Source organism: Nicotiana sylvestris, chromosome 12, assembly GCF_000393655.2.
Source record: "Nicotiana sylvestris chromosome 12, ASM39365v2, whole genome shotgun sequence".
NCBI classification, from domain to species: Eukaryota; Viridiplantae; Streptophyta; class Magnoliopsida; order Solanales; family Solanaceae; genus Nicotiana; species Nicotiana sylvestris.
In genome coordinates this window covers 48,980,503-49,052,591 of record NC_091068.1, presented here as the reverse complement: position 1 = coordinate 49,052,591, position 72,089 = coordinate 48,980,503, and the positions used below count along the sequence as shown (strand labels likewise).

Here is a 72,089-nt window from a genome sequence, read left to right as displayed (position 1 = left end):
AAATATTTTCGGATTTTTTTCTATCTTATTATACATTTTTTTTTAAAAAAAAATAGTTAAAAGACTTTCTAAAGAAGTTAATAATGGAAAATATTTTTGGATTTTTTTTTTGTTTTTGAAAATTGGGGGTCTAAAAACCTTTCTAGACTTTTTGGCAAGACAAATATTTTTGCAACAAATAAAGACATATATATATTTTTTGGAAATAAAAACTTTTGGATATATATATATATACATGTATATATTTGTGACAAATAATGAAAGACTCTTTTTATTATTATTATTATTATTATTATTATTTGAATTTTCATAAAAACCCCATTTTAAAAAAGTAAGACTCTTTTTAATTTTTATTTTTATGACAAGACAAACTATATATTTCTATTTTTTTTTTTTGAAAAACAAAACAGAACAACGATTTTTTTTTCTATTTTTCCTTTGCTTTTAATAAAACAAACTAATAAGACGTTTTTTTTTCTTTCCAAAATTTCGGCAGAGTTTTGACAGTATTTGGGTATTGGGTTTTTTCAAAAATAAACAATCAATTCCCTAACCGCTATTTCCTTTTTTTCAATTTCACAATATTCATAATATTCAAACACCGGTCAGCATGCGGGCACGAGACAAATAAATGCACGGAAAACAAATAGGATGCATCAGGATGGCCTTTTCATATCAGGTTGCTAGTCCTAGACGGACCCAACCCCTGTGTTGAGTCCCCTAAGTCAAATGCAACGTGATGCAAATAAGCGTTCCTACTAGGGATCCGGCATGAAGTCACGTTATTCTATGTTCAAAACCTGGGTCGGTGTTCTAGACAGTGTACCCGAGCGGACCACTCGAGTTGAGGAAGGAGCTCCTGTCCGGGAACCAAAAGGCCAACCGGCTTAGAAACTTTCCGAGCCTCTTTTATTTAGGGTATGACACTAACAGAATAGGGAGTCTTAACCAGTAAGCACATCCCCGGAGGTAAGAAGAGTAGGTTTCGGCACAGTTTATATACAGTTCAGATAATATCAAAGCGGTAAAGGCAACATTTAGCACATTAGGCTCAAAACATGTAAAAATCAGATAAAGCCAAATATAACAATTTATCTAAGCTCGAATTTCTAACCCTGAACCAGTGGTTCTGGGTCAAAGTATTCCCCAGCAGAGTCGCCAGAGCTGTCACACCTCCTTTTTACATACCCGCGAGGGTACAAGGGAGTTTTTTCCAATTAAAGGACAATCGAAACGGGATTCGTTTATTTATTTCAGAGTCGCCACTTGGGAGATTTAGGGTGTCCCAAGTCACCAATTTTAATCCCGAATCGAGGAAAAGAATGACTCCATATTACAGTCTGCGCACCAGAAATCCGGATAAGGAATTCTGTTAACCCGGGAGAAGGTGTTAGGCATTCCCGAGTTCCGTGGTTCTAGCACGGTCGCTCAACTGTTATATTCGGCTTGATTATCTGATTTTATACAAATATGAACTTATGTGCAAAATTTTATCTTTTTACCGCTTTCTTACTTATTGTTATTATTTTACGAGAATTGCAACGTCGTGGAAACATATCTCGAACCACGTTACATCAATGCACCCGTAGTTGTTTGGCATATCTCGACTCGGTTGAGATTTGGATTTGGGTCACATAAATGTGCACCCGAGTTAAGGAAAATAAATTATTAAAGGCGCGCCTAAAGCAACTAGCGTCTTGTTATTTTGGGGAAGGCCGTAAAATTCGCTAAACGGCCTGTCCTCGAATTCTAAGTATTTTAATATATACATTTAGAGGGCCCCGCAGCTTGTGCATTTTTTGTTTGTCGAGGCTCGTCTCATTCATTATTAAAAAGAATTTGCAATGTCATGGAAATACATCTCAGACCACGTCACAATCAATGTACCCGTGATTAGAGACACATTTCGATTTCGTTGAGATTTGGATTTGGGTCACATAAATGTGCACCCGAGTTTAAGGAGATAACATTATTAAATACGCGCCTAAAGCGACTAGCGCAGGGTTATTTTGAGAAAAGGCCGTGAAGTTCGCTAAGCGGCCGATCCCGAGTTCTAAGTAATTAACACATACATTTGTGAGGGCCCCGCAATCTATATATTTTACTAGGCGAGGCTCATCTCATTTATTTTAAATGGACAAATCCTAAAGCGACTACATCTTTTCTATTAAAATTAGTCTCTAAAATAAATAAAGAAAATCCTAATTAATTACGAGCTTTTTTTTATTTAAGAAAGCATGGCATACTAATTGCTATATTAATACAAATATTGATGAACAAGAATTTTACTAAAAAAATTCGAAATTATAAATAAAATAAAAATTTGACAACTAATATTCAAAAGAATCAAATATAGTTAGATTGAAGCTCGCATTGTTATATATAAAAAAAACTATTGGAATTAATTATTCACAACCATTTGAAACTGGATTTAACCATAATTACTAAAGCTTAATAGAAAGTTTATTAGACTTAAACGTTCTTCTAATTTTGTTTGAACTCAAATCATGCCTTAATACCTAATTCACGAAATTTAGTTCAAATTCATGTCTTAGCTAAATTTAAGTACTTGTTCACAATTAACCTACTGTTGATAATCTTAGAACCTTCATAGCTAGTGAATTAACCCGTTTTGCCAAGCCGATTCATTAAAGACTAACTTATGTTATTTTCTCTTATTCCAATTATTATTCAATAATACATAAAATAGCCTAAATACAATCAATAAAAGGAACAGAGAAAAAGCGAAATTAAAACTTCAAAATTCGATTCTTCATATGTATTCATGCTTCCACATTTTTAGCTTGCAATAACTAGTATTACATTCGTGTACCTGGTATTGGAAAACAAGAGAAGATGAAGCTGAGAAGCAGCAACAGTAGTAACAATGTAGCACAACAACGACAGTCCAGCAACACAGGAATAGACCAGTAACAGTAGGAATAGTAGAAAACCCAGGAGACTATAAACGACTCCAAGTATAGAGAAGAAGTAAAAGGCAGGAAGGTTCTGACTATTTCAGATCTTAAGCGAGGCAATGAAACAGTAACTATTCTTTTTCAACTTCAAAACTCTCCAAAATGAATTCTGCCCCTGTATATTCAGTGTATCCAGAATGTATATCGGGTGTATACTTCTCACTCCGCCCCCTCTTTTTTTCTTCTCTCTATCTAGTTTTTCCTCTTTTTTTCCACCCCTTCTTCCTAAATTTTCTCTTCTATTTATAGCAAAATTTTCGAAATTTTCATATTTGTTTTTTTATTATTTTATTATTTTTTTAATTAAAAGAAATCCCACTTACAAATTGCTTTTATTTTTTTAGAAAAAGAAATCCCACCTTTATTTACTTTTATTTTTAAAATTCCAACTTTAATTACTTTATCTTATTTAAAATCCCACTTTTTATTTTTTTAAAAGAGAATCTCACTTTATTTAACTTTTCTTTAAAAAACAAACCACTATCTTTTCTTTTTCTTTTAAAAATGCTACTTTCAATTACTTTAAATTTTTTAAATTTTCAGATACCTTTATATTTATTTTTTAATTCCAACCTTATTTTACTTTTAAATTTTTTAAAACTTTTTACTTTTTTTAAATTTTCTACATTCTTTTACTTTTTTTTATTTTTTTATTTTTTATTTTTTTAAAATCATTTCCGAAATTACTATATATATATATTTTTTAAAATAAAAATAATAAATAAAATAAAATATTTTCGGATTTTTTTATATATAAAAAAAACAAAAAATAAAACTATTAATAGTGATAATTCACTTTTTATTTTTTATTTTTTTGGTTTTGTTTTGTGTTGGACAAAAATGAAGAAGGGGTGTTGGGTTAATGGAGCGGACCGGATCGACCCGGTTTGAAACGGACCGGGTCATGGGGAAAGTTGGGCAATTATTTGGGCCTGTGGTTTGAAATTGAAGAAGTGGCCCAATCCGATTTTTCTTTGTATTTTTGTTCTCTTTTCTTCTTTTATTTTTCTAAAACTAAATTATAAAAGTACTTAAATTATTATTAAGAACTAAATTAAGTTATAAAAGCGCAAATTAACTTCCAATAACAATTAACGCACAATTAAGTAATAATTAAGCATAAAATTGTTCATTTGGACATTAAATGCTAAAAATGCAAAAGATGCCTATTTTTGTATTTTTTATTAATTTAACAAATAAACATGCATAGACAAACATACAAATAGTTACACAAAATATCACAAAAATTGCACACCAAGAAAAATTATTTTATTTTTGAATTTTTTGGGAGTAATTCTCATATAGGGCAAAAATCACGTGCTTACAGCTGCCCCTCTTTGCCCGAAGACACGAAGGGTTTTCGTGCAAAGATAAAGCGAGCGATTTTTGCCCATTCGAGTACTCCGTTGAAGCATTTTTTGAAAAAGATTTGACCGAACCTTTGCTTCAAAGGTTTCCTACATATCCTGGGAGGTAGATTTATGTCCTATATCAAGGCAAGGAAGATGATTAGAAAGGGCTGTATTTATCACTTAGTTCGGGTTCACGATGTAGAAGTGGAGTCACCAACCATTCAGTCCATCCCTGTGGTGAATGAGTTTCCCGATGTTTTCCCCGATGAGCTTTCGGGTCTCCCGCCAGAGCGAGAAATTGAGTTTTCTATTGACCTACTACCAGATACTCACCCAATATCTATTCCTCCCTATAGAATGGCCCCCGCAGAGCTGAAAGAGTTGAAAGAACAACTAAAGGACTTGCTTGAAAAAGGTTTTATCAGACCTAGTACGTCACCGTGGGGAGCACCTATTTTGTTTGTGAGAAAGAAAGATGGTTCCTTACAAATGTGTATTGATTATAGGCAGCTGAATAAGGTGACGATAAAAAATAAGTACCCGCTCTTGAGAATTAATGATTTATTCATTCAGTTTCAAGGTGCCAAGTGTTTTCAAAGATAGACTTGAGGTCCGGGTACCATCAAGTAAGGGTTAGGGATGAAGATATCTCGAAGACATCATTTAGGACTAGATATGGGCACTTTGAGTTTCCGGTTATGTCGTTCGGTCTGACCAATGCCCCAGCAGTATTCATGGATTTGATGAACTGTGTGTTCAAGCCTTTTTTAGATCTGTACGTAATTGTATTTATTGATGATATATTGGTGTATTCTCGTTCAGGGGATGAGCATGTTGGTCATCTACACACTGTGCTCAGAGTTCTACAAGAAGGGAAGTTGTATGAAAAATTTTCTAAATCTGAATTCTGGTTGAACTCTGTAACTTTCCTTGGGCATATCATTTCGGGTGAAGGCATTCGGGTGGATACACAAAATATTGAGGTAGTAAATACTTGGCCTAGGCCCACAACACTGACGGAGGTTCATAGCTTTCTTGGTTTGGCAGGTTATTAAAGGAGGTTTGTAGAGGGATTTTCTTCCCTTTCAGCACCTATGACAAATTTGACTCAGAAAGGAGCAAGGTTTCAATGGACTAATGGTTATGAACGGAGTTTCCAGGCATTAAAGGACAGATTAATGTCAGCACAGGTTCTAACGCTTCCAGAAGGGACCGATGGTTATGTTATATATTATGACGCTTCAAGCATTGGGTTGGGTTGTGTGCTGATGCAGCGTGGTAAGGTTGTGGCTTATGCTTCTAGACAACTAAGAAAGCACGAGAAAAACTACTCGATCCACGATTTAGAGTTAGCTGCGGTGATTTATGCACTAAAGATGTGGAGGCACTACTTGTATGGCATTCATGTTGATATCCATACGGATCATAAGAGCCTCCAGTACATCTTCAAGCAAAAGGAATTGAATCTACATCAAAGGAGATGGTGGAGCTACTTAAAGACTATGACGTTGATATTTTATATCATCCAAGGAAGGTGAACATAGTAGCCGACGCCCTCAGTCGTAGATCTATGGGTAGCATGTCGTATTTGCAGCCAGAAAAGAAGGGAATAGCCCATGAGGTTCATCAGCTAGCTAGTCTTGGAGTTCGGTTACTGGACTCAGGTGACATTGGAATTACTCTTCAGTATATGGCAACATCCTCTTTAGTAACTGAAGTAAAGGAACGCCAGTACGAGGATCCTGTGTTAGTTCATTATAGGGATACCACCCTTCAGAAGGTGAAGAAGCTGTTTGAAATTACAGAAGATGGGGTCCTCAGATATCGAGGACGATTAGGTGTGCCTAATGTTGCAGGGCTGCATCTGCAGGTTATAAGAGAAACTCATTATTCTCATTATCTATCCATCCAGGAGAAACAAAGATGTATCATGATATTAGGGAAGTGTATTGGTGGGATGGAATGAAAAAGGATATTGCAGAATTTGTTGCCCAGTGTCCTAACTGTCAGCAGGTTAAGATTGAGCATCAAAAACTCGGTGGATTATTGTAGGCTATGGAGATTCCGAAATGGAAATGGCAAATAATCAATATGGACTTCATCGTAGGCTTACCTTGTACTCAGCATAAGTTCGATTCGATATGGGTGATTGTTGATAGTCTTACAAAGTCAGCCCATTTTCTGCCTGTTAGAACTACATATTCCTTAGAGGATTATGCGAGGCTTTATATTAAGGAGATAGTACGACTGCATGATGTCCCTGTATCTATTATCTCAGATAGAGGAGCTCAATTTACAGCTAACTTCTGGAGGTCCTTCCAAAAGGGATTGGGGACTCAAGTAAGTCTTTGTACAATATTTCATCCACATACAGATGGACAGGCTGAGCATACTATTCAAACACTGGAGGATATGTTACGAGCTTGTGTAATCGACTTCAACGGTAGCTGGGATGATCATCTGCCGCTTATTGAGTTCGCATATAATAATAGTTACCATTCCAGTATTCAGATGGCTCTATACAAAGCTCTTTACGAACGAAAAAGTAGATCGCCTATAGGGTGGTTCGATGTTGGAGAATCTGGATTACATGGGCCAGACCTGGTATAGCAAGCCATAGAAAAAGTAAAGTTGATTCGGAATCGACAATTGACAGCTCAGAGTCGTCAGAAGTCATATTCTGACGTGCGGCATCGAGATTTAGAGTTCAGGGTTGATGACTGGGTATTCTTAAAAGTGTCACCTATAAAAGGTATGATAAGGTTTGGAAAGAAAGGCAAACTTATCCCACGGTATATTGGGCCTTATAGGATCATTCGGAGAGTGGGCCAAGTAGCATGTGAGTTAGAATTGCCCTCGAAATTGGAGTCTGTTCATCCGATTTTTCACGTATCTATGTTACGAAAGTGCATTGGCGATCCTACCCGAGTGGTGCCCACGAATGTAGTACAAATTACAGAAGACTTATCATACGAGGAAGGAGTGACTTAGTCATGACACCTAGCAAGGAGTCTAGACCGGTTGCCATCCTAGACCGACAAATTCGCCAGCTCCAAAATAAGGAGGTAGCCTCCGTGAAAGTACTTTGGAGAAACAACAATGTGGAAGAAATGACTTGGGAGGCCGAGGAAAATATGAAGTCTAGATATCTCTACTTATTTTCTCCTCCAGAGAAGGGTCCGTCCAAGACGTCATAATCATAAGGTACGAGTATAAATTCTTGTATTGGTTATTATCGTTGGTCATGTGAGGCCATTGTCGTTATTCATAATCATGGTTCACTGTGTCGTTGGATTATTAAGCTTCTACGGGGAGAGTTGGTAGTGGTGTTGTTATAGAGGCGACCTTACCAAAGTTATATAGACCACGGGGAGTTGAACATTCGAGGACGAATGTTTCTATGGGGGGAAGGATGCTACATTTCGCGTTTTCGTACGTTAAAATTTCGTTTTCAGTTAACCGACGTAGACTCAAGGATGAGATCATCTTGACGTTAGCGTACTTACGCTATTTATAACAAACGATAAATAAGTTTTATGAAGGATAAAGGGGTACACGGATTAACGAAAACGAATTTCGTTGGAAGTGACCAATTTGGAATAAAATACGAGTCGAGCGATAATACCCGATAATTATAAACTAGTACTATGCAAGGTATCATATGACCACGGTAGTATAATATACAAAGTATACATGAAGTATTTTAAAAATAAATATAATTTTAAATAATTTGTGGTAATTTTTAAATTATGCTGGTAATTGATTGATTACCGGGTAACAGAACATTACCCAGTTAACTAATAAGCAAACAAAACTCAACTAATTATGCCCAAAAGAAACGTGGCATAAGGCCACTAATTGAGAAGGATGACTCTTTATTATCCTAGGCAGAGGCAAAGCCAGAATTTCAAGCTTGTGGTTTCAAGATTGTAATCCTTTTAAGTCATTGGGTTCTATATTAATAAATTGTACATATTCAATGAATTTTGTAAGACAAATACAAAATTTGAACCAAAGTTACTGGGTTTAGCAGAACCCGCTGCCGACACTCTGGCTCCGCCCCTGATCCTAGGTGTCTAAAGTAACAAACAAGATAAGTCTTGAGTTCAAAAACTTGATATAACATTTAATATCAATTTGATCCTTTCTTAAAGTAGAAAACTAGAAACAAAAGCTTCAACCAAACTTCAAAAACGTGGAACAAGTTTAAACTTTAACTTAAAACCATTCTTTGATTCACAAAACTAGAAAACAATTTAGTTTTAGTCCAAGAATAGGTTTCGTTCATATTTCGCAGAAGCAGAAAGCTTCATTTCGTTCAAATAATTGAAGGAACATGTATGTTAAGGTCCTCCCTTCTTTATTTTGGCATGGTTCAAATTATACTGAAAAAACGAGCAAATACACAGTTTTTATAAATTATTCTATTCACAAAAATAGTAGGGGTGTCTATATTCTTGATTCCCCATGAGAATTATTATTATCTTCTGTTTATGGGTCTCAGAATAATACGCAGTTGAAAAAGTTTATCCGGAAGGAATATTGAGATATTTACGTATTTTTCATGCATTTCACTCATTTATACATGTGCATTTATCCATGACCAGATGGCGTTATATACGCGTATATATGTAAATATACGTATATGGGATATAGGAATAGGTTACTGCATTATATACGCACCACCACCTGATCAGCTGGTATATGTTGATGATATTGCCCATAGTAGCCGAGATGATATGATGGGATGCCCTCAGTGGCTTGATGATATGATGTACACCCATACCTATGCATGACACTACATTTATACGCACGTGCATAATATTATAAACGTTTCAGAATTTACAAGTTATTCAGATTTAAAGATGTGTTTCCTTATTCCATATTTCATCTATGTCTTTTACGTACTAATTTTCATGCCTTACATACTCAGTACATTTTTCGTACTAACGCCCTATTTTACGGGGTATGCGTTTCATGCCCGCAGGTGCAGGTAGGCAAGCTGACGGTCCCCCTTCTTAGGATCCCTGATCAGTGAGAGTTGGCGTGCTCCACTTGATCCAGAGCTGCTTTTGATTTTGGTACGATACGTTTGTGTGTGTGTGTATATATATATATATATATAAATATGTATATGGGTATGACGTGGCTCAATCCCGTCTTTGTACAGTTATGTTTCTATTAGAGGTCTATGGACAGTATGTCTAGTTGGGTTGTATGTGGCCTTGTCAACTTTCAGTTTTGGATGTATAGTTGTCTATAGCAGCCTTGTCGGCTATTCTGCCTGTATACGTACATATGCCTTGTTAGCAGGTTTCCTTCATATATGTCATTGTCGTAATTCAGCAAATGTTGTTCAGATTCATATCTTAGATGTATGTTTAGGGGCGGTTGACAGGTAGGACTCAGGCACCTGTCGCGGCCACTCGGTTTGGGTCGTGGCATATTTATACTGTGTAATTACAAGGTTACTTTGTAATTTCTTCATTTTTGTTTTTATTTTAATTTATTTTCTTTATAACTTTTTATTTCCATTATTTTACTTTCTTTTTATTTTAATTTTTACTTTTTAATTTTAAAATATATTTGTCTTTGTACATTATTTATATTTTATTTCTCTACCTTTACTTCTTGTGATTCCATGTAATTGCTTGCATATTTTATTTCTTATTTTTCTTTTTTTTCATTTATTGTAACTGCGTTATTATTCTAGTTTTTGAAATTACACCTCCTAATATTAAAAATATGAGTCATTAACAAACTTGGCATATAATGAGTGATGTTATTAAAGTAAAATTTCATTGTTGAATAAGGTTATAACCTTATTATGTTTCCTATTCTTAAGCTGTATTGGAAATTATTTTATTATGTTGATATTTGACATATGTTAAATTTTTTTCATTTTTTGAATTTTAAAATTGTGTTATATTTATGGGTCCAATTTACTTTTTTTAGTAGTATTGTCTTATTATTTCACATTGCATATTATTTATTTTTTAATTAGAATTGATACATTAGTTTTGTCAAATTTGAATAATATTATGACATTATATTTATAAATATTAATTTATTTTATCAAACATGCATTTCATGACATTCTTACAAAATTACATGTTTTCAGTTTTTATAATTAATTAAGCTAAATATTATTAGTTTAAAGAATATATATCAATTATTTTTACAAAATTAGTTATAAATATATGATTAATAATTAATTTATATTCAAGAAAAAAATATGCATCTTAAATACCAAATTTAATATCATTTGTACTTATAAAAATTATTTATAAGAATATATTTGTTATATTGACTTTTAAGTTTTGATAATTACTTCATTTAAAATTTAGTAATTGTGTAATTACACGTGTGCAACCAAACAGTACGCTTGACGTTATGATAAATAAATATGTCGTCGTAATTACTATATTGTATAATTACTAGGCTGTATAATTACTACCCTAGTAATTACACCAATTCTAATTATTGGGTGGTTTTCCAAACATACCCTAAATTTAATTGATGAATTTTATAATTTTGTTGGTGTATATATATATAAGAGGAATAAAAAATGCTGACTTGGAACCTCTCATATGCTAGGAAGGGTATTTATCTTCTTTTTTTCCCTCAAATTTTTGCCATCTTAACTTATGTTTTCTGGTCAAAAAATAAATTATTCATGCATTTACACCATAATTTAATTATATTTATCGAAAATTATGAGAAATGGCTATTAAAATATCAGCCTTTAATGTATAATTGTGTTGTTCCAAGAATTGCCGTTACTACCCTTTCATAAAGGAAAAAATGAATGCTAAACATTCACATTTTATAATTAAAAAAATGTTACAAAATCTAATTCACAAATCTATTGAGGCCTTGGATAAATGGGTATAGATATTACCTGACGCATTCAAACAATACTTATCGGAGACGAACAACACCATTTGTGGACGCCATCCAATTAGCGGTTTACTTCATGTAACTCTCCTCTCTTTTTGGCAAACTATTTTCTCTGAAAGAAGGTGTTGCCTTTGGCTTTGTGGTTGTACAGTGTATATACGAGTGTTATGTATGATTCATGATCGGAGTAGTCTTTAAGTTGTACTATGCCTTGATTTGGATGCCGTGCTTCTTGCTATTATGCTTTATATATTTGTACGACTACGTGAGCTCCGTGAATCATGCAAAGGACCATGTGTAGGTGTTGATTTTCTTGTTGAGTATGATATTTGTTGTTTTATGGCATATCCGCCTAATTTGAGCTGTAGTTGTACACTCGCACATGCATACATCTAGCATGGTATCATCTTCATTATTCGTATATATGTATTCTTGTTTATATCTTATGTGTGATGGACTGGATTAGCAGCACGTGAATGGTCTGTGCGGGATGAGTTATTATGGCACGTGAGTTGTCCGTGCGGTTATTATTATTAGCACGTGATTTGTCCGTGCAGCAGGTGAGTTGTTCGTGCAGCATGTGGATAATGATCCATCCCCTTAGGATCATACTCTCATGTTTTTCTTTTGATGGTGTAGAGGCAGGTTGTGAGAAACCGACCATTTTCTGGTTGTTGTGGTTATGGAAAAGTGATCTTGTTTGGACGTTGCATCTCTTCTCTATTTGCAAACTCGTTGGATGTATACAAAATTTTATTGCATATCTTCTCTATATGCTAATTCCGGAAAATATGCATGCCTTAATGCATATCTTCTCTATATGCTACCTTAATTGATTAGATGAGACATTGTACATGTCTTCTCTATATGTGAACCCGTGTGACTTGACTAGTTTAATCGTGCATATCTTTTATCTATGCAATTGTTGAAGGATTAATTGAGTGATAATGCATATCCTCTCTATATGCACTTGCTGAACAATTATATGGTATTTCATGCATATCCTCTCTATATGCAACTGTGGAAGGATTATTTGATAGTTTACGCATATCTTTTCTATATGCAAGTTTGATGATTTAATGATGTTGGACGTCTTCTATATATGCTAAGTTGTTGAACTGGAATAGTATTTGGGCATATCTTCTCTATATGCAATTGTTGATGTGTTATTTGATATCAGAAGCATACCTTCTTTACATGTTGAACTGTTAAGAGAATTGCGCACATCTTCTCTATGTGCCATGTTGATGGTACTTATATTTTCCTATTTAGACCTTGTTACTATTGCTGGGTACACGAATATGTTATTGATTGTGTAGGTTAAATATATATAGTGAGTATCCTTGACCAGACCTCATCACTACTTCATCGAGGTTAATTAGGATACTTACTGAGTGCATGGGGTCGATTATACTCATACTACACTTTTGCACTTTGCATGCAGATCCTGAAGCTGAGCTATAGTGGATGACAGAGATTATCATTAAAGATATACCTGCTTTCCGGATATAGCTACCACTTGTCTTCGGTAGCTTTGGATTCGTACTCTATTCATGTATATTCCAAGCACATATTGTATTTATGTTCGAACTACCTTTGTAAAATCTAAATCTTAGTGACTCATGAGTTGTACTATCAATCCTTCGGATGTTATATAGATTTCAGCTACTCCACTCCTTGTTATTGTTGATTTGTCACTTGTGTTGCATTACTCTATGTTTTGCTTACCTAGAAGGTGTCATCACGACTAGGAGAATTTTGTGTACACACTATCAAAAAGGCATTGGTATACATAATAGTCAGTTTTCTGCCTCAGATAGACTCGTTATGCTAAGAATGATATATATTTTTTCAAAGTGATATGATATGTATTCTTTTACAATATTTTTATGTGAAATCTCTTGCAGTTGTTAACTCTTCTGCTTACTAAGTCGCTATTGCTCTTTCCTGCATTGGGTTCCACAAGTACTCGCTTCTCCACGCACGCGCTTCTGCAGATGCTCCAAGCTAGCCACCCGCTGCATTGAAGAAGTTCTGCCAATCTTATCACCCCCGATTGCTTCTGCTGCAGAACTCTGATGTGCATTTTCCATGGAAGGAATATCTATCATACCATTTTGCATTCTAGGAGTATGATTGGGCATATGACTATTTTCCGGTGCTTGATAGTAGTGATGTCTGGGGTCATCTTGTTCAGGAACAGCAGCGTCTGCTGATGAGTCAAAAGGACTGCCAGTGAAAGATGGCATCATCATTGTGGATATCTCAGACATAGCTTGGAATAGCGGGTTTAACCCAGTAACTCTTTTAACAGTTTCTTCAGCCATCTTCACCTGCACATCAGTATATGAAGGACTGTTATACAGGTTTCAAACAGAAAAGGACACCAACAATGAAAAGAAAATGGAACAGAAGGATGATACCATAACTCAACTTCTTTCTCCCCAAATAAAATCCCAATGTGCGAGATCTCTCTACTACAGGTTCTCTTATTTAGTAGAAGGGAAAGAGAAATTAACGGAGGGATGGTTCTTCTCCACCACTAGTCTATATCAGCTAGGTATCCTAAAGTAAGTCGCAGTAATACAAGGAAAGCTGGTGTGCCAGTGTAATTTAAATAAAGCCAGGTAGATTTTGATTAAGAAGCACATTAGGCGTTTCAACGTCTAGAAGCATGGAATGACGAACAAAGAGGAGATAGCAAAAGTGTAACAGGAATTTTAATCTCAGTTTAACTTTCTGATCAATTGATAAAAATGACAACGCAATGAAAATATACTTTTCAACTATATTTACCTTACTTTTCTCCAACACAAATGAAAAGAATATTGTTAAACCTGTTTTCTTTAGCCTTACCTTTGCTCTCAATGTCTCAACATCTGCTTTCAATACTCGATTATCAACTGCTGCTTCATTGTATTTCTGGCTTATGTCAGTAAAGCGTTTCAATAAAGAGGAGTTTTCTACTCTTACTTGAGAGACCTTCCATGAACAAATTTTCATTAAATGAATAGTCTTAAAGTAAATCTTAACTGAAAGCATGACCTAGAAACATACCTGTGTCTCTAATTCTGTTAGATGGGCCTGCTTTCTTCTTCTGGAGCGTCTAGCTGATTCTCTATTGGATAGCATTCTGTCAATGTGTTGGCACAAGATATTAGGAATATAACCAGATAAATTTGACATAAATATAACATACCAACAATAAGCTTCATCTCTTGGATGCCCAATAAATTCATTACCTTCGACATGATTTTACATCAACTACTACTACTACGCTTTAATCCCAAACAAGTTGGGGTTAGCGATATGATTCCTCATTTCTTTCATTTAGCTCAACTCATATCATTATCATTACCAAAACAAAATAAAGGTGCACTAAAAGAAGATAAATTTGTTAAAAAAAAATTGATAAGTAAAAAGATAAAATTGTAATAATAGAATAAGAAGAAGAAGAAGAAGAAGAAGAAGAAGTTCTCTACCAAGTAGAAGTTCGCTACAACAGCAACAGCAACAATAGTAGAAGTTCTCTACCAAGTCTAAAGCCTATTCCCAACTAATAGGTATCACCTATACGGATTTTTTTCCTTCTATTTTGCTCGATCTTTAACTAAGTCTACTTTAATTCCAAGGATTTGTAGGTCTTTCGAGACAACTTCCTCCCATCCCCTTTTAACAACTTCTCCCGCTATAGTTTCACACCTAGACCGATGCATCTGTAGGTCGCGCGGGAGATAAACAAACCATCTCAAGCAACCTTCTCTCATTTATCCTCAACGTGTTCTTCCTGCACCTTCTGACGAATGTGGTTATTTTTAATCTTATCTAATCTTGTGTAACCACACATCCATCTTAACATTCACATTTCTGCAACTCATCTTGTGGATATGTCTTTAGCAGCCCAACATTCACTACCATATAACATAGTCGGTCTTATAGTTGTTCTATAGAACTTACCTTTCACCTAGGTAAGCATCCTTCTATCACATAACACCCTGGTTGCACTTCTCTATTTAAATCATCTGGTTTAATCATATGAGTAACATCTTCATCTACATTCCATTCTCATGAAACAACGAGCCTAGATATCTAAATTATTTGCATCTTGGCACTGCAATTCCATCTAGTCTCACATCAACTTCGCTCTTCTCATGCTGACGAAACTTGCTGTCCATGTACTAGATACTTCTATTAATCTTAAAAGCCTTGTACACTAAGGTGTTTCTCCATCAAGCTTTCGGTTGACACCCTTGCTAGTTTCGTCAATTAGCACGATATTACTAAACAGAATCAAATCCAAACAACTTATATTCATGACTCCACCTCTAACACCATATCATTTTCTGAAGACTTATTTGTTCTTGCATAAAACAGACTACTCCCTCTGTTTCAATTTAGATGAGGTAGTTTGACTTGGCACAAAGTTTAAGAAATAAAAGAAGACTTTTGAAACATGTTGTGCTAAAAGCTTAAGGGGCAAAAGCTTAGGGGGATCATGATATTTGTGTGGCTATAAAAGCTTCTCATTAAGGGTAAACTGAATATAATGAAAAGTTTAAAGTTAAATTGTTTCTAACTATAGAAATGTGTCATTTGTTTTGGAACGGACTAATAAGGAAAGTGTGTCATCTAAATTGAAAAGGAGGGAGTAGTAATCTTGTCATAAATGACACCTTCCTCATTGAAGTTCAGCTCTTTCCTTCAGAAGTAAATCAGAAAGATCCATTTGTCTGGAGGCAACTGCAATTGGTAGTCTGATTCTGTATTCTCTGAGATGGGGAGAACCAGTCCTCCTTCAACCCAAGAACATCCTAACTGAACTTCGAAGCTTTTAGGCTTTTGGAAAGGCCACAAAGTATCTGTACGTCCATTTACTGTAAGCTTTCCACTTGAACTGTAGACCAGTAACTTACAGGGACCGGTGCAAGGCATTTTTCTTGTTTTAATATACAATAACTGAGGATGCAACGATAAGGGCCATTTACCAATCAGAAAATTAGTAGAGGACAATGTAACAATGTTGCCATAGCATATGAGGATGCAATGATAACGACAACTTACCTATCAGAAAAATGTAAGGGAAAATGTAACAACTCTGCAATATCTTACCTTCATATGAACACTCGATACATAAAGCAATTCACTGAAAATGACCTGCCTTATATGAAAGTTATTGGAAGAGTGTATAATGGGGAATTTCACACAGTAAGACATAGGCCGTCAAGATTTAATAATGAGGTTGCCTCAGCATTGTACTCTTCAATGTCCCATAAATTAATTAATATGATGTGTCCATCCACAAGGTCTTATCAGATACTTTAACTCCTTTCTCAGATTCAAACAACTTCAACAACTCTAGTCCCCAACAATAAATATTCTGGAGATGGTGAAACTATTGGTTACTAAAAGTATTAATTAGAAAGCTAAAAAAACATTGGCCTTAACTAAAATTTAAACCACGTGTAAGGTATGGAAAGAAAACAATCGGTGGAAGAGGAGAAATCAAAAGATTCTGGATAATTCTGATTACTCATAGTGCTAAAGTAAGATTAAAGTCATCTAATGTACATGACAATATTATAAATTTACACATATATAGTGTATCCACATATTTAAAATATCTCTCCGATATTAAAACATAAACAGAATTTTTTTCATAAGTATAAATATAAATATATAATGTATTCACATTTTTTAAACTTTTATCAAATATAAAACCAAAAGGATTTTCATAATCTGTTATATTTACCTAAAAAGTATGGGAATACTTATTTGAAAGGATAGATGTAGTTCCCTTAAAATTTAATACTTACTATTAGAGACTATTAACTGGTAGAATATTAGTATTAAAGAGTTTGGTTGTCGTGGACTCATAGAGCTTTTTGATTAATTTCCTGCACTGCCGTTTTTGATTAACTGGTAGAATATATATATATATATATATATATATATATATATATATATATATATATATATATCAGCACAATATATATACTAGTTACTACGTACATGCGTTGCACGTAAATCTTTAGTCAGAATTTTTATGTGAAAGAACAACTAACTAAATTTAGTAACAAATTATTTACAAGATGAAATGACCATTGTAAAGTAATTAACGTGATGAAAATACAACAATCATTTAAATGCTAAAAATTAATGTTATTATATTAACAGAATACTTGAGTTCAAAATGATATCGTCTTAACCTAAAAAAATGATCAATTTAGTTAAGCTAGAAAGTGTCTTATTTACAGTGTATAAACATTCAGTGTGGTAGTAGCGTATCTAATACTTCTTTATAGATGACGTTTTTGGCGTATATTTTCTTCTATAACTTTGGCTTTTCCCTCTTAAAAGAGAAACATATAGTTGTTCATTTTTGAATCACCTCCAGAAACTATTACTTTTTCACCATTGTAGTTTGATATATTTGTGAGGGCTGTCTCAATTATTTATAAAGTCATGTCGAATTTAAATTATGTCGTATATAACCCGAGTAAAATTATAATTGCTTTATCGTATTCAAAGCAATAAAATATTAATCATACACATGTTCTAATAAATTATAACAATTATAGGGGTATCAAATTACTGAGTCATACTATGAAAGTATGGGAGAGGGTGGTTGAAGCAAGGTTGAGGATGACGGTGTCCGTTTCCGACAACCAATTTGGTTTCATGCCGGGTCGTTCTACCACTAAAGCTATACACCTTGTTAGGAGGTTGGTTGAACACTACAGAGATAGAAAGAAAGACCTGCACATGGTGTTTATTGACCTAGAAAAAGCGTATAACAAGGTTCCTAGAGAAGTTCTCTGGAGAAGCTTGAAGGCAAAAGGCGTGTCGGTTCCCTACATTTTGGCGATTAAGGACATGTATGATGGGGCAAAGACTCGGGTTAGGACAGTAGGAGGCGACTCTGAGGATTTTCCGGTTGTTATGGGGTTACACCAAGATTCTGCGCTCAGTTCGTTCCTATTCGCCCTGGTAATGGACGCGTTGACACATCACATTCAAGGGGATGTGCCATGGTGCATGCTATTCGCCGATGACATAGTTCTGATTGATGAGTCGCGAACCGGTGTTAACGAGAGGCTGGAGGTTTGGAGACAAGCTCTTGAATCTAAGGGTTTCAAGCTTAGCAGGTCAAAGACGGAATACTTGGAGTGTAAGTTCAGCATTGAGCAGAGGGAAGTGGGCGTGGATGTGAGGCTTGAATGTCAGGTCATCCCGAGTAGAGACAGCTTCAAGTACCTTGGGTCGGTTATCCAAGAGGGAGGGGAGATCGACGAGGATGTTACACACCGTATCGGGGTAGGATGGATGAAATGGAGGTTAGCATTTGGAGTATTGTGTGACAAGAGAGTGCCACTGATACTCAAAGGTAAGTTCTATAAAGCGGTGGTTAGGCCGGCCATGATGTATGGGGGTGAGTGTTGGCCGGTTAAGAAATCACATATCCAGAAGATGAAGGTAGCAGAAATGAGGATGTTGAGGTGGATGTGTAGGCATAGTAGGATGGATAAGATTAGGAATGATGTTATTCGGGAGAAGGTGTGCGTGGCTCCCATTGATGACAAGATGCGGGAAGCAAGGCTCAGGTGGTTCTGGCACGTTCAGCGGAGAAGCCCAGATGCTCCGGTAAGGAGCTGCGAATGGCTGGTTGCGGAGGGCCTGAGAAGAGGTAGAGGGCGGCCTAAGAAGTATTGGGGGGAGGTGATTAGGCAGGATATGGCGATGCTTCATATTTCCGAGGACATGGCACTCGATAGGAACATGTGGAGGTCGAGTATTAGGGTTGTAGGTTAAGAGGTAGTTGAGTCTTATCTTATGCCATAGCTTTGTGAGACTAGTTTGGTAGGGACATTATTTTGTTTTTGCTTTTGCTTTGTATCATTCTTCTTGATTTCATGTTGTTCTTATTTTTCATATATATATATATATATATATATATATATATATATATATATATATATTCTTCCATATTATTTCTGTGGTGTCACTAATATTGTCTTCTTTTGTTTTTTTGTCTTTTTTAGCAGAGGGTTTTTCGGATACAGCCTCTCTACTCTTTTGGGATAGGGATAAGGTCTGCGTACACACTACCCTCCCCAGACCCCACTAGTGGGATTTCACTGGGTTGTTGTTGTATGTTCTGATAAATTAAGTCCATGATTAATGATTTTAGAGAAATATATATTTTTAACCGCTCCCAAAAATAATAGTAGATAAATATCTTTATATATAGTATACATCTCTTATATATGTGTGTGTATCATATATATAGTATAAATGTTTTATATACTTTTTGGCTAACTAATGCAATTATTTTTGGCAAAGCGATTAATTTCGTATTTTGCCCTGGATACTCCATGATTATTTAATAAATTGCAAAGGATTTCTAACTTTTGTACAAACTTTCACCCAAAATGATCACCCGGCTCGTCAAATATAACAAAATAATAGTCACAACCATGCAAGAAAAACAATTACTTGTGGCACCTATTAAGATATTTTTTTTTTAACTTATAACATAACATTGTTGAGAAGTTTTTTAGCAATTTTTTGAACATAAATAAGAGTAATAACAGACATAGTAATTACATGAATCACATAATTGCGTCGAGTTCACACCTTTTTACTTGAAAATATTATCGAAAATTACGAAGAAGTATATGATAATTTTAAAATTCATTCCACATCATTTGAGTTAAAATAGTTTTACAACTGTTGGATAAATCTCCACTATTAAAATATGTACTATCAAGAAATAATCAAGAATTATATGGACATGAATAATAGATACATTTAAAAGAATTATATTACTTTAATGCTCTAAAAATTACATAATAATCCCTTAACAAATCAGCACCTTAAACAATACAAATATTAATTTTTTTAAAAATAAATGTTTATTATTTAGAATAAGGTAAATATGAAAAAGATAGATGGTTTGGAAAAAAAAACTTAAAATCATAAACACAATATCTTCAAAACGATGGACAAAGATAAAATCAATACCAATTATATTATCCAAACATCCTATATGTTTTGAAAGTTTTAGTTGATTTTCACATTCTATATTAACATTGTAACGTGTTTTTGCTTATGTCACAAAGCCGATCCAATCATTGTGTTCCCGTTACTTTAAACTATTTTTAACCAATCGTCATACATAATATATTAATAATAATATTCTAAAGTATTTTGCTTTTTATTTGAATATAAATTGATGTAAATCTTGAATTTGAGACAATTCACGACACATGAGCATCTAATGAAAATAAACCATTCAAAAAAAATTTTATTAAACTTCGATGTATAGGAAACCTAATCTAACATCCATCAATTTTCTTTGAGAAATTTGTAAAGGAATCAGTTATTCATTCTGAAGTAAAAATAATAACTTAAAGAGCACAATCTCATCAGTATTATTAGAACCACTTTATAATCATTTAAAAGAAAAATATTCGTATAAACTTGTTCTTATATTTTTGTATCCTTTAAATTTAGATTTTATATTTTCAAAGATTATCATTTAATTATTTTTTTTATTATTTACTATTTTAAAAATTAACTCAATTTATTTGAATTATATAGTAACTCAATATTTAGGAATACAAAATATAACATAAAAGATACTAAAGTTAGTCTTATCTTTATATGAATTAATATAAATAAAGATTTTAAAGGGTAGAAAGTCGTTTAAGATGTTATGAATGTTTTCGGAGCGTAGTACTAAATTTTTCTTTTAGTATGTGCCTTTCTTTTAGTACGTGCCTTGTGATCATAAAGAATTGTAATTAGGAACAACAATTCTTTTTGAAAGAAAATTATGGATGTACTTTTCTAATTCAAGTAGGATCAACTTTGTGGGGTCGGGTATATGTGTAGTTTAAATTGAAGAAGAATTCCATCATTTGGTAATTTACTATCAGATCCTTAAATTATACAAATACTTAGGGCATAAAAGTCTATTAATATTTCGGGGATATTTTAGTCGTTCAACATTCAGCATAAATTATTCGTGCTTATATATATATATATATATATAGAGAGAGAGAGAGAGAGAGTGTTGTTGAATATTTGTTTGGAACTTACTAAGTATTATATAGTGATATAATTTCAGTGCAATTATTTTTGTACTCGTGTGTACTCACTCTTTACCTGCATATCTAAAGAAATACTGTTGTTAACAATAGAGCTAGAGGCTGACGAACTTTTTCGAGCTGATTCTATTGCTGAGATGAGCCACCAAATAGTCCGTGGAGGCCGTCATTTCAATTTTATCTAATTCTAGCCAGTTATATCCTTTATTTTGGGGTTTGCATGCCCGTTAGTTAAACTCATGTTACATGATCCATGATCTTAGTGTATGAATTGGGCTAGAGATTTATTGTTTGAGTGCTTGTTGGCTAAGTTGCTCCAACACGGCAGTTTAGATGCCGCACCCGTGTCGACACGACACTAGTATGGGTGTGGGTATAGGATCCGTACCGGATCTGGTCAAATAATTTTGGGTACTTTGACCGCGACGTATGAAAAAATTCGAGAGGAAATACAATTTGATTCCCGAAATCAGAACCAAAACTAGGGTAAATTTGAAGAAAATAGCTGCCTTATCTAGGAAATCAATCCTTTACTTATCTACAACTTGAGAATAAAAAACAATCATACTTTACAAGCTATACGTAAATATTCCACATAATTTCTCATAATTTAGAGATATTTTTATATTTTGAGTTATTTTTAGCTGAATCCCCGCACCCGTATCCGTACTAGGATCATATCCCCCAATCTTAGAATTTACATCTCAAAGGATCCGACCTCTAGATCTCCACCCCTGTCCACGGATAAGCAAATAGTCCGTGGAGGCCGTCATTTCAATTTTATCTAATTCTAGCCAGTTATATCCTTTATTTTGGGGTTTGCATGCCCGTTAGTTAAACTCATGTTACATGATCCATGATCTTAGTGTATGAATTGGGCTAGAGATTTATTGTTTGAGTGCTTGTTGGCTAAGTTGCTCCAACACGGCAGTTTAGATGCCGCACCCGTGTCGACACGACACTAGTATGGGTATGGGTATAGGATCCGTACCGAATCTGGTCAAATAATTTTGGGTACTTTGACCGCGACGTATGAAAAAATTCGAGAGGAAATACAATTTGATTCCCGAAATCAGAACCAAAACTAGGGTAAATTTGAAGAAAATAGCTGCCTTATCTAGGAAATCAATCCTTTACTTATCTACAACTTGAGAATAAAAAAAAAATTATACTTTACAAGCTATACGTAAATATTCCACATAATTTCTCATAATTTAGAGATATTTTTATATTTTGAGTTATTTTTAGCTGAATCCCCGCACCCGTATCCGTACTAGGATCCATATCCCCCAATCTTAGAATTTACATCTCAAAGGATCCGGCCTCTAGATCTCCACCCCTGTCCAAGCAACTTAGCTTGTTGGTTTTATAAATCGAATATGGATTTGGTTAGATGATATTTCCTATTTAATAATTATTCATGTGTTTGGACTTGTACATATATTTTTCAATTTGTATATAAATGGTTAAGCGTAAGGAGTTGGTTCGCTTGGCGGGTGGTATTAGCTAGGTGTCAATCACGTCTAGGGGATAATTTGGGACGTGACAAAAATGAAGTTGCAAACTGTATTACCTCCTCACCCGCTTCACATCAGTTGGATCTGTTGATTGAGTTGTTTCTCCTTCAGCTTCATCATCATCTGATTGCTCCCCAGATGAACCACTTGTTGTTGATCTTACCTGGATCCCAGGTTTCTTCTGCACTGCAGGCAAGGGGGGTATTCCAACGGGCTCATCAGCATCCTTGTCTTGAACTTTTGCCAATTCCTGTCCAAATCCTGCACCAATAAAAAAAAGGAAACTAAAGAATGAAGATACAACCTTGTTAAACGTAAATCATACAACAACATGCAATGTCTCTTTCCCTCGATTAAATGGATATCTATGTTCATTAATCATCTTATTTATGTGTTGTGCATAACATGCTTTGGTGCTGATGAGATCCTTGTATTCTTGGATAAAAGATCATAGACTTGGATTTCTGGTCCTTAATTATTGAAAATTTGCAATTTTGGTTTTTGTAATATTTAACTAAGTGTATTTGGCATTCAATTAATTTTAATATGTTTTTGGTCGCTCCCTCCGCGGATGGACTTCACCGATCTATCGGGTTCTTAGTGCATGAACCATAATTTGAGGGAAATATAATGTTAGGGTATTGTCCTTTATAGAGGAAAATAAGTTTTATTCTAACAACTTTATATATTACAATCAATAGAAGAATAGAAGTACTGAAATAACACACACTCAGCATAAAAATGATAGTCAAGTCAATCTATTTGAGGTTGTGTGATTCTTAGGAGGTTCTATGAAGAGTTTTCCTTCTATCTAGTGGCATACATGTGCTACGATTAGAGCTCGGATCGTTTGAGGAAGTTGGCCTCCATGAGGATGAGTAAGCATTGGCAGATAACTTGGAGTGTGTTTTACTAGTACTACATGCGCCTATGATGAATTCAGCTGAGTAATCGGCGAGACACTGGCAATTAAGAAAGAAGAGTATTGTGGGATATCAAATGATGTGTTTTGTGGCTCCGAGCCAAGTGGGGAAGTCTACCATTGACGATTGGATCGCATGGTCATGTGTTATATTAATTTTTGGAGTAAGGCACACTTGTGGATCAGTTATGACTTGAAGAGGATGATTTCGAGGATGATTCGAGCAAGAGATTTGTTGGATGCATGATGTAATATGCTTTATTGGTATATGAAGGTTGTGGAATGACTCGGGTTTGATATTCATTGTAAATGAAGTGTGCAAAGAAAGGGATTTGCTTGGTTGCTTCTTTTTGTATATTCATGTACTGGCGGAGCACTAGTCGTTCGGTGTGAATTGGATGTACAGTGAACAACTCTCAAGGACTCTAATGGTTCAAGATTCATATGTTATATCTGAGGGTTCCCAGATTTGTGTATGGCTATGATCTGAGATTTGCATCGCATGGTGCCGAGACTTGCAGTATTTCTTTATCATTATTTATTCTACATTGCATTAGTAGAAAGGTGAAAGAAAGAACTTCGGATTCAAAGAAGGTCTCTTCAAGCGGGCGTTTCGGTTTGAGGTACTATGGGGTGCATGAGAGGGAATAAAGTCTTATACGAAGGTCTCTTCAAAGCGGGCGTTTCGGTTTGAGGTACTATGGGGTGCATGAGAGGGAATAAAGTGTTATACGAAGGTCTCTTCAAAGCGGGCGTTTCGGTTTGAGGTACTATGGGGTGCATGAGAGGGAATAAAGTGGTATACGAGTCCTAGGACGACGTGGTTTCATATTGGGATCACTTGATATGAGTGTTGATTGAGGTCCATAGTATCCTGGGAAAGACAAGTATTATCTTGAATACAAGTCAAGAGGAATATGAAGATGTTGGCTTAGCTTAGCAGTGGTTTGGATCAGCATGATAATAAAAATGATCAGTTCATTAGGTATGACAGGCTTTACAGATGTTTTGTGGCAATACTTTTGAGTTAGGCAGCCTGCGTGACTTGGTTAATTTTGAGGGGTTAAGTTCTGATAGCTTGGTTATGTGCATATAGGTTTCGATGAGCTCACGATGGTTTCGACCATGGCTTGAGGCCAATGTCTTCTATGGGTATGGAAGGTTTATTGCGATGTTCCCCTGGATTGAGTTAAGTGGAAGGAATGATTGAGTTAAGTGGAAGATTCCTGGTTAATGGAGTGTCTATCCTACTTGTGATTCAGAGTTGATTATAAGACTCTTGTATTTTCATATGTTATGTCATGGGCGGCTTTTCAGCCGTGCCCCATGACCCCTTGGGCGCGCCCCGTGGCGTCCTAGCAAGCCTTCCAATGCCTAGCGCCACGGACGGCCCCGTGGTCTTGGTCGCGCCAAGTTACAAGCGCATATGTGCCTCTGTCGCCCCACCAATATCCCTTGCCAGCGCCCAACCGCAGGCAGATGCCAACAGCGCCGCGCGCGCAGACCCTGATGTCAAAGACTATGTTGCTGACAACTGACCTGTTTCTGCCTTATAGCAAACTAAGTCTTTTTCATTGTAAATATAGAGTAGTTTTATTCCATGTACTTTCATTATGTTTCTCTAGCTTAATCAAGTCTAGTCTTGTAGCTTTGGATTATTTTTTTTAAGCATTATTAAGGGGGACCAAACAATCAAAACTTTCTAGCAAGCAAACAATTCTCTGTACTGGTGTCTCTCCCCCTCGACACCGCATTTCCTTTCTGTAATAGCTTTCATTAATGCAATCAAGCTTTCTTTCATTCTCAATTCTCATTCCTGTTCTCTCAATTTCTCTTGACATTGGTTTTCCCGTACGGCACTGACAATCTAGTCTAGCGTACGGAGGGGACCTCAGTTGGCGGACAGCAACTGCACTGACATCAGTTGCTTAGCCTTACGTCGCCCTTCCAAGGAATCTCAGGAAGGCGCCGCGTAACAGTTGGTATCAGAGCCTAGGCTCGACATCGGACGAGGGAACGCATTGCCATTACCACCATTTCTGACCATGGTGAATCATGGGGACCGCATTGCGGCCCTTGAACAGACGGTTGACGGATTACTGCCCATCATGGATACGGTGCCTGAACTAAGAACCAGCCTAGGGCAAAGGTTGGATGACCTGGACCGCAGGGTGCTCCAGGCCGAAGTTGACATAGAAAACATCAGTCGTGACTCCGAGGGAGATCGGCAAACGGCAGCCACAGAGGCAGCCGAAATTTTTGGCAAATTCGAGGGACTCCAACAGGAGCGTGCCGAGGATTTAGCTTACAGGGCACAAGAGGCAGATAGGGTGACTGCCATGCAACAAACTATTGACGACTTGACAGACAAGCTCAATGTTGTCAATGCTGCCTTACAGGGCCTACTGCGAGGCGGTGGAAACCAGGTCGGGGGCGCTGCAAACCCCACCTCCGCGACACAAAAATTGAAAATTCCTGAGCCAAAGCCATACAGTGGAGCTAGGAATGCCAAGGAAGTGGAGAACTTCATTTTTGATGTCGAACAATATTTTGATGCTGTTGGGGGCCTAGAAGAAGCCAAGAAGGTAGCAACTGCTGCCATGTATCTTCAGGGTGATGCTAAACTCTGGTGGCGGGTGAAATACGAAGCCATCAAGGCCGGTGAAGATGCTCTCGAAACATGGGCAGAACTGAAGGCAGCCATCCGCCTACAATTCTTCCCCGAAAATGTTGAATACAATTCAAGGAGAAAGCTACGGGAGCTCCGTCAGACCAAATCTGTGCGGGACTACGTGCGGGAATTCTCCGCGCTCATGCTAAGCATACGCGACATGGGGGACAAAGACAAGCTCTTCACTTTCCTAGAAGGGCTGAAACCTTATGCCCGTATGGAGCTACAAAGACAACGGGTAGATACCCTGCCCAAGGCGATCCAAGCAGCTGAATGCCTTGGGGACTATCAAATGGAAGCTCGGAAAGATAGGCCTCAGCCGCCTGCCCGAGCGGGATTCAAAGGGGGCCAGTCTAGCAATAGTGGCCCTAGCAGAAGTGGGGGAGATCGGGGCTCAAACAAACCTAAGGCTCCCTCCACAGGCAGCAACAGTGCTGCGTCTAACAACAATGATCGGGGGAGGAAGCCTCCTTCAGGATGCCGTCATTGCGGCGGACCACATTGGAACAATGAGTGCCCACATGCACAGATGAACGCCCATCAGACTTTTGATGATGGGACTGATGACGACTCAAACGATGCGGATCAGACTGAACCAGTAGGTGCCTTCAATGCAATTGTTGGCTCCATTTCTGAGGCACTAGCAGAGACTAGTGCTGGTATCCGTAAGAAGAAGGACCCATGTCCAGTCACCAAGAAAGGGAAAAAGAAGGCGGATGATGAGACTCCTCTTAAGCACGAGAGGACCTTAATGTTCGTTGAGATGAAGGTGAATGGCAAGCCCATTCGGGCCATGGTAGACACGGGTGCTACCCACAACTACTTAGCCTCGACTCAGGTGGAGCGCCTTGGTCTAGTCGTAGGGAAAGGTAGAGGCCGTGTCAAGGCTATCAACTCACCTCCCCAGCCAGTGGGTGGAATAGCCAAAGAAGTACCGATGAAGCTTGGCCCTTACGAAGGAAAATTCAACTTGCGCGTGGTGATCATAGATGACTTCGAGTTGATAGTTGGATTGGAATTCCTGAGGCAAACCAACACCATGCCTGTACCGTATGCTGACATGTTACTGATGATGGGAGCAAACGGGGCCAAGCCCTGCGTTATCCCGTGCATGCCCATGAAGATGGCCGTTGAAAACATCTCGGCCTTGCAGTTGAAGAAGGGGGTCAAAAGAAACGAACCTACGTTCCTGGCAACCCTCTGCATCGAAGATGTAGAATGCTCCTCGGGTCCCATTCCTGAACCCGTGAAGGAGCTACTACTAGAGTTTGAAGATGTCATGCCACAAGACATGCCAAAGCGACTACCGCCTAGGCGCACTGTGGATCATGAAATTGAGCTGGTGCCGGGCGCGAAGCCACCTGCCCGGGCGCCTTACAGAATGTCACAACCCGAACTCACCGAGCTTCGGAGACAATTGACGGAAATGCTAGACACAGGGATTATCGTGCCCTCCAAATCCCCATACGGGTCCCCTGTGCTATTCCAAAAGAAACATGATGATAGTCTACGACTCTGTGTGGACTATCGGGCTCTAAACAAAATTACTGTGAAGAACAAGTACTCTATTCCGCTAATGGCAGACTTGTTCGATAGACTGGGTGGTGCGACGGTGTTCACCAAAATAGACCTGAAGACAGGTTATTGGCAAGTTCGGATTGCAGAGGGTGATGAGCACAAGACGACCTGTGTGACAAGATATGGGTCGTACAATTTCCTGGTTATGCCATTCGGCTTAACTAACGCCCCAGCTACGTTTTGCACTTTGATGAACCAAGTCTTCCGAGAGTACATTGATGAATTCGTGGTGGTCTACTTGGATGACATTGTGGTATATAGCCAAACATTGGAGGAACACCTGATGCACTTGCGGAAGGTCCTAGCTCGATTGCGGGAGCATGAACTATATGCGAAGCTATCTAAGTGCTCCTTTGCTCAAAAGCAAATTGACTTCCTCGGACATGTCATCGAGGAAGGGCGGATCAAGATGGACCAGCAGAAGATTCAGGCAATCACAGATTGGCCGCCGCCTAAGGATATCCACGCCTTGAGGGCGTTCCTTGGTCTATGCAATTTCTATCGGCGATTTGTGAAAAACTACTCCCTCATTGCAGTACCATTGACAGAACTCCTCAAGAAGGTCACGCCTTGGGAATGGGGACCCAAGCGAGCGGAGGCCTTCAACGCATTGAAAGCGGCTATGTCTAGTAGCCCCGTCTTGGCCCTTCCTGATCTGGCCAAGCCATTCGAAGTACAAACAGATGCATCTGACTATGCCCTCGGTGGCGTCTTGCTACAAGAAGGGCATCCTGTGGCGTACGAGAGCCGGAAGCTAAAAGATGCAGAGCGGCGCTATGCCGCCCATGAGAAAGAATTATTGGCTGTCGTCCACTGCTTGCGCCTCTGGAGGCACTATCTGCTGGGAACCCCGTTCGTGGTCAAGACAGACAACACAGCTGTTAGCCATTTCATGACCCAGCCGAAGTTGAATGGTCGACAGGCCAGGTGGCAGGAACTCCTAGCTGAATTCCACTTCAACCTGGAGTACCGAAGTGGGAAGACCAATCATGTTGCTGTTGCGCTCAGTCGGAGAACTGATCTAGAATCGGTGTGCCTACTCGCCACCCTAAGGGGGAGCGAAGTAGCCACCTCCATCAAGGACCAGATACAGGATTTACTCATCAAAGATCCTACTGCACAGTATTTGGTTGATTTGGTAGGACAGGGCAAGACTCGCCAGTTCTACATGGAAGATGGTTTTCTGAAAGTGAAAGGGAACCGACTTTATGTTCCTAAAGGAGGAGATCTACGAAGGACTCTTCTGGCGGAATGTCATGATACTCTGTAGGCCGGCCATCCCGGTGAAGAACGCACCATGGCGTTACTTCGCCGTGCATATTATTGGCCTCAAATGGCCGATGACGTTGCTCAGTATGTGAAAACTTGTCTAGTATGCCAGAAGGACAAGTCAGACCGCTTAACACAGGCGGGACTCTTGGAACCACTAGCTGTCCCAAAGAGACCTTGGGAAAGTGTTTCCCTGGATTTCATCACCGGATTGCCCAAGGTCGGAGATCTAACAACTATCTTGGTTGTGGTAGATCGGTTTTCCAAGTATGCTACCTTTATTGCTGCCCCACAATATATATCAGCAGAAGATACAGCTCGACTCTTCTTCTCTCATGTCGTCAAATATTGGGGCCTGCCCAAAGACATTATTAGTGATCGTGACTCACGCTTCACTAGTAACTTTTGGACCCAACTCTTTAAGTGTCTTGGGTCGAAGCTGAATCACAGCTCAAGTTTTCATCCGCAATCTGATGGCCAGACGGAGCGGTTCAATGGTATGTTGGAGGAATATTTGCGTCATTTTGTAACCGGATCGCAGAAGAATTGGGTGAAGCTTCTGGATGCTGCTCAACTGTGTTTCAATTCACAAAAGAGCTCTAGTACAAACAAAAGCGCTTTTGAAATTGTTACCGGACAGCAACCGCTACTCCCACACACAGTCAATGCACCAAATATGTCTAAATCTCCTCGAGCTGCTAGCTTCTCTAAAGAGTGGAAGCAAAATTTGGAGATAGTGCGGAGCTATCTTGTCAAGGCTCAAAAGCGGATGAAGAGGCATGCTGATCAGAATCGTCGCTTTGTTGAATACCAAGTAGGAGACAAAGTGATGGTCAAAATTCCAAAGCGTTACTTATTTGCGGGGGTCCATGACCCTCGCCTATTGCAAAAATACATTGGACCCTTGTCCATTGAAAGGCGCATTGGGAAAGTTGCATACTGGGTGGATACCCCAGCTTGGTGGAAAATTCATCCTGTCTTCCATGTCAGCCTCCTGAAACCTTTTCGGGAAGACACGGAGGATCCTTCAAGGAGCCAGCTCACAATACCCAGTATTCGAGGGCCCAATTCAACCGGGAAAAGGCGTGTTGAAGCTATCCTTGATGATAGAGTGATTCATGCCTCAAGGAAAGATCACCAAGAGTTCTTGGTGAAATGGCAGGGCTGTGATGCAGAGGAGAACACTTGGGAGAGGGGAACAAACCTCAAAGCCTACAAGAGCCTAATTGAAGATTATCTTGCAAGTAAGGCGCCGAGGACGTCGCCAACTCAGGTGGGGGAGAATGTCATGGGCGGCTTTCCAGCCGTGCCCCATGACCCCTTGGGCGCGCCCCGTGGCGTCCTAGCAAGCCTTCCAATGCCTAGCGCCACGGACGGCCCCGTGGTCTTGGTCGCGCCAAGTGACAAGCGCGCATGTGCCTCTGTCGCCCCACCGATATCCCTCGCCAGCGCCCAACCGCAGGCAGATGCCAACAGCGTCGCGCGCGCAGACAACGCCGCGCGCGCAGACCCTGATGCCAAAGACTATGCTGCTGACAACGGACCTGTTTCTGCCTTATAGCAAACTAAGTCTTTTTCATTGTAAATATAGAGTAGTTTTATTCCATGTACTTCCATTATGTTTCTCTAGCTTAATCAAGTCTAGTCTTGTAGCTTTGGATTATTTTTTTAAGCATTATTAGGGGGATCAAGCAATCAAACTTTCTAGCAAGCAAACAATTCTCTGTACTGGTGTCTCTCCCAGTGTTTAGAAAAGCGATCGCTTCATCGCTTAAAGCGCGAAGCGACGCGAAGTGACAGTGTATCGCTTCAGGCTTCTCGAAGCGATGCGATCTTGAAAAGCGCGCGCTTCAGCTAGTGAAGCGACGAAGCGATGAAGCGACGAAATCGACGAAGCGATCGCTTCTTTACAAAAAGCGATAACTGGCCCTTTTTTATAAAAAAAAAACTTGGGGTCTGTTTTTTAATTATACAAAATAGACCCCTACATAGTCACACTGCTTCTCCCGTCAAAACAATTAAACAAAGATTGACAAAGGCCTAGGGTTGACCCCTTCTCTCTCAAGCTCAAGCTCAAGCTCAAGCTCAAGCTCGACCACTGCTTCTCCAGTCGACCGGTCCAGGTAATTTCTTTCTCCTTTCTTCTTCATTTCTTCTTCTCCTTTCTTCTTCTCCTTTCTCCTTCTCCTTTCTTATTTTTCTTCTGCTTCTTCTGCTTCTCTGCTTATTTTTCAGAATTTTTTTTTCTTTTGCTTCTGCTTCTGTTGCTTCTTCTTCTGATTTCTTTTCAGAAAATAGATCCACTGATTTTTACATGTTTTTTTTCAGTTTATATAATTAATTATTATATATATTATTATTATATGTATTTTCAGTTTATTGATTATGTTTTTTTTCTTATATCTTAAATAATAGGGATATTAAAATGTCTCAAAGTTCGAAAGAGAAAGACCCGGCTTGGCAATATGGCGAGAGAACTAATGAGAAGAATATAAATGTTGTATGCAAGTTTTGCAACAAGATTACAACGGGTGGCATTTATCGCTTTAAATACCATCTAATTGGTGGCGATAGAAACGTCACAAGTTGTCCGAAATGTCCACCGGAGGTGAGGGAAGAAATAAAGAATTTTGTTGAGAAGAAGAAGGAGCAAAAAAATCAAATGGTTCATCAACCAATGGTGGCCAATCTTGATGATGATGATGATGATGATGATATTGAAGAATTGTCACTTCCAACAAAACGGGGAAGAGATGGGTCAAGCCATGGATCATCGACTAAAGGTCCTATGGATTGCTACTTCTCAAAGAAGCCGGGAGCAAAGGGCGGTGGAAAAGATGTACAAAAAATTGCTAAAGACATTTTGAGGGATCGTGCGGTTAGAGCTTTTGCACGATAGGTCTATGATGCCGGGCTCCCCTTCAATTGTGTCAACTATGACACTTTTGGAGACTTTATTGAGGCCGTTGGTCAATACGGACCTGGAATGACGCCTCCCACTTACCATGAAATAAGAGGTCCTTATCTAAATAAGGAAGTGGATGAGACTAATAAAATTGTTGAGGAGCATAAAGTTGTGTGGAACAAGTACGGCTGTTCCATTATGATGGATAAGTGGACGGCAAGAACGGGGAAAATGATTATTAATGTGTTGGTGAATTCTCCCCGGGGAAGCTTGTTTCTTGAGTCCATTGATGCTAGTGACTCATCCACTGACCACATCAAAATGTTCACCTTGTTTCAGAATACCATCGAAAAGATTGGTCCAAGCAAAGTTGTTCAAGTGGTCACTGATAATGCAAGTGAAAATAAGAAAGCAGGTGGCATGATTGAAGGAGCGTACAAGAATGTCTATTGGACTCCATGTGCGGCTCATTGTATCAACTTGATGTTCGGGGACATTTTCAGGGAAAAACCCTTCTCTACAGTTTTTGGCCAGGGCGTTAGGTTACATTCTTATATTTCTCAGCGGCCCTTGTTATTGAATATGATGAGAAGATTCACCATGCAAAAAAATTTGGTGAAACCGGGCAAGACAAGGTTCGCCACTGCTTTCTTGACTCTGCATAGTATCCACTGTCAAAAAAACAATTTGAGAAAGATGGTCACTTCAGAGGAATGGAGCAAGAGTAAATTTGCAAAGGAAAGTGCAGGGAAAGAGGTTGCACGCATTATTCTTTCTTATTCTTTTTGGAATAATGTCCTTCATGCTCTTAAAATTGGTGGCCCTTTGGTTAAAGTACTCCGTTTGGTGGATGGAGAGCAAAAACCATCAATGGGCTACCTCTATGAAGCTATGGATAGGGCCAAGGAGACTATTCAAGCATCATTCAGTGATGAGCAGAAATATGCAAAGGTCTTTCAGATCATTGATGCAAGATGGGATGAGCAACTTCATAGACCTTTGCATGCAACTGGACTTATTCTGAACCCATCACTCTTTTATGAGCAGCATGAGAAGAATTCATTGGCTAAAGAAGTGTGGACAGGATTCCATCAGGTTGTTATCAAGTTGAACCCAGATGAAGACTTGCAAGAAAAGATAGTAGATCAGCTTGCTATTTACAAGGCAGCTGAAGGACTTTTTAAGCTCCGACTTGCTATTAAACAAAGAACGACGAAGTCGCCAGGTGACCAAGTGTTTCTATATTTTATAGCTCTAACTTCAATGTATTCTTTATACTTATTAACTCTTGAACATTTTTTTTGACTTCTATAGTTGAATGGTGGGACCAATATGGTGTAGAGACTCCGGAGCTACAGGCTTTCGCCATCAAAGTTCTAAGTTTAACTTGTAGCTCATCTGGATGTGAAAGGAACTGGAGTGTTTTTGAACACGTGAGAAATAAAAAGAATTATTTCGTATTTTGAGATAAAGTAAATTATATCTCAATTGTCCAAACTCCTACTAATTAGTTGACACATCTTTTTTGCAGATTCATACAAAGAAAAGGAATCGACTAACCTTGAAGCGCCTCCATAATCTAGTGTTCATAAAATACAATAGAGCATTGAGGCGTCGCTACAACCACCGCAATATAATTGATCCAATTCTTTTGGACAATATTGATGAGGCTAATGAGTGGCTAACCGGAGTCCCCGAAAATTGCGAAGGTGAAGAAGTATTTGAAGGCGACTCCGATTTCACTTGGGGTGATGTTGCGGTTGGTAGTGGAGTTGGGGAAGATCCTTATGGTTTAAGGAGATATACTCCAAGTTCAAGCTCTATTAGGAAGGGAAAAAGTGTGGCTACTACAAGTCGATCTCTATCCCTAATTGATGAAGATGAAAGTGATCATGAAGAGGAGGGGGAAGAAGAAGATGACGAGCAATATGAAGATAATAGAGGAATTCAAGATTTTGACAATCTTGAAGAAGAAGAAGAAGAGCAAAGACTATGCTGCCGACAACGGCCATGTTTTCTGCCTTATAGCAAACTAAGTCTTTTTCATTGTAAATATAGAGTAGTTTTATTCCATGTAATTTCATTATGTTTCTCTAGCTTAATCAAGTCTAGTCTTGTAGCTTTGGATTATTTTTTTTAAGCATTATTAAGGGGGACCAAACAATCAAAACTTTCTAGCAAGCAAACAATTCTCTGTACTGGTGTCTCTCCCCCTCGACACCGCATTTCCTTTCTGTAATAGCTTTCATTAATGCAATCAAGCTTTCTTTCATTCTCAATTCTCATTCCTGTTCTCTCAATTTCTCTTGACATTGGTTTTCCCGTACGGCACTGACAATCTAGTCTAGCGTACGGAGGGGACCTCAGTTGGCGGACAGCAACTGCACTGACATCAGTTGCTTAGCCTTACGTCGCCCTTCCAAGGAATCTCAGGAAGGCGCCGCGTAACAGTAAGTATGAACAAATTCAGACTGTGAAACTGCGAATGGCTCATTAAATCAGTTATAGTTTGTTTGATGGTATCTACTACTCGGATAACCGTAGTAATTCTAGAGCTAATACGTGCAACAAACCCCGACTTCTGGAAGGGATGCATTTATTAGATAAAAGGTCGACGCGGGCTTTGCCCGTTGCTGCGATGATTCATGATAACTCGACGGATCGCACGGCCATCGTGCCGGCGACGCATCATTCAAATTTCTGCCCTATCAACTTTCGATGGTAGGATAGTGGCCTACTGTCACGGGGGTGATTTTAGTCAGTCAAAACTCACACCCGCGCGGCAGTCAAGTCGTACACTTGACTCAGCCTTTCCCAAATACTTAGCCAATTTTCGCGCACCTTTGGCCTAAACGAGATTTAGACAGCAATTCAATAAGAACACACACATATACGGGAAAATCCCAACCTTTGCATTAATGTGGAAAATATACAAAGGACCCTCACTTTGCTATGAACACAGTCCGCTCACAGCCCACTTTTGACAAAGAACACAAGTCGTTCTTGTCAACACTAAGATCTGCCCATGCCAAACCTTATCTATATGCAACTGTTGAAGAATTAATGATATTAAGCGCATTTCTCAGTATGTTGAGCTGTTAAACTGGTACAAAACCTGTGCATATCTTCTCTAAATGCTGAGCTGTTAAACTGGTAAGCAACCTGTGCATATCTTCTCTATATGCAATTGTTGACGCGTTCCACAGGCAGCAACAGTGCTGCATCTAACAACAATGATCGGGGGAGGAAGCCTCCTTCAGGGTGCCGTCATTGTGGCGGACCACATTGGAACAATGAGTGCCCACATGCACAGATGAATGCCCATCAGACTTTTGATGATGGGACAGATGACGATTCAGACGATGCGGATCAGACTGAACCCGTAGGTGCCTTCAATGCAATTGTTGGCTCCATTTCTGAGGCATTAGCAGAGACTAGTGCTGGTATCCGTAAGAAGAAGGACCCATGTCCCGTCACCAAGAAAGGGAAAAAGAAGGCGGATGATGAGACTCCTCTTAAGCACGAGAGGACCTTAATGTTCGTTGAGATGAAGGTGAATGGCAAGCCCATTCGGGCCATGGTAGACACGGGTGCTACCCACAACTACTTAGCCTCGACTCAGGTGGAGCGCCTTGGTCTAGTCGTAGGGAAAGGTAGAGGCCGTGTCAAGGCTATCAACTCACCTCCCCAGCCAGTGGGTGGAATAGCCAAAGAAGTACCGATGAAGCTTGGCCCTTACGAAGGAAAATTCAACTTGCGCGTGGTGATCATAGATGACTTCGAGTTGATAGTTGGATTGGAATTCCTGAGGCAAACCAACACCATGCCTGTACCGTATGCTGACATGTTACTGATGATGGGAGCAAACGGGGCCAAGCCCTGCGTTATCCCGTGCATGCCCATGAAGATGGCCGTTGAAAACATCTCGGCCTTGCAGTTGAAGAAGGGGGTCAAAAGAAACGAACCTACGTTCCTGGCAACCCTCTGCATCGAAGATGTAGAATGCTCCTCGGGTCCCATTCCTGAACCCGTGAAGGAGCTACTACTAGAGTTTGAAGATGTCATGCCACAAGACATGCCAAAGCGACTACCGCCTAGGCGCACTGTGGATCATGAAATTGAGCTGGTGCCGGGCGCGAAGCCACCTGCCCGGGCGCCTTACAGAATGTCACAACCCGAACTCACCGAGCTTCGGAGACAATTGACGGAAATGCTAGACACAGGGATTATCGTGCCCTCCAAATCCCCATACGGGTCCCCTGTGCTATTCCAAAAGAAACATGATGATAGTCTACGACTCTGTGTGGACTATCGGGCTCTAAACAAAATTACTGTGAAGAACAAGTACTCTATTCCGCTAATGGCAGACTTGTTCGATAGACTGGGTGGTGCGACGGTGTTCACCAAAATAGACCTGAAGACAGGTTATTGGCAAGTTCGGATTGCAGAGGGTGATGAGCACAAGACGACCTGTGTGACAAGATATGGGTCGTACAATTTCCTGGTTATGCCATTCGGCTTAACTAACGCCCCAGCTACGTTTTGCACTTTGATGAACCAAGTCTTCCGAGAGTACATTGATGAATTCGTGGTGGTCTACTTGGATGACATTGTGGTATATAGCCAAACATTGGAGGAACACCTGATGCACTTGCGGAAGGTCCTAGCTCGATTGCGGGAGCATGAACTATATGCGAAGCTATCTAAGTGCTCCTTTGCTCAAAAGCAAATTGACTTCCTCGGACATGTCATCGAGGAAGGGCGGATCAAGATGGACCAGCAGAAGATTCAGGCAATCACAGATTGGCCGCCGCCTAAGGATATCCACGCCTTGAGGGCGTTCCTTGGTCTATGCAATTTCTATCGGCGATTTGTGAAAAACTACTCCCTCATTGCAGTACCATTGACAGAACTCCTCAAGAAGGTCACGCCTTGGGAATGGGGACCCAAGCGAGCGGAGGCCTTCAACGCATTGAAAGCGGCTATGTCTAGTAGCCCCGTCTTGGCCCTTCCTGATCTGGCCAAGCCATTCGAAGTACAAACAGATGCATCTGACTATGCCCTCGGTGGCGTCTTGCTACAAGAAGGGCATCCTGTGGCGTACGAGAGCCGGAAGCTAAAAGATGCAGAGCGGCGCTATGCCGCCCATGAGAAAGAATTATTGGCTGTCGTCCACTGCTTGCGCCTCTGGAGGCACTATCTGCTGGGAACCCCGTTCGTGGTCAAGACAGACAACACAGCTGTTAGCCATTTCATGACCCAGCCGAAGTTGAATGGTCGACAGGCCAGGTGGCAGGAACTCCTAGCTGAATTCCACTTCAACCTGGAGTACCGAAGTGGGAAGACCAATCATGTTGCTGTTGCGCTCAGTCGGAGAACTGATCTAGAATCGGTGTGCCTACTCGCCACCCTAAGGGGGAGCGAAGTAGCCACCTCCATCAAGGACCAGATACAGGATTTACTCATCAAAGATCCTACTGCACAGTATTTGGTTGATTTGGTAGGACAGGGCAAGACTCGCCAGTTCTACATAGAAGATGGTTTTCTGAAAGTGAAAGGGAACCGACTTTATGTTCCTAAAGGAGGAGATCTACGAAGGACTCTTCTGGCGGAATGTCATGATACTCTGTAGGCCGGCCATCCCGGTGAAGAACGCACCATGGCGTTACTTCGCCGTGCATATTATTGGCCTCAAATGGCCGATGACGTTGCTCAGTATGTGAAAACTTGTCTAGTATGCCAGAAGGACAAGTCAGACCGCTTAACACAGGCGGGACTCTTGGAACCACTAGCTGTCCCAAAGAGACCTTGGGAAAGTGTTTCCCTGGATTTCATCACCGGATTGCCCAAGGTCGGAGATCTAACAACTATCTTGGTTGTGGTAGATCGGTTTTCCAAGTATGCTACCTTTATTGCTGCCCCACAATATATATCAGCAGAAGATACAGCTCGACTCTTCTTCTCTCATGTCGTCAAATATTGGGGCCTGCCCAAAGACATTATTAGTGATCGTGACTCACGCTTCACTAGTAACTTTTGGACCCAACTCTTTAAGTGTCTTGGGTCGAAGCTGAATCACAGCTCAAGTTTTCATCCGCAATCTGATGGCCAGACGGAGCGGTTCAATGGTATGTTGGAGGAATATTTGCGTCATTTTGTAACCGGATCGCAGAAGAATTGGGTGAAGCTTCTGGATGCTGCTCAACTGTGTTTCAATTCACAAAAGAGCTCTAGTACAAACAAAAGCGCTTTTGAAATTGTTACCGGACAGCAACCGCTACTCCCACACACAGTCAATGCACCAAATATGTCTAAATCTCCTCGAGCTGCTAGCTTCTCTAAAGAGTGGAAGCAAAATTTGGAGATAGTGCGGAGCTATCTTGTCAAGGCTCAAAAGCGGATGAAGAGGCATGCTGATCAGAATCGTCGCTTTGTTGAATACCAAGTAGGAGACAAAGTGATGGTCAAAATTCCAAAGCGTTACTTATTTGCGGGGGTCCATGACCCTCGCCTATTGCAAAAATACATTGGACCCTTGTCCATTGAAAGGCGCATTGGGAAAGTTGCATACTGGGTGGATACCCCAGCTTGGTGGAAAATTCATCCTGTCTTCCATGTCAGCCTCCTGAAACCTTTTCGGGAAGACACGGAGGATCCTTCAAGGAGCCAGCTCACAATACCCAGTATTCGAGGGCCCAATTCAACCGGGAAAAGGCGTGTTGAAGCTATCCTTGATGATAGAGTGATTCATGCCTCAAGGAAAGATCACCAAGAGTTCTTGGTGAAATGGCAGGGCTGTGATGCAGAGGAGAACACTTGGGAGAGGGGAACAAACCTCAAAGCCTACAAGAGCCTAATTGAAGATTATCTTGCAAGTAAGGCGCCGAGGACGTCGCCAACTCAGGTGGGGGAGAATGTCATGGGCGGCTTTCCAGCCGTGCCCCATGACCCCTTGGGCGCGCCCCGTGGCGTCCTAGCAAGCCTTCCAATGCCTAGCGCCACGGACGGCCCCGTGGTCTTGGTCGCGCCAAGTGACAAGCGCGCATGTGCCTCTGTCGCCCCACCGATATCCCTCGCCAGCGCCCAACCGCAGGCAGATGCCAACAGCGTCGCGCGCGCAGACAACGCCGCGCGCGCAGACCCTGATGCCAAAGACTATGCTGCTGACAACGGACCTGTTTCTGCCTTATAGCAAACTAAGTCTTTTTCATTGTAAATATAGAGTAGTTTTATTCCATGTACTTCCATTATGTTTCTCTAGCTTAATCAAGTCTAGTCTTGTAGCTTTGGATTATTTTTTTAAGCATTATTAGGGGGATCAAGCAATCAAACTTTCTAGCAAGCAAACAATTCTCTGTACTGGTGTCTCTCCCAGTGTTTAGAAAAGCGATCGCTTCATCGCTTAAAGCGCGAAGCGACGCGAAGTGACAGTGTATCGCTTCAGGCTTCTCGAAGCGATGCGATCTTGAAAAGCGCGCGCTTCAGCTAGTGAAGCGACGAAGCGATGAAGCGACGAAATCGACGAAGCGATCGCTTCTTTACAAAAAGCGATAACTGGCCCTTTTTTATAAAAAAAAAACTTGGGGTCTGTTTTTTAATTATACAAAATAGACCCCTACATAGTCACACTGCTTCTCCCGTCAAAACAATTAAACAAAGATTGACAAAGGCCTAGGGTTGACCCCTTCTCTCTCAAGCTCAAGCTCAAGCTCAAGCTCAAGCTCAAGCTCGACCACTGCTTCTCCAGTCGACCGGTCCAGGTAATTTCTTTCTCCTTTCTTCTTCATTTCTTCTTCTCCTTTCTTCTTCTCCTTTCTCCTTCTCCTTTCTTATTTTTCTTCTGCTTCTTCTGCTTCTCTGCTTATTTTTCAGAATTTTTTTTTCTTTTGCTTCTGCTTCTGTTGCTTCTTCTTCTGATTTCTTTTCAGAAAATAGATCCACTGATTTTTACATGTTTTTTTTCAGTTTATATAATTAATTATTATATATATTATTATTATATGTATTTTCAGTTTATTGATTATGTTTTTTTTCTTATATCTTAAATAATAGGGATATTAAAATGTCTCAAAGTTCGAAAGAGAAAGACCCGGCTTGGCAATATGGCGAGAGAACTAATGAGAAGAATATAAATGTTGTATGCAAGTTTTGCAACAAGATTACAACGGGTGGCATTTATCGCTTTAAATACCATCTAATTGGTGGCGATAGAAACGTCACAAGTTGTCCGAAATGTCCACCGGAGGTGAGGGAAGAAATAAAGAATTTTGTTGAGAAGAAGAAGGAGCAAAAAAATCAAATGGTTCATCAACCAATGGTGGCCAATCTTGATGATGATGATGATGATGATGATATTGAAGAATTGTCACTTCCAACAAAACGGGGAAGAGATGGGTCAAGCCATGGATCATCGACTAAAGGTCCTATGGATTGCTACTTCTCAAAGAAGCCGGGAGCAAAGGGCGGTGGAAAAGATGTACAAAAAATTGCTAAAGACATTTTGAGGGATCGTGCGGTTAGAGCTTTTGCACGATAGGTCTATGATGCCGGGCTCCCCTTCAATTGTGTCAACTATGACACTTTTGGAGACTTTATTGAGGCCGTTGGTCAATACGGACCTGGAATGAAGCCTCCCACTTACCATGAAATAAGAGGTCCTTATCTAAATAAGGAAGTGGATGAGACTAATAAAATTGTTGAGGAGCATAAAGTTGTGTGGAACAAGTACGGCTGTTCCATTATGATGGATAAGTGGACGGCAAGAACGGGGAAAATGATTATTAATGTGTTGGTGAATTCTCCCCGGGGAAGCTTGTTTCTTGAGTCCATTGATGCTAGTGACTCATCCACTGACCACATCAAAATGTTCACCTTGTTTCAGAATACCATCGAAAAGATTGGTCCAAGCAAAGTTGTTCAAGTGGTCACTGATAATGCAAGTGAAAATAAGAAAGCAGGTGGCATGATTGAAGGAGCGTACAAGAATGTCTATTGGACTCCATGTGCGGCTCATTGTATCAACTTGATGTTCGGGGACATTTTCAGGGAAAAACCCTTCTCTACAGTTTTTGGCCAGGGCGTTAGGTTACATTCTTATATTTCTCAGCGGCCCTTGTTATTGAATATGATGAGAAGATTCACCATGCAAAAAAATTTGGTGAAACCGGGCAAGACAAGGTTCGCCACTGCTTTCTTGACTCTGCATAGTATCCACTGTCAAAAAAACAATTTGAGAAAGATGGTCACTTCAGAGGAATGGAGCAAGAGTAAATTTGCAAAGGAAAGTGCAGGGAAAGAGGTTGCACGCATTATTCTTTCTTATTCTTTTTGGAATAATGTCCTTCATGCTCTTAAAATTGGTGGCCCTTTGGTTAAAGTACTCCGTTTGGTGGATGGAGAGCAAAAACCATCAATGGGCTACCTCTATGAAGCTATGGATAGGGCCAAGGAGACTATTCAAGCATCATTCAGTGATGAGCAGAAATATGCAAAGGTCTTTCAGATCATTGATGCAAGATGGGATGAGCAACTTCATAGACCTTTGCATGCAACTGGACTTATTCTGAACCCATCACTCTTTTATGAGCAGCATGAGAAGAATTCATTGGCTAAAGAAGTGTGGACAGGATTCCATCAGGTTGTTATCAAGTTGAACCCAGATGAAGACTTGCAAGAAAAGATAGTAGATCAGCTTGCTATTTACAAGGCAGCTGAAGGACTTTTTAAGCTCCGACTTGCTATTAAACAAAGAACGACGAAGTCGCCAGGTGACCAAGTGTTTCTATATTTTATAGCTCTAACTTCAATGTATTCTTTATACTTATTAACTCTTGAACATTTTTTTTGACTTCTATAGTTGAATGGTGGGACCAATATGGTGTAGAGACTCCGGAGCTACAGGCTTTCGCCATCAAAGTTCTAAGTTTAACTTGTAGCTCATCTGGATGTGAAAGGAACTGGAGTGTTTTTGAACACGTGAGAAATAAAAAGAATTATTTCGTATTTTGAGATAAAGTAAATTATATCTCAATTGTCCAAACTCCTACTAATTAGTTGACACATCTTTTTTTGCAGATTCATACAAAGAAAAGGAATCGACTAACCTTGAAGCGCCTCCATAATCTAGTGTTCATAAAATACAATAGAGCATTGAGGCGTCGCTACAACCACCGCAATATAATTGATCCAATTCTTTTGGACAATATTGATGAGGCTAATGAGTGGCTAACCGGAGTCCCCGAAAATTGCGAAGGTGAAGAAGTATTTGAAGGCGACTCCGATTTCACTTGGGGTGATGTTGCGGTTGGTAGTGGAGTTGGGGAAGATCCTTATGGTTTAAGGAGATATACTCCAAGTTCAAGCTCTATTAGGAAGGGAAAAAGTGTGGCTACTACAAGTCGATCTCTATCCCTAATTGATGAAGATGAAAGTGATCATGAAGAGGAGGGGGAAGAAGAAGATGACGAGCAATATGAAGATAATAGAGGAATTCAAGATTTTGACAATCTTGAAGAAGAAGAAGAAGAGCAAAGACTATGCTGCCGACAACGGCCATGTTTTCTGCCTTATAGCAAACTAAGTCTTTTTCATTGTAAATATAGAGTAGTTTTATTCCATGTAATTTCATTATGTTTCTCTAGCTTAATCAAGTCTAGTCTTGTAGCTTTGGATTATTTTTTTTAAGCATTATTAAGGGGGACCAAACAATCAAAACTTTCTAGCAAGCAAACAATTCTCTGTACTGGTGTCTCTCCCCCTCGACACCGCATTTCCTTTCTGTAATAGCTTTCATTAATGCAATCAAGCTTTCTTTCATTCTCAATTCTCATTCCTGTTCTCTCAATTTCTCTTGACATTGGTTTTCCCGTACGGCACTGACAATCTAGTCTAGCGTACGGAGGGGACCTCAGTTGGCGGACAGCAACTGCACTGACATCAGTTGCTTAGCCTTACGTCGCCCTTCCAAGGAATCTCAGGAAGGCGCCGCGTAACAGTAAGTATGAACAAATTCAGACTGTGAAACTGCGAATGGCTCATTAAATCAGTTATAGTTTGTTTGATGGTATCTACTACTCGGATAACCGTAGTAATTCTAGAGCTAATACGTGCAACAAACCCCGACTTCTGGAAGGGATGCATTTATTAGATAAAAGGTCGACGCGGGCTTTGCCCGTTGCTGCGATGATTCATGATAACTCGACGGATCGCACGGCCATCGTGCCGATTTTCAAACTTTCAGTTATTCGGATTTATGTTATTCTCGAGGAATGCCTCGAAGACATTGTTCTCAGTTTTAGTCCTTAGAGGCTCATGATCTATCATTAATGGGGTCAGATTTTTAAATTCAGATAAAGCTTTGCTAAACTTTTGTTAGCTATTTTGTTTTAGATCGATATAACATAAGAGTTATTCGTATTTGGTTTGATTTATTAACCTTATCAACACTCACAATTAGATAGAACAGGGCTTGCTCGATGAGTAAGCAACGTTGAGCGCCATCACGTCCCATCCCGGTTTCGGGGCATGACACCAAACTTTTTGGATGTATACATGATTTTTACAGCATATCTTCTCTATAAGCTAGCTACCATGCACACATGTCTTTTATGCATATCTTCTCCATATGTCGCTTGATGAATTGAGTCACAGAACATATCTTATTTATATGTTAACTTGGGTAACTTAGCTTGCTTATTTGTGCATGTCTTCTCTATATGCAACTGTTGAAGAATTAATGATATTAAGCGCATTTCTCAGTATGTTGAGCTGTTAAACTGGTACAAAACCTGTGCATATCTTCTCTAAATGCTGAGCTGTTAAACTGGTAAGCAACCTGTGCATATCTTCTCTATATGCAATTGTTGACGCGTTAATTGATATCGAATGCGTATCTGCTCTACATGCTGAATTCTTAGCTTTGTTACAATGCTTGTGCATATCCTCTCCATGTGCACCGATGGCCTTATCTGTACTTGAGGCGTAGATTTCGATATTGTTGTTGTGTACATGTATATATTATTGAGTTGTACAGGTTAAGTATAGTGAGTATCTTTGGACTTAAAACATAGTCACTACTTCATTGATGTTTGTCAGAATACATACTGAGTACATAGGGTGGGTTGTACTCATACTACACTTCTGCACTTTGCATCTAGAACTTGCAGCTGAGCTGATATGGATGTCGAAGGCTAGCATTGAAGATGTAGTTGTGATCAGATTCAAACTGCCATTTTTTCATGGTAGTTTAGGACTTATGTTTTTGTTTATGTAAATTTCAAATAGATGTTGTATTAGTTCTTCGTACCAGAGTTGTATTTTTAATCTTAGTCGCTCATGATTTGAACTACAAATCCTTGAGCTTTTGTATGGAATTCAGCCATCTACTTTATTGATTATTGATGATCTTTCATTTGAGTTGTACTATTCATTGTTTGGCTTACCCAGCATGTTGAGGTTTAGGTGTCATCAAGACTAGGTGGGATTTGGGATCGACGTATCGTGACAACAACAAAATACTGAAACGCATAGTATTTGCACAGTGTTTTATCATATGAAAGTCATGAGGCCTTACACACTAGCAAAACCTGGACTGGTTGATGGGAGTGGAGACTACAGCAAGTACATGCTCCCTTCAACTAATAGAATGTTGACAAGCCATCAAGGTAAGTCAAGCTAGAATTGGTAATGCAAGAAACTCACTCGGCAGACACACTAAAGAAGAGCATAAAAATCATTAGAATGTTCAAAAGAGAGGTCCAAACCAGATTTTATTTCTCCTTGTTATCTATAAGCACGTATATTATGTTTGGTTGCACTCATCGTTAATTGAAACGTGTTTTAATGGTCAACAATATTATGCCTCTTACATTTTCAATGCACTGTAGTTATTGCGCGAATGATGGACACAGATCCATTTATATACTACCATTTCACCGAAATATAATACTTTGTTATGGTCTTGCAAGCTTGGTAAGAGAAAAGTGACCCGATGCTTCATCTGCTTCTTTAGTTTAGTAAGACTTCTTTCATGCTATTGCATGAATCATTTGTTTGATCTCCCACTGATATCTATGCTAGCTTGAAAGGTATGGCTACTCTCTTGTGTCCTGCTGAACATCCTTCCCAATAAAGGCTTGCTTCAGGATGTCCTGTTTGTGAAAAGCTTTTCGGAATTTTCGGAATTTTTTTTCGAAAAACATGTTTGCTCAAGTTTTTGCAAAGGTGATCTTTTCGGGAAAGGAAAAAAAAAGATCAATGATGAATGATGAACAGCATTGAAAGTGCTTTTGATTTAAAAACTCAGTTACACACACAACTCACCAAAAGAAAAAAGAAAACTACAATGGACAAACATATTTTTCTTTCTTACAAAACTGCTTCTCCAAAAAAAGTTTAAAACCCTTCCTCAAAAGTCCTCCAAATGGTTAACAAGTGTAATGACACAGGTCTAATGAATAGTGAAACGCCTATATGTTAATTTCATAATTTTTTTATGAACAAGAGTAAGCAACAGTACTAGAAATTTCCTGGGTAAGACACCAGCATCTGAAAACCAACGCGATTCATAAATTTTGAAAAAAACAACAAGGAAAAACAATATATTCAGTTTAATTGGTAACGCTAACCTTTTGGAGGCACCTGAGATCCAGATTGTGATGCAGTAGCCAACAGTGATCCTTTTTCGGATGGCAAAGAAACTGAATCTTGAGGTTTTACACAGTTTGCCTGAGGATAAAATTGCAATTTACAATTTGATTAATCCTAAATGTGGAGAAAAGCAAAAAACAAAATAACGTAACAACAAGCCCAAAAGAAAAAAATTACACGAGTCAAAGCGAAGGCGGCGCAAGCCAAATCAAGGCGTTTTTTGAGGACAGCTTGGTATTCATCGGAATCAATCGGAATATTCGGAGGAGGTTCGGAGCCAAACGATGCCGTATTGGACATAGGCGGCTTCGGTTGATCAGCGATTAAATTCTGATTAAGCGTCTGATCCTTGATCTGCTGCGAAGAAGACGAGGAAGTAGTAGTGTCGGCGGCTGTGGCCTCTTGAAGGAATCGCTGAAAAGCCCATTCCGACGAGCTCCTGTTCATCATCTTCGACGACGACGTGGTGGAAGACGAATCCATTTCATGAGACAACCGCATCGGCGGCGGCGATGACCACAGCTGGTCTGCAATATCGTCCACAGAAAACACACTATCCATTCTCTCTCTCTCTGATTTGAAGAGAGAGATGAGACTTTTAGACAAAGAGGTGAATTGCTAAATCTGAGCTCTAATTCTGATCTATGCTGTCTCTATCTTTACCTGTATGTAAGCTGTAGTAAAACGGGGGACAGCATATAGGGTGTTCATACAAACCCGAAAAACCGAACCAAACGGAAAAGCAAGCCAAACCAACCAAAAAAATTAATACTTTTTTTTTTTGGTTTAATTTTAGTTTTGAATTTTAAAAATTAATTAAATTTAGTTTGGTTTTGATTTTGGTTTTAATCAGGAAAAAAAACGGAAAAAAAATAAATCAAACCGGCTATAAGAGTAGCTATTTCAAATTTATTATTACACACACACACACACACACACACACATATATATATATATATATATATGTATATTTCTATACAAAATTTCAAAAATTTAATAGTAAATATTAGCAGTTTGCATTTTTAGTATAGTTCTTTACCTTTATATTCTAGTTTGATTGGTAGTTTTCTTTTGTTAAGCTAAGAATCCATTCGTATTAAAAATAATATATTTTTAATTGAGTCCATAAATTATTCATCACTATTTGATTCAATTATCATCAATATATCTTGGTAAATAATAGATTTCTTAAAGGGCAATTGATTTGATAGTGTTACGTTAAAAATGTGGTCTCCGAAATATGTGTTTGGTAGTGTATGTCTTATATTTAAGAAAAAACCGACAAATAATCGAAAAAATCGAAAAAACCGAAAAACCGACAAAACCCGACATAAACCGAATCGAGAAAAAACCGACTTAATTGGTTTGGTTTGGTTCTAATATTTGAAAAATCGACTTACTTGGTTTGATTTCTTTTTAGGGAAAAACCGATCCAAACCGAACCATGACCCCTAATCACAGGTTTACCAAAGGTAATTCAAACGTCTAAGTTATGTGCAACGATAAAAAAAAAAAATTATATCTCCTAGAATGCAAGTGACACCAAAATATTAGATACAAAGTGTATATTTTTAGGATAAAATCTTTATCTTTATATTATTATATTATTAAAAGGAGAGAAAAAAGTCTTCTTCTTAAGCAAAGTGACAGCCTAGAAAAAAGTCACATAACATAAGTAGTTAATAATAATAGTTATTGGTTATTGTTTTTGAATTTAAATATCTATTAAGTAATAAAATAAAATATTTTATAATAAAAACGAAAATTAAAAAAAACTGTCCATTCAAATTGGAGATTTAAAAAATTATTTAAAAAAAAAAAGAAAATTGAAAAAAAAAAAGACATAAAGAAATTAACTACCTAAAATTAACTACTTAAACATGGGTGAGTGTTGGTTTAGATTAGTTAATTTTTTTATTTCTTTTGTTTAAATAATTTTTGTTTTTTATAAATAAAAATTGTATTTATTGATTAAAATTCAGAAAATATTATTGAGAACAATATAATAATAAAAAAATAAAAAAAACTATCTATATATTATTAATAGGAGAGGAAAAAGCCTACACATTAAGCTAAGTGGCAACCTCACAATAGGTCACTTGGGAATTTAGGATAATTTAATTTAATTAATATCTTTTAATATTGATCGCGCATCGTGCGGGTACGACTACTAGTTCTAATTTTATTAGAATAGTTGGAGTTTTAAAAAAAGTGATAGTTTCAAATAATGGGGTGTAAAAACGTGGAAGTTTCAATTCCAAACTGGACCATAAAACTAATATGGTATTTGGTAAAGGAAATTAAAGGCAGAATAGCCTAGTAGACACCTATATTTGTTCCGATTTATTATTTCGGTCCCTTTACTCCACGAAGTTTCATTTAAACACTTGTGCTTGATCAAAATAAATATTATAAACTCCTATGACCGTTGACCAAGCTTATTTGGCCTTTGTTTATGTGACTAGGATGGAATGCGTGGTATGCACGCGTAAAGAGAGCGTGAATCTATATATATATATAGAGAGAGAAAATGCATAAAGACCACATTCAACTTGTCCTAGAAAATTATTTACACACCTAAACTTTACGGGTGTCCTAACGCCCCATTATTGTTTAAAGCATTATATTTATTTACTCCCTCCTAAGGCCTGGCTAGCCGCGCGTCTTAGACAACCGAATTGAGCGCGTCCTTAATCTCTTTTAATCGTTGAAAACACCCAAAAAAAATTAATGTTAATATAACCCCCAACCAATGGTAAAATCCCCTCTTCCCCAATATTTTATCAAACCCAATTGAAGAACCCTAATTTCTTCTTCTTCTTCTAATTTCTGCCGAAATTCCATCAAATTGCCTTTTGAAGTTTTAATCTTTGAAGGCAAAGGTTAATCTTTCTCCTTCTTAAGAACCCTAATTTCTTTCTTTTATTACTGTTATGTCTTTCCTCTAAAATCCAATTATCTGATCTTTGAAAGCAAATGCAAATTATCTGACTTTGATATTGTCTGTTTGTGTTGTAGTTGTTGCAATGCCTTCAAAAGGCTTGAATTTGACAAGTCTTTGCACGGAAGAGGAAGAAAATGAGTTAAGTGAAAAAATTCGATGCAACCATGGCTATGTGTTGCCTTTGTTAATAGCTTGGACCCCTCGGAACCCAGGAAGAAGATATTGGGTTTGTCCATACTATTGGGTAAATGATAGTAAAAATTCTTTCAATAATTGAGTTATGAAAAATTATCATTGATTAATTTTCTTTTGTTATTCATCTTAGGGTTCATGATCTTGTGATTTTTGGGTTTGGAATGATTCCGAAATTGATCCTAGGTCCAAATTTGTTATTCCAAAATTGCTTGACAAAATGGGTGAACTTGAGAATGCATTAGAAGGCTTTGAAAATCTTGCCAAGCCGAGGACAACTTTAAAGGTTGAAAACATCATAGAAGGGACAAGATGAAGAAGACTGAGGCTCAATTGGTAAAATTGCAAGTTGATATGGAGAAGATCAAAGAGAAAGAAAAGAAGTGGAAGAGTAAATTGGCTAAGTCAAAGGTTAGGGAAAATGTACTTTGGTTCATTATATTGGGGATGTGTATTATACTTGTTGCTTGTAGGTATCCAGGAATGTCATTGAAAGAAGATGCAATGAGATTGCCATTGTGAATCTAGTTTTGTCATCTTAATATATATGTAGTTGTTGCTTGTAGGTTTTATTTTGTATGTTTGCAATGGATCTTTCATTTGAATGTAAGCCTGTTGTAGTTTTGTCATCTCAATATTTTGTCTTATCAATTGTTGTTTCTAATGAAGCGTTGTTTTTACATTGTGAAGTAAACTGCATAAACTTCAGAACTTGGCAATCAACAATAGACACACAAAAGACTTAATATGGCAGCTGCATAAACTATATTGAAACACATATTTGGTCTCATTGACCTAAAAGAAACAAACATAATAAAAGTCACAAAATGAGTTAACAAAACAGATGTTTGTTGTCATTGTAGCAGCAGCAAAACAGACACCAAATGTAACAAAATGCGAAATGCAGTTTATAGCTACCTAAAAATCCTTATCATAATACAGAATTACAGTCTATAGTTGCTTAAAATTTTAGCATAATGCAGTCTATTACAATACAGTTATCAACAAAACAATATCTTCATCAATTGGGTTGATTTGCAGTGGTGCTTTCCTGGCTCAACTTAGCAATCTTAGACCTTGTTTGAATGAGTTTTTTGCCTCTCAATTGTTGAAGCTGCCTTGATGTCATAGCTTCTTTACCTTTCCATTTAACACTTAGTGTTGTTTGATAGCCTAGATCTCCAGTTACTTCTGCCGAAGACCTCACATTCTTAAAGTTTGCAGATGACATTCCAGGCTGCCAAAATCCAATAGAAAATCAGACAATGAATTCACTTAAATATGAGAGGTTGTGTTAGACTTACATTTTGAATTTTGAAGCCACTTTGAGTGTGTAAAACTCACATCCCAACCATTCTTGGCTTCTTATATTGTGTTCTTACATCAGTGCTAGTACCAACATCCTACATCGACCAATCAAAAGTAAGAATCTGGTAATTATTTAAAAGAGAGAAAGAAGGCATTAAAGGGAAGAACTTCACCTTTTTTAGAACCTTTTGGCCTACCCCTTCCTCTTCCAGTACTTTGCTTTGGTGGCTTTGAACTACCAACACTTACAGGCACAGAACTTGCTGAAGTAGCAACATTATTACTTCCAGTAGCTTTATGACACCTCCTCTTGTTATGACCCTTGTTATGACAATTGCTACATGTCATTTCCACTCCACTTTTGGACAATTTTCCTATCTTATTTTCACCTGGCTCTTTTCTTCTAACCTTCTTTGGCGTTTCTGGCATCTTCTTGACATGAGATGGTATAACAGTTGAGTTGTGTGACTCTAGCCACATATTCATACCCAAGATAGACTGAAGAAAGTAATTGTATGTTTTTATGTTAGTGGCATTATTGTACCAGTGAGAAATATAGTTCAAAGGCTCCAGATTTTTATAATGCAAGCCAGCAACTGCATGAGCACATGGTATGCCTTTTAACATCCAAGCTCTGCAGGTGCATGTTTGCCTGTTGATGTCCACCAGATGCTTCACTTCACTTGCACCTGATCCTTGCTTCACTTCAAATCCAAACTCACCATTCCAGAAAATGTTACATTTTATTGACCCTTCTATGTTCTCTTCCAAAACTTTCATGGCCATTGGTGAAAAATCAGTAATTCAAGTCTTTTCAAACTGTCTGAGTTAACCTATTCTGTTCATCATATTCACCCTTATTTCTTCAAGCATTATCACTATAGTCTCCTGCCTTGCTGCCAAAATCCAAGCATTGAAACATTCTGCCATATTATTGTCAACACTATCACACTTGCAGAATTTGTTGAAATTACACCTTACTCCATCTTTCAATGTTGTAGTACAACAGTTCATCAACTATCTTATTCCCTAATTTCTTCATTTCATCCAGATTTTTCCTCAACTCTCACTCATAGGTAGACCTTGCACACCTCCAAAAGTAGTTCCTTCTCTCTATGCCCTTCCATTTCTTAGACCAGTTAGCTAGGATGTGCCTTGCACATATCCTATGCTCAAAATTTGGAAGCAGACCTGCTATAGCATTCCCAAGCCCCTGCAAAGTGAACAATGGTAGTTTTAAGTGAAATAGTAGTAGGAAAATAACAATAAACTACAAGTACTCACCTTTTGCATGTCTGTTATTATGGTCAGATTTGTACCATCTCCAAGCTGAAGATCATCCTTTAAAATGTTGACAAACTACCTCCAAGTGTGCATATTTTCAATCTCAACAATAGCCCAAGCAAGTGGAAGCATCTTATTATTTGCATCTTTGCAAACTGCTACAAGTAGTTGGCCTCTACATACCCTTTTTAAAAAACATCCATCCAATCCAATGCATGGCCTACAACCAACTAAGTATGACTTCTTCATTGCATCAAAACAAATGTAGAACCCAATAAACATTTTCTTCCCACCTTCAAAAGATTCTTCACTAAGCTTCACTATACATGTACTCACTGGATTAGATCTAAGCAACTCATCCCTATAATCTAATATACTGCCATACTCCAGTTTATGATCACCCATTATCTCATTCAACACAATATTTTTTGCCCTCCTACAAATTATCCTCCCAACATATAATCCCAATTTCTTTCTAATCAACTCCTGAAAGTTGAATATTCTAATGTTAGGTTGTACTTTTATCCTCTCATTGAAACTTTTGGCCAAGAACTTTGAATTACATAGCTTGTTTCTATTAGTAATGTCATATTTGTGAACTGGATTGTAGTTCTTGACTATAAAATTCTTAGTCTTAGAATCATAACTAGCAACTAGAAGCCAAGGACAGGATGCCTTTTTGCACTTAACCCTCACACTTGTTGGTTCATTTACATACTTTTCTATAGAAACCTTTTTGTTGAACAGCATATTTAGTTACAACTTCTCTGAAATCTCTCACACTTGCAAATGCAAGTCCAGTTTCCCAAACTATTTTCTTGCAAGTCTTGTCAAAGATTACTCTTCTTTTAGTCTTTCTTCTTCTAGCTTTAACTTTCTGTTGAACCTCCCCTTCACCTTCATCATCAACACCATCTGGATCTGTCTCAAAATTAGCAGCTTCATCTGAGTGGTAATAAGGCTCATCACCACCTATCTTACCTTCTAAACTCTTCTTCTTCCTAGATTCATATTCATCATACCCCACATCTGGCCCTCTCTTACCTAGTTTAACATGTTCTTGTTCAGGAGCACTTTCTTTCCTCTTCCTCCTTTCTACAATCCTTCTTTCTACCATAAATGCCATGTATTCCTCATGTGTATCACTGCCATAATCAGCTTCTCCTTCTTCAAACAACTTCTCATGCTCTGAATCTGAGCTATTATCAGTGCTGCTACTAGATTCAGATGAGTTTGATTCAGATGAGAAGTTTTAACTATAATCAGTAGTAACAACTGTAGGCACACTATTATTGGCATTATTTTCAGCAGTGTTGGATGCCTTTTTAGAAGTTCCCAAACCCTCACAGCCTCCCAAATCATGAATAGATTCCTTCTCAAAAGTAACATTACTATCACCCCCCCCCCACTTGGCTAACATATTCTAATAGAGGGGGGACCACTACAGCATCATCAACCATGTGATCTACATATACCTCCAAAATATTCCCATTTTTTAACTCTTTACAAATACCCATAAGGTCCCTATCAACCTTAATTACTACCAAACCAGGACAATTAGGTGGTCTAACATAAATAACAACAGAAGAACTATTGTACCCAAACTCTTTCACATAACCTAAAAACTCAAAATATGAGAAAATATCAACATCGACATCAACACAATCAATAATCATCCCACCAACATAATCCTCCACTGAAAAGGAATGTAAATTATCCATGGAGATTTTTCCATCATGGAAAAACCTCAGTGTAACAAGTACAAAAGACATTGAAATACCTGAATATAGTAGAAAATAAACTAATTAAGGATTAATAGTTACTATTAGACCCCGACATAAGAAGTCACAATACATGCAACAAGAAAAAACTGAAATTTGGTTATTATTACACCTTAAAAATTGTATTTTTGTTACTCAATTTCACATTGAAGATGTTACAGTGAAGAAATTTGAATCAAGTTCAAAACCCTAGATACGGATGATATTAGACAAACTAAAACAGAGATAACATTTAGGGTTGATGATAGAAAAGGTTAGGGTTGATGTATTTACCTCCAAACTAAAACAGAGATAACGTTTGAACTTGATTCTTCAAAGACCTTCAACTTTGAACGGGTTTTCTACCATCTCGCCAAATGAAACAATTGAGAGCAAACAGAACCCTAAGGAACAACGAAATCAAAGGATTTTGGAACAGGTCCCTTCGATTTTAGTCATGCAAATCAATTTTGGTGAGGCAAATCGAATCTTTGAAGGTGGGGCATTATGGTTTTACAATTTGGGAATTTTTTACTAACGGGGTTAACAGGGTGAATGAGAGTCTTTGAAGGCTGTTATGTTTATTTACTAAACAATTTAATTACGTGGCTTCATAATAAAAGCGCGTGTTTTCCACTCAAGTTATTATAGTTGGCCTAGGGGTTAGGAAGGAGTAAATAAATATAATTCTTTAAATAATAGTGGGGTGTTAGGACACCCGTAATGTTTAGGTGTGTAAATAATTTTCCAGGACAAGTTGAATGGGGTCTTTATGCATTTTCTCTTTTTTTAAAAGGAAAAATTCAAATATAATATTAATAATAATAATAATAATAATAATAATAATAAAAGAGAAACAATCAAAATAAAATGGAAAACACCCCTCCTCCCATCTTTAAAACCTTACCCAACCCATCGCCCACATTTGCTGCCTTTTACCCCGTACCCTTCATCCATCAAGACCACCACCATCACTCCCTTCTTCCTTTCTCCTATTCTTCCCACTCTTTGCACTTTTTTATTCAAGAACTTCAAAATCTCTCTCCTAAATCCTTCCACCCAATCACCACTAGTCCACCACTGCCAACTGAACTCTGATAATGTTTCACCTTAGATTTTGACAACCTCTACTTCCAATCCCTGGTAGATCTTCTTGTCAACACTCGCCCTTCCGATATTCCAAGATGACGACGATGATAGCAGTCTGTATGAAAAATTTGGGATCTCTTTGGTTCGAAGAAATGGTGATTTGAGGAAAATTGATGAGATCTATGCTGCCTTATAGTTTCTGCAATCATTTCATAACCAAAAAAATTGAATCCTAATAGTTTCAGGTACAACAATTATGGTGAGATAAAGAAAGAAGAAGTTGAAGCTGATGAATTTTTGAGGTTCTTTGAAAATCAAGAGGGAAGGTGAAAAATGGCGTGAAGGAGAAAGAGAATCTGGTATTAGTAAAGAAGAAGATGATGTGGATTATGTATGTGACATGGATCTGATATGTTATCCATGTCACAACACTGAGACTCACGTATATTATGAGGGTTTTAAAATATTCATTTTGATCAAATACAAATGTTTGAATGAAACTTTATGGAGTGCAGGGACCGGGATGACAAACTGAAATAAGTATATGTGTCTACTAGGCTATTCTACCAGAAATTAATATTAACTAAATAATTTGTTAAATTAGATGATATCAACACAGTAGTTCCAAAATATGATTCCAAAGTAATGTAGGAGTATAAAATTAATGTGGTATTTGGTAAAGGAAAGTAGATAATTAACTAAATAATTTTCTAAATTAAATAATATCATCATCTGAATATTCTAAATTGATTTTGAATTTGAATTTAAAAAGAATTAAATATCTATATTTTTTTAAGAAATAATAATTTTTATATATTGGGATAAGTTAAAATGTAAGTTAAAGTAAATAAATATACTTAATGTATTAAACATTTGATACTTTGAAAATTAAAAACAATTCAAGCAGCAAAATAAGATCTTAAATAAAATATCTATATTATAGAGGTAATGTGAGAGCATTTTAATAACTCTCACAAATATTATTGATAAATCTAAAAAATATCTGACTTTTTAGCAATAAAATTGTAACGACTCAATCGGTCGTTCTGAGCGTTTGCATTCTGTTCAGCTGTTTAAAGTTTTGAGTAGCTTCATATAATGTATTATGACTTGTGTGAATCATCAATTCTGGTTTTCAGATGATTCGGGATTGATTTGAAAGAATGATTCTCATTTTAGAAGCTTTAAGTTGGGAGAGTTGACTGAGTTTGACTTTTGTATATTGACCTCAGATCCAAGTTTTAATGGTCCCGTTAGGTCCAGATGATGATTTTGGACTTGAACGTATGCATGAATTTGCATTTGGATGTTTTTAGAATGTTTCAACACGATTTGACGAAAGTTGAAAATTTGAAGGTTTGGAATGTTCATAAGTTTGACCGAGAGTTGACTTTGATAATATCGGGTTCAAATTATTGTTCTGAGAGCTAAAGTAGGTTTGTTTTGTCACTAGAACTTGTGTGCAAAATTTGAGGTCATTCCGGGTTGATTTGATATGATTCGGCACAAGTTTTATAAGTTGATAGTTCAAAAGCTCATTAAGTTTGATTTGAGGTGTGATTCGTAGTTTTGATGTTGTTATGCGTGATTTGAGCCCTTAAGTAGGATCGTGTTATGTTATGAAACTTATTGGTATGTTCGAACGGGGTTCTAAGGGGCTCGGGTGAAATACATATGTGATTCAGATCATTTTCGTCTCATGTTGCATTGCTGAAGAAGGCCTGGTGCTGGTGTTTCCGCATCTGCAGAAGTTTATCCGTAGATGCGGACATAATATCGCAGAAGAGAAGGTGGCATGTTGTCGAGAAGTCGCAGGTCGGGGAGCTAGGTTGCATCTGCGAAAGCGCAGAAGCGGTGAATTGGGGTGCATAAGTGAGCAATGGCGCAGGAGCAGATCAAGGCTCGAACCTGCGATGTCAGAGACGCGAAAATATTTCCGTAGATGCGAGAGGTCGGATTTCAATGATTTTCCGCAAAAGCAGAGTTTTCTCGCAAAAGTGACGTTGCAGAAGCGGAAGGTGGTCCGCAAAAGCAGAATGTCTGGGCAGAAGCTTATAAATTCGAGGGTTTGTTCATTTTGTCATATTTTGAGTTAAGGCTTCGGATTTAGGCAACTTTGGAGGCGATTTTTACCACATGAATTGGGGTATTTTTGACTCGATTTTGATTATATTTCATGATTACATCTTCGAGTTTTGGTATTTAATTGGTGATTTTGAAAGGAAATTTGGGGGGTTTTGTCTGAATTATCCTAAAGTGAATTATCGAGTTTTGAACATCGATTCGGAGTCAGATTTGAGTGAAATTCGTATGGTTGGACTTGTAACTGAATGGGTTGTCGAAATTTGTGAGTGTTATCGGGTTTTGAGGTGCGGGCCTGGGTTTGACCTTTTGGTTGACTTTGAGTATTTGATTAAGGATTCGACATTTATCGTTTGGGTTAGTTTTCTTTGGCATTATTTGATGTTTTTAGTTGCTTTTGGGTAGTTTTGAGTCGTTTAAAGCTTGATTTGCGCAAGATGGCATTTCTAAAGTATTGTTTGGCTTGCTCAGTAGTGGATTTGTCTTGTTCGAGGTAAGTAACATATCTAAACTTGGATTTGATGGGTATTTAACCCTAGGAACTATGTTATGAGAGATTTATTGGGGTGACGCACATACGAGGTGATGAGCGCGTGGGCGCGCACTGGGGTAATCATGATTCAAGTTGACTATTAGACTATGACCGGACTTGTTTTGTTGTTATATCTTGTTACATCCATATTCTCCCTACTTGCTTGATTTTATGAGCTGTGAATCATGTTTAAGCTATGTGCTTATTCGGTTTGAGACGTAATGAGGTTATTTCTATTGTTTTGAGTTATCTGATTTAACTATAATTATATGCTCAGCCATGATTCTTCATTTGCATATCATATCTTAGTCTCTATTTATCATTTGATGTTACATCACATATTATCATTATTTGGGCTGAGTGGTACGATATTGCGAGCCCTTGAGACTCGAAAGATTGATGATTGAGGTAGGCCTGAAAGTCGGTTGTGAGTGTTATTGTGGATCGGGTTGCACACCGCAGCAGGCCATATTAGCTTACCTATTATTGTTATTATATGGATTGGGCTACATGCCGTAGCAAGCCTTATAGGCTGTGATTAGAGTTTGGGCAGGATCCGCCCCTCCAGAGTTTGACATACCAGCAGTGAGCGCAGGGCACAATGTTATATATGCACGTGCTTTGGTGAGAGACTTAAGAGCCAGGCACCCGTACAGTGCTTAGTGATTGTATGTGTGTGTGTGATGAAGTAGACAATTGAAATAGACAGCTGGAGTATGTTAAGGGTGAGAGTACCTGGTGATATCATCGTGAAACTATTCATTTGACATGCATACTTGGCATGTAGGTATAGAGATGCATTTTCCTCATATTAGACGGTACTGTGATATTTATGATTTGACATGTAGGCATAGAGATGTATATTCCTCATGCTAGACGGTATATGATAGTTGATGACTTGATATGTATGTTGACATGTAGGCATGGAGATGTATTTTTCTCATGCTAATTAGTAAACGAAAATTCTTATCTGGTGTGGTGAATTGGGAATACAGTTTTTCTAATAAACTCATGTCTAGTTGATTTTCAGTTGTAAAAATTTGGAATTGACTGTTATACCCGGAAAGTATGCCTACTTTTCCATAACTATGAGCGAGTTGAGCATGATATCTTTTGAGTTGTTACTTTTACTACCTCCATAATATTATTATTATGAGTTGACTTTGATATATTGGTGTTGGAAACTGACCTTCTTCTAAGCTCGTCACTACTTTCAACCTAAGGTTAGGTTTTTTACTTATTGAGTACATGTGGTCGGTTGTACTCATACTACACTTCTGCATTTTGCGTGCAGATTTTGGAGCTGATGTGCTGTATATGACAGGACCTGGCATTAAAGATGCACCTGCGTTCCAGTTATAACTGCCTTTTATTCTTGGTAGCTTTAGATTTGTAAATCTATTTATGTATATTTCAAATAGATGATGTATTTATTTTATACTAGATTTATAAATTCTAAGTCTTAGAAGCTCCTGATTTGTACTACGAATCATTGGGATTTGTATAGAAATTTTAGATATTTTATTTATTGACTCTTGTTATCCTAATTGAGTTGTGTTGACTATCATTTCGCTTAACTAGTGGGTTGGGTTAGGTACCATCACGAGTAGCTGGATTTTCGGTCATGACAAGTTGGTATCAGAGCCCTAGGTTCATAGGTTCTACGAGTCATGAGTAAATGTCTAGTAGAGTTTGTGGATCGGTATGATGACGTCCATACCTATCTTTGAGAGGCTATATGACATCTAGGATAAATTTTTGTCTTTTTTTCCCTATCGTGCGGTATTGATTCAGCTTGAAGCGTATCTCTTTGAATTCCTTCCACTCACCTATATGTTATGTGAACGCCCGGTATCAGTTGTGCATCGACGACTTATGATTCCCTAGATGAGGTGCGAGATGTGTTTTATGTGTTGTGAAGATAGGCCAGTGAGGACTTGAGTCTAGGTTTTAACCACAGCTTGAGCTCGGTGGTTTCAATTATGTGAGTATGTGATGTTGGACTTATATGTCTGGCAGTTTCCCTAGGAGTGGGATTTATGGCTCGGTGAGTGGTTGGATAGCTATATGATGAGTATGATGTGACTGAGGGATGTGTTCAGATGGTTTGGATGTGATGAGAAGATTTTGCTTGTGATGTGAAAAGGAATATTAAGTGCTTGATTTTTGTCTTGAGGTGTCACACAGTCTCGAGTTATGAGCGTGTTGAAGGACCTTTCATGTTTTTCATTTGTGGGATAAAGTAGGTTCTTATGTCTTGTTGACGAGTTCAAACTCGGGAATATTTAGTGATTGTATAGTGGTTGTGGCCATGAAAGAGCATAGAGAGATGCTAGTTTGAGGCTAAGCAGGTGGGTTATCTCCTGCGGGATGTTCTGAGGTTGTGTGATTCTTATGATAAATATGTGGAGAGTTTCTTCCTACCTGTGGGTAACAGGTGTTTCTATTTGAGTTGGACCGCTTCGGAAAGTTGGCTTGACTGCCACGAGGATGGATGCAAGCTTAGCAGATCATTTGATGTATTTTATTTGTGTTATATGAGCTTATGAAGGATTTAATTGAATTTCAGTGCGGGATTATGACAGTAATAGAGCTTGGGTAATGTGAGTTATCACATGTTTTGTTCTGTGGCTTTGAGCCAAGTGGGGGAGTCAGCTATCGATGATCAGGTTGCATGGTTATGTGTTGTATTGGTTTCGGTCTGAGGCATACTTGTGAATCGGTTATGACTTGAAGAGCTTGATTTGGGGGATGATTCGAGAAAGAAAATTTCTGGATGCATGATGTATTATACTTTTGGACAATTGAAAACCCTGGAATTATTTGGGATACCGATTGTGGCCGATATAATATGCTAAGAAAAAGGGACTCACTGGTTGCTTAGAGATGTGGGTTACTTCTTTGGATGTCGGTGTGCTAAAGGAACACGAGTTGTGTGGCTCTTTTGAGTTGTGCAATTGAGATTGGAGCAAAGTGGATGACTTTCGTGAAGGTTCTAATGGGTTCAAGATTTATTTGTGGTATTTGTGAAATTTTCGAATTTGTATATGGCTAAGATATGAGATTTGCATTAGATGGTGCTGGGACTTGTGGTATTTTTGTATCATTATGGATTCTATATTTCAGCATTTGGGAGGTTAAGGAAACAGCTTTAGATTCACATAAGGTCTCTTTGGTGTGGCTATCTTGGTTGCGGTATTTTGGGCACCTAGGAGAGCATACAATGGCTCATGGACTTTAAGACAATGTGGTTTCATGCTAGGATCTCTGATGGTGATCTTTGGGGAAGGATCGTGGTGTGCTAGCAAGGAGAAGTGTAACTTGAAGGCAATTTGGATGAAACTCGAAGAAATAGGTCAGTTTAGTAGTAGGTTGAATCAGCATGGTAATGGATATGATCGGTTCTTTTGGTTATTATGGTCTGGCAGGGTTTTGTTTGGCAACCGGCGTGACTTAGTTGAGTCAGAGGAATTCAGTCTCGATGGCTTGGTTATGTTCAAATGGGTTTCATAGAGTTCTCGATGATTTCTACCACGACTTGGGATGGATATTTTCTACATGTATGGAGAGTTTGTTTTGCGCTGTGATTTTCTCCTGCATAGGATCTAGTGGAAGGTTTCTAGATAATTAAGGATGTATTTTGGTTGTGAATTAGAGTTGATAATGGGATTCTCGTGGTTTCATATGATGGCCTGATAGATGCGGTGCGTCATGTGGGATTGAAGTTTGCATGTACAAGTTTGACGTTCAATTTTAAAGGGAAGGTCATGAGTGTTAGACCGCACAAATGGTTTCAGATGTTTAGAAGATTGCTGGTACTATTTTCTACCTGAGAAGACTGCGCATTTCAGAAGGCGCACTGTGTTTTGACTTATGGATGCTTGACTGGTATTACAGTAATCGCCTAGTTGGTGGACTACCGAAGTTCAGATATTTGCTATATAGAATGGAAAATTTAGGAAGTATTTCTTGTGGGGTGATTATGCTTGAGAGATGAGTTAGTTAATTAGTTGGTCGAGTCGGGATCATATATGGAGACAATTATATTCATGGGATTTGGAGACTAGGAGTCTCAGAGATAGATTGTTTCTTAGTTGCGGACTGCAAAGATATGGGCAAGTTAGCCAGCTGATGGTATGTGTTGTGGATATGTTTTAATGGATATTTGGAAAGGTTATCTACTTATTTCGGAAGAGGGAATCGATTTGGAGGACACTAGTAGGCCTAATGAGGACATGTATTCTACACCGAGTCATTTTTGTTGACTCAACACGTCTATTGTTGAGGGATGTGTCATTCGGTCAAAGTTAAGCTTGTTCGTGTTCTGATATGATCTATGTGTTACTCTTCTATGCTTTGTGGGGTTGTGATCTGTTGGTTATTTGCACACATGATGCGGTTCTGTTTGGGCCTTATGGCGAAATTCGAGCAAGATAGTTCTTAGGATGTTGAATGGTTGGTTGCGCCTTGGTTATGGTTTTTCTTGTGTGGTATATGGTGTTATCAGTTTCTCCATAGTTATGATCGTACGCTTCACGTATGGGGTCAGGCTGGTTCAGTCAGCTCTACAGGTCAGCCATGGTGCTTCAGGTAGTCACAATGCTTATGGATCTTGGCCCGAGCAACTTGCATACAGTATACCTTTATCTTCGATTAGTGCACCTCTGATACAGAGTTACCAGGGTGTCTATTCAGGTCGACGGAGAGAGTATTAGGGTCAGCAGTCACGTTAGCCGAGGGCTTGTTATACATGTGGGGATTTGAGGCACGTCACAAAGTTTTGTCCCGACACCGATAGCTCTATCACCTGCATAGCCAGCAAGAGGAGGGGGTTAGGCAGCCCGAGGTGGAGGCCGGATAGTTAGAGGTGGAGGCAGTTAGTGAGAGGTCGTCCTAGAGGTGGAGGACAGGTCGATGGGGCTCAGCCCCATTGTTATGCATTTCCAGCTAGACCTGAGGTGGAGTCGTCCGATGCAGTTATTACAGGTACTATCTAAGTTTGTCATAGAGCTGCTTCCGTGTTGTTTGATATGGGTTCTACATATTCTTATGTGTCTTTATATTTTGCTTCGCATTTGAGTATGCCTCGTGATTCTCTTGGTATTCTTGTTTCTGTGTCTATACCGATTGGATAATCTATAGTAGTTGATCGGGTGTATCGTTCTTGTGTTGTTACTCATAATTGTTATGATACTGTAGTTGATCTTTTGTTGTTGGATATGGTGGAGTTTGAGGTCATTCTTGGTATGGATTGGTTGTCTCTGTATCACTCTATCTTGGATTATCATGTCAAGACTGCGACTTTATCTATTCCGGGGTTGCCTAGATTAGAGTGGAGAGGGACCCGCTGTCACTCCACTAGTAAGGTGGTTTCATACTTGAAGTTCGGCGTATGGTTAAGAAGGGGTACTTAGCAAATTTGTCTTACATCCGTGATTCTAGTATGGAGGTTCCCTCCATGGACTAAGTACTGGTTATGAGTGAGTTTCTTGAGGCGTTTCCTACATATTTGCCGGGTATGCCACCCGATAGGGATATTGACTTTTGCAGATTTGGTTCCGGGCACTCATCCTATTTCTATTCCATCGTACCGTATGGCTCCAGCTGAGTTGAAAGAATTGAAGGATCAATTGTAATATTTGCTTGACAAAGGATTCATCTGAGTGCTTGACAAAGAATTGAAGGTTCCCTCCATGGACTGAGTGTTTCACCTTGGGGTGCCGCGGTGTTGTTTGTTAAAAAAAAAAGAACGGATCGATAAAGATGTGCATAGATTATCGGTAGTTGAACAAGGTCACCATCAAGAACAAGTATCTGTTGCCTAGGATTGATGATTTATTTGACCAACTTCATGGTTCCAAGGTGTTTTCCAAGATTGATTTGAGATCTAGCTATCATCACGTGAAAATTAGGGCATCGGATGTCCCTAAGACAACTTTTAGGACTTGATATGGTCATTACGAGTTCTTGGTGATGTTATTTGGCTTGATTAGGCTTCATGGATTTGACAATCGAGTGTTCAAGCCTTATTTTGATTCCACCATGATTGTATTTATTTATGGTATTGTGGTTTACTCTCATAGCAGAGAGGAGCATGAACAACACCTATGGACTAAGCTTCAGACTCTGAAGGATCATCATCTAAGTTCTGGTTAGACTCGGTTGTCTTTTTGGGTCATGTTGTGTCTTTCGAGGGTATCAAGGTGGATCCTAAGAAGATTGAGGCAGTTCAGAACTGTCCTAGAGCTACTTCAACTACATAGATTCAGAGCTTCTTGGGCTAGGTAGGTTATTATCGCGTTCGTGGAGGGGTTTTATCTATTTCATCCCCACTGACAAAGTAGACCTAGAATGGTGATCTTTTCAGATGGTCCGACAAGTGTGAGGCGAGCTTTCAGAATCTTAAGACTTCCTTGACTACAACCTAGTGTTGGTGTTTCACATCGATTTAGGATCTTACACTATGTATTGTGATGCATCGCCTATTGGGCTTGACACAATATTTATCCATGATGGCAAGGTGATTGCATATACGTACCGTCAATTGAAGAATGAGAAGAATTACCATGTGCATGATTTGGAGTTGGCATCCATTGTTCACACGCTAAGAATCTGGAGACACGATCTATATGGTGTTCCATGCAAGGTCTATACCGAATCATCGAAGTCTCTAACACTCGTTCAAGAAGAAAGACCTTAATTTGTTGCAGTGGAGATAGTAAGAGTTATTGAAAAACTATGATATCACCATATTATATCATATAAGGAAGGTCAATGTGGTGGCCTATGCATTGAGTAGGAAGGCGGAGAGCATGGTCGTTTGGCTTCTTACCGGCAGTGGAGAGGCCATTAGCCATGGATGGTCAAGCATTGGCCAACAGATTTGTTAGATTGGATATTTCAGAGCCGAGTAGTATTCTTATATGTGTTGTGGCACGGTCATCTTTGTTTCAGCGTATCAAGGCTCGCCAGTTTGATGATCCTCACTTGTTGGCATTGAAAGACATGGTGCAACGGGGTGGTGCTCAGGAGGTTGTGATTGGAGATGATGGTGTTATGCAACTTCAACACTGAATCTGTGTTTCGAATGTTGATGGGTTGAGAGGGTTGATCCTTGAGGAGGCCCAAAGTTCACGGTATTCTATTCATATAGGTGTCACGAAGATGTATCATAACTTGAAGCAGCACTATTGGTGGCGAAAGGTGAACAAATATTGTTGGACATGTCACTTGGTGCTTGAATTGTCAACAGCTGAAGTATGAACATCAGAAATCAGGTGGGTTGATTTATAGATTGGAGATACTGGAGTGGAAATGAGAGCGCTTCACTATGGACTTTGTGGTAGGTCACATGTTTTAGACTTCAGCACGGTGCAACTTGATGAGAATTTGACCTATGAGGAAGAGTCGGTAGCTATTCTAGACCGACATGTTCGAAAGTTGAGATCTAAAAGTTTTCCTTCTGTGAAAGTGAATTGGAGAGGTCAGTCGATTGAGGAGGCTACGTGAGAGTCCTATTCCAATATGAGGAGTAGATACTCGCACCTTTTAACCAGTCCAAGTATATTTCTATGTTCGTTCAAGGACGAACGATTCTTCTAGAGGTAGAGAATGTGACGATCTAATAGGTTGTTTTGAGTACTAGCTCCCTTTTTTGTATTCCAAGACATCCCCTAGATTTATTTTGTTACACCTCATGTTTTCGTACATGAAAGTACGCAATGAGTAAATTGATATAAGCTCGGGAATGAGATTATTTTTGGATTTTAAGTATGATGCTATTTTGAACAAGTGATGAGTAGATTCGTGAAGGTAATAGGGTAAGTAAATCAAAGAAAATGAATTTCGTCGAGGTTTGTCATGTTGGGATAAAATACACCCCGAGATAAGATACCTGTATTTATGGACTAGTGTCATACAAGGTACCACATGACCATGGTAGTAAGGTGTATAAGGTGTGTTAAAAGTGAGTAGTATTTTAAGTAATTTGAGATAATCCTTAATTATGTGAATTATTGGATAATGGGGGAATTAACTAGTTAATTAATAATTAGTGGTTAATTAACCAAAGTCTTTGGATAAGACTAATGAGCCAAAACGTGGCAGCAAGAATGAGCATAAATAAGTGACTCTTACACCATTAGTGTTACAACCCATATCCACATGTGTTAAATCATGCCATATATTAGTTAACATAAATCCAAGAAGGAATTATCTTTGAGATGGTAAGAAGTCTATCCTATTGGTCTTAAGTGATACAAGAGTGTATAAGGGTGATTAACCAGTATTAGAAGTTAAACGAATCAAGGATGTTGTAACTCGAATTTTTAGGTAATCTAGCGGTGCTTAATACACTCAAGAGGTCATTTATTAAGGTATTTTAATCATATAATATCCGTATCATAAGTCTTGAAGTCAAACGAGTTATGAAACAAAAGTCGACAAAAGTTGTCGCAACTTAGGTTCATAATTTTACTTAAACATTAGGTCAAATGTTTCTAATCTTTTCTCATAATTTACAAGGAATTACGGGGTGATATACCAACCAAATTAAAGATCTATGAGTCTAGTTTCCAACGCATTAAACCGTTCATCGATAGGATCTTGGAGTAGAGAGATATTCACATTTTCGCGAGACTGCGCCAAGCACCTCTCTATGGGGCCCACTAAGTCGGTTTAAGATATTTGGACCTATATAGGATGCCTCCAACCCATTTTAAGTCATTTATTTTCACTATTTTCAGACCTTAGAACCCTAGGAACATCCTCTCAAGGTTCTCTCAAGATTCAAGACCCAAAAAAGGGCAAACAACACAAATCAAGTGTCGGGAATTCCGTGGCGCTAGTAAGTCTCTTGTTCTTCTTGTTGTTGCTCATTTTTGTGTCGTTTCAGCTCGTGTGGGAGGTTTTTTTAAAGGGTTTATGTTCTGTAAATACTCCCTCATGTTCTTAATATCAATCCTAGGTGATTTCAAGCCTTCTAAAGTGATTCTAGTGCCGAAAAACACTAATTGATCGCTAGTTTCGCTTTTTTGTTGTTGTGGCAGCATTGGAGGGATATTTCATGGAAATTTAAGGTCAAATTGGAGTTGTTCTTTCTGTATAAAGGTAAGGAACCTCTTACTCTATATGTATTTAAGATTATCCAAGTTGCGGCTAAGCCATTGAAGCTAGAACTTGTGAGATATATATCGAAAGGTTTGGTAGTAATGTTATTGTTTTGTGGACTGTTTTGCGTTGTTGTTGGGCTGCGTATTTTACTACTATCTTGTGGAGTTTTGGATGAGGAAGGGTGTGGAGAAACACCATATATATGTAGGGTTATGGGCTGATAGTTATTCGTAACATTTCCAGGTTGTTTGACACGACTACGGTGGTCGTCGTATGTATGGAGTGATTAGGCTGTGTGTGGACTATTTTGGGAGGCTCAATATGTTTATTATTGATGTTGTTTGGGCTGTTTGGTGACTGTTTTGAATGGTGTGAGGTCATATATATAGGGGAGGTGCTGTCCGTTTCATCGTAAAATAGGTTGTGGTCGATACATAATAGTTATGACGCTTAAATGATAACGATAGTATCGTTTCTCTTATTGTAGACTAAGGAGTTTTGACAATTGCATAGCTTGATATTGGGGCAGTATATACAAGGTATGTGAGGCTATCCCTTTCCTTCTTTTGCACGACTCCGATTGTACATAATGTAATGAACGAGCTTCCAAGATACTCTACTCTTAGAAGCTAGCAGTACTTACATTGTTTTCCCTCTTATGGAACGATTGATGTTAATGTTGCTTCTCTTATTCTTATGTTATCAATGTTGTTGGTACTTCCTGATTCTTATAAGGTTCATAGTGAAGAGTTAGTCCTAATAACGTGTACAGAGGATACCGACCTTACGTCACTCCGAAAGGTTTAGAATGTGATTCCATGAGTCGAGCATGCATTATATATATGTATCTATTTTACTCTACCGAGCCACGCTATAGTTGGCCGGGTACGGCACCTATTGTGCAACCACTGATCAGTTGGGTTTTACCGAGCTCCACGTGGCCGGGTACGATTCTACCGAGCCTATTATGGCCGGGTACGATATGATGATGATGATGCCCACAGAGGCGAATGCTTTAAAGGTTTATGTATTTATACATATGTATCATGCATTTCATGTAAGTAGCCCTCAGAGGTACTAAGATGTTACAGGTTGTATATTCTCTATCCTTGCTTACATTACTGATCGTATTTATGGTTCCTTGCCTTACATACTCAGTACTTTATTCGTACTGACGTCCTTTTATTTGTGGACGCTGCATGTCGTGCTGCAGGTCCTGATAGACAGGCAGGTGCAGCTCCCCCACCACAGTAGATTGTCCAGTTCAGCGGTGATTGGCGAGATCCCTTCTCCGGACTTGCCTTGGTCTTGGTATGCAATTTTTGTTATAGACATTATGGGTATGTCGGGGCCCTGTTCTGGCTATGTTGCAACACTTATGTTCTTTTAGAGGCTCATAGACAGGTGTCGGCTCATGTATAGTTTGGCATGCCTTGTCGGCTAGTTTTTGTTGTATAGTCTTTCATAGTAGCGTGGTAGCTCATACCTTATACGTAGTTTCTTGATTGTTTGGTCATCCCCTGCTATATATATGTTCATGCCGTCATATTTTATTGTTGGTTGTCCATGATCTAGGTCTACCATTTATATTGATTTCGTCAGCCTTAAAAGATAATAATGAAGGTTAGATGAAATGTACGTTGGTGCTCGGCAAGTGTGGTCGGGTGCTAGTCATAGCCCTTCAGTTTGGGTCGTGACAATTAGCAAGGTGGCACACTTAGGGAAATTATTTTACCAAGTAACCTTTACCAAGTGGGCCCCACACTACTTTAATAATAAGCCTATGTAATTCATTTAAGAGTGTCATCCATCAGATTTACATTGGTAACATTATTAGCTACAAAATGGCTTCTTAAAATTCACAAAATGAGGAGGGTCATATTCACTAAGTGATGGATGAATATTCGGCGAATTATATGAGATTATAGCATGTAATAGCAGCGTAAGATGCAATTCCAAGAGATCATGGTACCATCCTTCTCATGAACATCATACAGATTTTTTCCTACTTCGATCCTCCGTTATGTATTCTTTGTAAAGGATGTATGTTAGAGGAATTGTCAAAGGAATCGGTCCATGTATGTTAAGGCTATCCCTTCTTTCTTTTGGCATGATCCAAATTATACAGAAGAAACGAGTAAATGCACAATTTTCATAAATGACTCTATTCATAGAAGTATTAGAGATGCCTATATTTTTGAATTCCCATAAGTCTTATTATTCTATTGTCTGTTCATGGGTCTCCGAAAAATACTTAAGTTGAAAAAAGTTTATTTCACGATATTAGTCAGAGGTATAATGGTCTTATGACGTTCCAAGAAGTTTTATTAACGTACTTCTCATGCATTGCACTCATTTACATATGCATTTACCCATGACTCAGACGGTGTTATATACGCGTATATATGTATATATATGTGATATTGGAAAAAGTTACGACATTATATACGCATCACCACCTGATCAGCTGGTATACATTGATGATTTTTGCCCACAGTGGCCGAGATGATATGATGGGATACCCTCAGAGGCTGATGATGTTATGAACACATGTACCTTGCACGACATGACATTCATACGCATATGCATGACATTATAAGTATTTCATGATTTATAGAATTATCCAGACTTACATATTGAGTTATTTACTCTATGTTGCTTCCAGGTCCTCTATGTACTTATTTATGTGCCTTACATACTCAGTACATTATTCGTACTGATGTCCCTTTTGCTTGGGGACGTTGTGTTTCATACCCGTAGGTCCCGATAGATAGGTTGAGAGTCCTCCAAGTAGGCTATCAGCTCAACGAGAGACGTAGGTGTGCTCCATTTGCTCCGGAGTTATTTATTTTGTCGGTATGATTTGGATATGTATTGATTAGTATAGCGGGGCCCTGTCCCGACCTTTATGGCATTTATGTACTCTTAGAGGCTTGTAGACATATATTGTGTACGTGAAAGATTGTATGGCCTTGTAGGCCTATGTTTAGTGTACAAGTGATCATTTGGTCTTATAGGTCAGTATGTCGAATATATAAGTTTGTATTCCATCATGCTTTACTCCGGTTCATTTACCTATGATAGAATGATACAAAGGATGCATTATTTTGGTACTCGGTTAAGAAGGGTACCGGGTGCTCATTGCGTCCCATAGGTTTGGGTCATGACATATTTGATGATTTATGACTTACATGCGTGGTCCGTGTCATTTTCCGGAATGTTCATATGTGAAATTTTAGAGAAAAAGTGACTTTTGACTTTAAAAACAACTAGAGTTGACCACAGTCAATATTTTTGATAAAAGACCTTGGATCGGTGTCTCGACGATTCTGGCATGTTCATATGATGTTTTAGGACTTACACACATATTTGGTTGGGTTCCCGGGTGACTCTAGGCCGTTTTGGCGTATTATGTGAAAAGTATGAAAAATAAGTTTTTAAGTCGAAAATCTTGAGTTTTGATGATCGATTCATGAAGTTTGATGTTATTTAAATAATTTGAGATACTGAGCGAGTTTGTATGATATTATTACACTTGTGTGAATGTTCGAATTGGAGCCTAAGGGGCTCGGGTGAGTTTCGATGTGTTTTGGAAGATTTTGAATCGCTGATGCATTTTTTGGTGGTGCTGAACTGCAGGCCTCGCAATTGCGAGAACCTATTTGCAAATACGATCCTCGCATTTGCGATGTCAGGATCGCATCTGCGATATTGGTCATGGCAGGGGGACTTTGCAATTGCAAAGTCATTGGTCGTATTTTCGAGATAGAGGGCACCGCATTTGCGATCAACGCGTCACATTTGCGGCTCAGGTTGGGTTGGACAACCTTCACAAAAAGGAAGGAATACTCGCTTTTGCAATAGAGGGGACTTTGCAAAAGTGACTATTTTGTCGCAATTGCGAAAAGCTGAAAAATTGATCGCATATGCGATCAGTGGTTCACTTTTGCGATGGCTTGTTCGCAATTGCGACATCTGCAGTTGGGTAAATATTGGGAATTTCGGGACTTAGATCATTTCCACCATTTTTGAACCCTAGATTCTGTAGAGGCGATTTTTAAAGAGCATTTTCTTTCCAAATTCATTAGTTAATAACTTTAACTTTTTTCAATCAATTTCAAGTACTTTTCATGAATTTCATCATTAAATCTATGAATTTCAAGATAGAATTAGAGATTTGGGTAGAATTTAGAAATTTTATAAAATTGAGATTTAGACCTCGAATTGATGTCGAATTTTGAAAAAAAATTACATATACGGGCTCGGGGGTGAATGAGCAATCGGGATTTGGTCCTAATCTCGGATTTCAACCACGTAGGTCTGGGTTGACTTTATCAATTTAGTTAAATATTGAACCTTTTTCATTTGTGGGTAGTTTTTAAAGCTTGTTTTGAATTGTTTGAACGATGTTTGGCTAGATTTGATTGGTTTAGAGGCTTGTTCTAAAGGAAAAACTGTGTTGGATTGTTGACTTGTTCCCGAAAAGAGGTAAGTGTTTTTAACCTTGATTTGAGGAAATTAAGGTAGAATAGAGTCTATTTGCTATGTGAACTATGTGTTGGGGTGGTGTATATGCAAGATGACGAGTGCATAAGCATTGTCCATGAGACAAGCATGTAGGTGGAATTAGTCTTACTTGTACCATATTATTGTATGTACTATATCTTCCATGCCTTAGATGGATTGTTAATTTTCCGGTTACTCGCTTTCATGTTATTTCTTATGTTGAGATTGTTGTGATATTGAGAGTTGAGAACATGAAATTTGTGATTGGTTGATGGCACTAATTATTGGAAGATTCTAATATCATAAGTTGTGTTCAAATACTATTATTGAAGTTGAATTTGCTTCCAACCTTACTTGGTGTAGTATCGTTTTGACTGCTTAGTAAGGAAGAATGAAAAACACGAAGGGTGTTGCCTTTGCATATTGATATCATTACTTGAGTGAATGTGAGGATAAATCGTGAAGGGTGATGCCATGCACATGCTTTATTACTATTATTATCATGTGAGGATGAGAGTAAAAGCACGAAGGGTGATATCGTGCACTTGCTTTATTATTTTATTACGTGAGGATGAGAGTAGAAGCACGAAGGGTGATGTCGTGCATATATGTTGATTTCGTTGTGATTTATCTTGATACTTGGAATGTGAACTTGACTTGGTGGTTTCGTTATTAAATTTAGAAAGAAGTTTACTTGGTGATTCTTTACTTATTGTTTCTGGTATTGTCCCCTTTACATGTCCCTATCACGTTGTTATATTGATTCTTTATCTATTATTTTGCTACTTCTTGTTATATAACTACACAGATTTATCGTAAGTGTCTTGTCTTAGCCTTGTCACTATCATGTCGGGGTTAGACTCGACAGTTACTGAGTACATTGGGTCGGTTGTACTCATACTACACTTCTTACCGATGTATTTTTACATCCCACAACTTTGGCAGATCGCTTAGCCCTGTTCATCTTTGGTGCAAGAGTGCTCGATCAGTGAGATATTACGTACTCTTTCAAGGATGACTGCCATTTCTTGTGCAGATCCTGATATTGATACCAACAGAGTCTCGAGAGGTACTTAGCGATACCAGGCGGTGATTCAAGGTAGAGTTGCATTCGGTTCCCAGGCCTTAGAGCCACTTTTCTAGTTCCAATGTACTTTTTCCATTTTGTTTCAGACATTGTTGTATTTCCTTTCAAAACGCTGTATGTTGCATAATTTAGAAGCCCATGTACTTGTGACTCCACATCTTGGGATATCCCGTTAAATATTGGTTTTAGACTTATTATGTTCATATTAGAATTGTCTTTACGTTATGTTATTATTCTATTGTCAATCTTTATAATGGTTCTTCTTGTTTATCTATTGTGTATTGGCTTGCCTAGCAAGCATTGTTAGTCGCCATTACCATCCCGATTGGTTGGGATTTCGGATTGT

The 72,089-nt window shown here is 38.4% G+C and overlaps 2 protein-coding genes across 3 annotated transcripts; one reads left to right on the top strand and one right to left on the bottom strand.

Moving 5' to 3' along the window:
• Positions 1 to 12,978: 12,978 nt before the first annotated feature.
• On the bottom strand, positions 12,979 to 46,561 carry LOC104243769 (light-inducible protein CPRF2-like). Of its 2 annotated transcripts, XM_070165003.1 has the most exons (6): positions 46,026 to 46,561; positions 45,827 to 45,926; positions 22,913 to 23,117; positions 14,288 to 14,363; positions 14,087 to 14,212; positions 12,979 to 13,563 (listed from the first exon to the last, which is right to left on the bottom strand). In XM_070165003.1, exons 1-6 carry the CDS (start codon positions 46,407 to 46,409, stop codon positions 13,165 to 13,167), a joined length of 1,290 nt encoding a protein of 429 aa, XP_070021104.1. In that variant the 5' UTR covers positions 46,410 to 46,561; the 3' UTR covers positions 12,979 to 13,164. The 2 variants fall into 2 exon arrangements, with proteins under 2 accessions (XP_070021104.1, XP_070021105.1); XM_070165004.1 differs by lacking the exon at positions 14,087 to 14,212 and having other exon boundaries at positions 46,026 to 46,514.
• LOC104222780 (uncharacterized) lies at positions 40,825 to 45,466 on the top strand. The gene is made up of 4 exons (XM_070165291.1): positions 40,825 to 41,968; positions 42,058 to 42,176; positions 42,276 to 42,756; positions 45,423 to 45,466. The coding sequence occupies exons 1-4, from the start codon at positions 40,825 to 40,827 to the stop codon at positions 45,464 to 45,466; spliced, it is 1,788 nt and encodes a 595-aa protein (XP_070021392.1).
• Positions 46,562 to 72,089: the final 25,528 nt, after the last annotated feature.

Excerpts from the sequence above, each read along its gene's own strand:
- LOC104243769 (XM_070165003.1), bottom strand. The coding sequence starts at position 46,409 with ATGGATAGTGTGTTTTCTGTGGACGATATTGCAGACCAGCTGTGGTCA. Across the intron at positions 45,927-46,025 it reads CCGCCTTCGCTTTGACTCGT|GCAAACTGTGTAAAACCTCA; the intron begins GTAATTTTTTTC and ends TTTTATCCTCAG. Across the intron at positions 14,213-14,287 it reads TAACAGAATTAGAGACACAG|GTCTCTCAAGTAAGAGTAGA; the intron begins GTATGTTTCTAG and ends TGTTCATGGAAG.
- LOC104222780 (XM_070165291.1), top strand. The coding sequence starts at position 40,825 with ATGAAGCCTCCCACTTACCATGAAATAAGAGGTCCTTATCTAAATAAG. Across the intron at positions 41,969-42,057 it reads AAGAACGACGAAGTCGCCAG|TTGAATGGTGGGACCAATAT; the intron begins GTGACCAAGTGT and ends TGACTTCTATAG. Across the intron at positions 42,757-45,422 it reads ATGCTGCCGACAACGGCCAT|GTGATCTTTTCGGGAAAGGA; the intron begins GTTTTCTGCCTT and ends GTTTTTGCAAAG.